The sequence below is a fragment of the Nicotiana tabacum genome, chromosome 18 (assembly GCF_000715075.1).
Source record: "Nicotiana tabacum cultivar K326 chromosome 18, ASM71507v2, whole genome shotgun sequence".
Taxonomy (NCBI): domain Eukaryota; kingdom Viridiplantae; phylum Streptophyta; class Magnoliopsida; order Solanales; family Solanaceae; genus Nicotiana; species Nicotiana tabacum.
In genome coordinates this window covers 158,354,225-158,415,172 of record NC_134097.1, presented here as the reverse complement: position 1 = coordinate 158,415,172, position 60,948 = coordinate 158,354,225, and the positions used below count along the sequence as shown (strand labels likewise).

At 37.6% G+C, this 60,948-nt stretch overlaps 4 protein-coding genes across 16 annotated transcripts; 2 read left to right on the top strand and 2 right to left on the bottom strand.

Moving 5' to 3' along the window:
• The first annotated feature begins 6,779 nt into the window (after nt 1-6,779).
• Nucleotides 6,780-8,614, top strand: LOC142172785 (uncharacterized). The gene is made up of 4 exons (XM_075236473.1): nt 6,780-7,259; nt 7,407-7,572; nt 7,662-7,871; nt 8,001-8,614. Exons 1-4 carry the CDS (start codon nt 6,780-6,782, stop codon nt 8,612-8,614), a joined length of 1,470 nt encoding a protein of 489 aa, XP_075092574.1.
• Nucleotides 8,615-8,739: 125 nt separating this feature from the next.
• LOC142172784 (uncharacterized) lies at nt 8,740-10,050 on the top strand. Its single transcript, XM_075236472.1, has 2 exons — nt 8,740-9,038; nt 9,414-10,050. The coding sequence occupies exons 1-2, from the start codon at nt 8,740-8,742 to the stop codon at nt 10,048-10,050; spliced, it is 936 nt and encodes a 311-aa protein (XP_075092573.1).
• Nucleotides 10,051-15,334: 5,284 nt separating this feature from the next.
• Nucleotides 15,335-18,745, bottom strand: LOC107768368 (uncharacterized). The gene is made up of 9 exons (XM_075236471.1): nt 18,671-18,745; nt 18,080-18,298; nt 17,901-17,986; nt 17,764-17,830; nt 17,610-17,676; nt 17,371-17,507; nt 16,683-16,762; nt 15,734-15,902; nt 15,335-15,601 (listed from the first exon to the last, which is right to left on the bottom strand). Exons 1-9 carry the CDS (start codon nt 18,743-18,745, stop codon nt 15,335-15,337), a joined length of 1,167 nt encoding a protein of 388 aa, XP_075092572.1.
• On the bottom strand, nt 18,079-28,877 carry LOC107811630 (uncharacterized). 13 transcript variants are annotated; one of them, XR_012702431.1, is made up of 11 exons: nt 27,306-28,876; nt 26,934-27,140; nt 21,260-21,364; nt 21,113-21,178; nt 20,863-21,027; nt 20,372-20,446; nt 20,161-20,291; nt 19,182-19,251; nt 18,967-19,087; nt 18,792-18,848; nt 18,079-18,368 (listed from the first exon to the last, which is right to left on the bottom strand). XR_012702431.1 is itself a non-coding variant. In XM_075237574.1 (9 exons), exons 1-8 carry the CDS (start codon nt 27,921-27,923, stop codon nt 18,806-18,808), a joined length of 1,410 nt encoding a protein of 469 aa, XP_075093675.1. In that variant the 5' UTR covers nt 27,924-28,876; the 3' UTR covers nt 18,079-18,368; nt 18,792-18,805. The 13 variants fall into 13 exon arrangements, 2 of the variants coding, with proteins under 2 accessions (XP_075093675.1, XP_075093676.1); XR_012702433.1 differs by having other exon boundaries at nt 19,018-19,087; XR_012702424.1 differs by lacking the exon at nt 19,182-19,251 and having other exon boundaries at nt 18,960-19,087; nt 27,306-28,877.
• Between the last annotated feature and the right edge of the window lie 32,071 nt (nt 28,878-60,948).

Below are 60,948 nucleotides of genomic sequence, written 5' to 3'. Positions count from 1 at the left end.
TCTTTTTTTTCATTGTAATTTAATGTATCTCGTTGTATTCTGTGTATTTCATTGTATTCTCCGTCTTTTTTTCATTGTATTTCAATGTATCCCGCTGTATTCTATGTATTTATATGTTTTTTTCAATTAATATAATTTATGTATTCAGATGTATTATATAATTTCTCTGAAAATTGCTATATTTTGGGGGGGGGGGCCAGTTAAGAATCTTTTTTATAACCGGAAATACAAATTTTATGTGTTATAATTGATTTTGTTGAGTTATATTAGGAGTCTATTATGTTAATTGATACACTTTCCGTTTAAAAATAGTGTAATCCCCTGTTTCACGCCGTGAATACAGTCGAATACAGTAATCTGTCCAGTTGTAATCCCATGTTTCACTCCATGAAAATAGTCGAATACAACAGCTGATTAGCTGGACTTCCATGATTCACGCTTATTTTGCTACTGTATTCATGAATACAATAGCTTAAATACATCAAATGCATCATATAGCCACAGAAAAGGTATCTATAACCTGTAATATAGCAAATGATATCTATAGATGGCTAATTAATACTAAAAGATAGTGTTTTATGAAAAATTCTCTTAATGGATTTTTTACCTCCTGTAGCGAAGGTTAACACCTTATTTATGTTAAATAAATACCATTTTAAAAAATTATATTCTATAGATACCTTTTAAGGTTTATAGCAAAATATTTAATTTTGGTTATCTCCTAGCTTAAGTCACTAAATATGCTAATTAGTTACACTATTTTTTTTTTCTCTACGTTAGATACATCCCATTGTAAAACATAACCCTTTATCTTAATACCCTCCAGAATTTTTGCGGATCAGTTGTGCCATTCAAACCCCATTGAAACGAGGATGAGTTTGGAGAAGAGGTGAGGACAAAATATGGAAGCAACAACACCGATCAAAATCGAGCTCCTAACTAATTTGAAGCTCCTCCAAAAGGATATAGCATACAACAACTGATTTGAAATGCAAGTGTCTGATTTGAAAGGCCTCATCAAAATCGAGGTAAGGCCGCCACAGATTCGCCGACGAGGTGTCGATATTCATCGACGAGGTAAGGTACAAGGTGTTTCCACACAGATTGGTCAGTGCCAAATCCATGGCCGAAGACTATTGTATAATCATGGGTTCTTTATCCCTATTGAGTGTATTGTTTAGATCTCTCATTCTTTCTGATGGAGGTTAGAAATCAAAGCAACGGCCATCGAAATCAGGCCCTAAGAGTGGAAAGGCCTCATTAAAATCGACGGCATTCCGATCGAGTAGTCCAGCCTGAAAACCTCCGTTACAAATTTTTCGAACCAATTCTCCTCTTAGGCCGCCACAGATTCGCCGGAGTGGCTTCATGTATTTCATTATATTCATTGTCTTTTTTCATTGTAATTCAATGTATCTCGTTGTATTATGTGTATTTCATTGTATTCTCTATCTTTTTTTCATTGTATTTCAATGTATCCCGCTGTATTCATATGTTTTTTTCAATTAATATAATTTATGTATTCAGATGTATTATATAATTTCTCTGAAAATTGCTATATTTTTGGGGGGGTTTCCAGTTGAGAAAATTTTTTATAACCGAAAATACAAACTTTATGTGTTATAATTGAGTTTGTTGAGCTATATTAGTAGTCTTTTATGTTAATTGATACACTTTCCATTTTAAAACAGTGTAATTCCCTGTTTCACGCCGTGAATACAGTCGAATACAGTAATCTGTCCAGTTGTAATCCCATGTTTCACGCCATGAATATAGTCGAATACACTCGAATACAACAACTGATTAGTTGGACTTCCATGATTCACGCTTATTTTTGCTATTGTATTCATGAATACAATAGCTTAAATACATCAAATGCATCATATAGCCACAGAAAAAGTATCTATAACCTGTAATATAGCAAATGATATTTATAGATGACTAATTAATACTAAAAGATAGTGTTTTATGAAAATTTCTCTAATTTAATTCTCAATTTCCCATCGCCCCACCCCTGCCCCAAGCCCAACTGCCCAAGCCCATGCTCAGTTTTGTCTCTTAGTTCTGAAGTCCACTCGCATTAGCAAAAAGAAATTACTACTCTCACAAATGTTGGTCACTAATATATGGTCTCATTTAAATTAAAAAAGAAAACAAGAATAAAGAAACTAAAATTGAAGCACAAAGAAATTAAAGACAGTACTCTTGTTATTTTGTGAAAAGAAAAATATTATTGTAGTATGTTATACAAAATCCAGATACATACAATTTTATAGTATTCAAAAGTTTAGGGAAAGTTTATCTCATTAGAAAAAATCAATGAAAATGTTAACATTGTTATGATAAATATCATATTATGGTGGATGTCTATTCTTGCTTCATGATCTTCATGTCAAATGCTTAATGACATATTCAATGACATATTTTATATGTTCAATGACATATTTCATGACATATTTTTTTCACTTTTCATGTCTATATAAAAGTCTTGTAATAGATAGGAAAATACAAGTTTGAAGAAAAAAATCTCTTCCTTCTTTCTATTTCCATTTCTTGTTCATGTTTTACTAAATTACTTTTATTTCCTTGTTCCATATTGCTACTTTGAGTTATATTTCATAACAAACATCATTTTGTGTTGCTTATTTAGAAAATATTAAACTGAAACCGTACCGAACCATAATAATAAATACCGAACCGTACCGAAATAATTTGGTACGGTATTTGGTATATACAATTGATAAACGGACTACCAAAATATCGAACCAAAATTCTTAAATATCAAACCAAAATTCTTAAATATCGAACCGAAATACTGAATGACCACCCCAGTTTCAAAAACACAAGCCATAAACCAACGTGAAAAAGAAGGTAACACACTTGGTACGGAAAATAATGTCATCATGTGAAGAACCAATATCGAGTTTAAGAGCAAAGGAATTTGGATCATCGTTGTGAAACCTCAAGGTGAACATTGACACAGCCACCAAACCTTTATCATCGGTTTCACATTTGTATTCGGAAACAAGGCTTTCAAGCGAAATCCCCTCCATCTTCAAAATTTCTTAGTACTGTGATACATCAACTATTCTTCAAAAATAGCTCTTTCCCTGTATATCTAAACCATAAGTAGTAGCATAAATGCATAATCAACAATTAGATTCCCTTTCAATTAGTGGAATAGGTTTGATTATTGATTTGCCCCACCAATTGTTAATGATTAATGAAAAAGTAACTTTAAACACACAAAAAAACGTTACATTACTTTGACACATACACAATCTATATTATATTTTATATGAATAATGCAATCATGTTTCTCACCATATGACAAATGGGAAAAATTATGGACATCCACTTCAAGATTATATATATTATTAAGGCCAATTAACATATGGAGCAACTAATTAGCTCACTTTTCATTTTTTGATTAAAAAGGAGCTGTTTGTAGGGTGATTACTTTAGCACCATAGAAGAATCTTATCTCTCTTCTTTTAAAATTATTATTATATATTTTCCCCTTTGTGGTAGTATATCTGTCATTATATTCTGTTACAAATAATTGTCTGGAGAATTAGTAACTCAAATTAAGAGTAAACTACACTATGGTTTGCCTAGGCCGGTCAAATGGGCCGGGTTGACCCACAAAGCTACTCACATAACTCATTAAAATTGGTAAAAATAGCACGATCTAGCCAGTTTTCGGATTGGTCATTCAAAAATAGCCAGCGTTTACCAAGTCAATAAAAAATAGCCAATATTTTGCTGCAACAGAGACCGGTCCAACATAATATACTGGAGTTCGGTGCACCTGTATATGAACTTCCAGCATATTATGCTAGAACTCCAACACACGGAAAGTTCCAGCATAATATACTGGAGATTCAAGCACTTGTGTATGAACTTCCATAATATTATACTGGACCGGTATACTTGCTGGAACTCCAGTATATTATGCTGGAGTTCTAGTGTACTTATGCTGGAACTCCATCATATTATGCTGGAGTTCCAACATACTTATCATGGAACTCCAATATAATATGCTGAAGTTCAAGTATACTTATACTGGAACTCCAGCATAATATACTGGCGTATTTTTCAGGTTTTGAATAGTGTTTTCGCTAAGATTTATCTTTACATGAAAAGCGGCTAAATTTCGATTACTTTTGAAATTGGGCTATTTTTGAACGACCTCTTATAAATCTGGTTATTTTTGAATTTCCCCCTTAAAATTGATCCTTTAACCGGCCCATGACTCATGGAATCCTAATCGGACCAACCCATTAATTTAAGGGGCCTGGGCCGAGCTATAATATTTCACCCCATTGAATCGGAGGACCTGAACCAGTAGCTGATCCACGAGTCAACCTGCCCGGACCACCTCAGACACACACACAAACACACACATAAGTGGTAAACAATTTAATCCAACCATTGAAGAAAGAATATAGCAGCAGACACTATAAGGTGTCTTAACGATATAGTCGAATTTCATATGCTTCAGACTATTAGTTATAGAAATAGTTGAATTCCATATGTTTCTCAAGTTTTAATGTTACTAAAGTATGATTTTTCTTTCATTTTTATTCTAATTGGCTTCAACGACATGTAGTAATTTCAAGTTCGTATATATGTACAAAATTTGAAATTTTTCTATCATTTATTAGCTTTTAATAGGTTAAATTTGGACCGAGCCCTATAAGAAAGTGAACTTGACCGGCCCGATTAAGGACTCACTGGCAAAGAGTCAACGAGTTAGGGTCCGAGTCAGATCGACCCATTTAACAGGTCTAGGTTTGCCTATGGTGTTAAGGCCATCCGACATAGCATAAGTACTAACTTATCATTACCTTTTTAATCAGTTTTAGCTCTTCTATCCAAACACATAACTATTTATTGATAAAACACTTAAAAATACTTTTCAACATTTAAAGCTTATCGGTCATTTACTATCATTAGGGGTGTTCACAAAAACCCGAAAAATCGAACAAAACTGAAAACCAAACCAAACCGACCAAAAAACCCGATACTTTTTGGTTTGTTTTGGTTTTGAATTTTAAAAACCGATCAAATTTGGTTTGGTTTTGGTTTTAATCAGAAAAAAACGAACCAAACCGACTATTTCAAATTTATTATTACACACACACACACACACCGATCAAATGTGTGTGTGTGTGTGTGTGTAATAATAAATTTGAAATAGTCGGTTTGGTTCGTTTTTTTTCTGATTAAAACCAAAGCCAAACCAAATTTGATAAGTTTCAAAAAATTCGTGGTAAATGTTAATAGTTTGCACTTTTTTGAAAACTTTTCTTCTCTCTCTTTCTCTCGGCGCACGTTAGAGTGCATGAACTAACGTACGCCAAATAGCCATGGGAAGGGGAAGGCCGAAGAAACTCGTCGCTACTCATACTCTAATGGAAGCTTCAACATCAAAGACTCTAGTTCCAAAGTCTGGAAATGATTTGATAAACGATCATAACAAAACTCTGATGGAACAGTGGCCGACATTGATGAACATGAAGGATAGGGGACAAACTCCAATGATAAGAACTGAACAAGCTAGTATAATTCATACGGAAGCAATGATAGCTCATGCAGTTACTAATTCAAGTGGAAAAGGGACAATTGAGCAGAACACTCGATCAATTACAAAGGAAACAGAGATGCAGGGCGATATAGGGGAATTAGCGTCAAAATATGGTGAAGAAGTTGGAAAAGGACAAAAACAATGGGCGAATCTATTTGTAGGTTCAACTTATGCAGCTAAAAGTATGGATCTGAGCTATATTCCACCTATTATAAAAAATGGTGAAATAACAGTTGAATTATGCAAAGAAGAGATAGATGAGGAAACTAAAAAATGGAAATTAGCTTTAATTTTGTATGTTGTAGGGGGTAGTCCAACAATTGGTGCAATGGAGAGGTATATAGCTTCCATGTGCAATTTTGTAGCAAAACCTAGAGTTTACTTCCATAACGATGGGTATTTTTTGGTGAAGTACAATTCGATTGAAGATCGGGATGAGGTGTTGTACTCTGGGCCTCACATGATAAATAATAAATCAATTATAGTTAAAGTGTGGTCGGCTGAGTTTGATTTAAACAAAGAAGTACTACAGACCATACCAGTGTGGGTGAAATATCCAAATTTACCTTTGAATTGCTGGGGTAATAAATCACTGAGCAGAATCAGTAGTGGATTGGGAGTACCTTTATATGCAGATGCATGTACTACACAGGTTGATAGTATCTCATATGCAAGAGTGTTAGTGGAGATGGATGTGACAAAAGAGTTACCAAAATCAGTTAAAGTAACTGATCCTAATGGGAGAGAGTTTATGCAGGAAATTGATTATGATTGGGTGCCGGAATTATGCACAAAATGTATGCAGGTGGGACATCAAATGTAGAATGAGGGACCAACCTAACATGAGGAACAAGAGTATGAAGCAGAAATAGGAATGACAATCAAAAAGGATATCAAAAGTAAAAGAGACAGTGAAGAAGATGACAGTACAAGGGGAGGTGACAAACAAAGAGACAATAAATAATCAGCTTGAGAACAATAAAGGGAATGAGGAACAAAAATGGCAAACAGTTATAGGAAGATCAGCAGCAAGGAGTAGGGACAGACAACATGCAGATGTAGTAAATGTATTAAATGGCTTCAATTTGCTTGCAGAGTCCATGGTGCCATACAAAGAAAGAGAAGGATCAAGTAGACAAAAAGAGGATACAGGGCAAGAGGGAGTTACTCAGAGCCTATTTATCCCAATATGAAGCTCATCACTTGGAACATAAGAGGGTTGAATAAAGCTGCTAGGCAGAAGGAGGTAAAGTGGTTTCTTACAAGTAATAAAGTGTATATAATAGCAATATTAGAACATAAAATCAAAAAACTGAATGCAGATCAAGTTACTAGGAGAATAGCTCCAGGATGGAAGTATATGGACAACTATGAGCAGAGTAGCAAAGGGAGAATTTGGATATTGTGGGATCCCAGTGAAATAGAATGCAAAGAGATGTGTAAAACTGATCAACTAATTCATACTAGTGTATATGCGAAGATGCTAGATACGCAGTTTAACTTTACTGTAGTATATGGATTGCACAAAATAGAACACAAGAAATGTTTATGGTCTGAATTGGTAAGGATTCATTTAGTACATCAAGGGGCTTGGTTAGTTATGGGTGACTATAATGCTATAAGGGAGGGAGAAGATAGACCTGTGGGAAATCCTGTACAAGAAGCTGAGGTTAGAGATTTTAATGAGTTCATGACAAGCAAAGGACTAGTTGAGCTAAAATCGAATGGAAGAAGGTATACATAGACCAATAGGAGTACATATAGTAAGATAGACAGGGCAATTGTTAATACAGACTGGTTACTCTCAATGCCACAGAATGAAGTGTGGGTTATGGATCCTCACTGTTCAGACCATTCTCCTTTGAGTATTGGTCTAGATATAAATGAAGAAAAGAATGCCAAGCCTTTTAAATTCTTAAATCACTTAGCTGAGCATGACAACTTTCTGAAGATTGTTGATGAAGCATGGAGGCAATCTTATGGTAGGTAGAAAATGTGGAATGTATGGAAAAAATAAAGAAAGTAAAACAAGCAATGAAGGAATTGAACAAGGCTGAATATAATGTTGTAGGGGTTAAGGTTAAGGAATACAGGCAAAAATTAATAGAAGTGCAGGAACATGTGAGTGATCTAGGGCAGAATAGACAACTAATAGAAGATGAGAAAGCAGCAAAACTTCAACTGGAAAAATGGTCACGAATAGAGGAAAGTATTATGAAGCAGAAGTCCAGAATAAAGTGGTTACAATTAGGGGATGCAAACACAGCTTATTTTTTTGCAAGTATGAAGAGTAGGTGCAGTCAAAACAAAATCAGAAGGTTGATAAAAAGTGATGGCAACTCAGTTCACACAAAAAAGGATATAGAGTAAGAGGTGATAGGTTTCTATAAACAACTATTGGGGACTTCAGCAAATGAACTACCAGCAGTAAATCCAGTAGTAATGAAAGATGGTCCAAAGGTGAACGGACTACAGCAGATGCAGTTAGTAGCAGAGGTGACTAAGGATGAAATATATCAAGCTTTGAAAGGTATAAGTGATGCAAAAGCTCCATGTTGTGATGGCTTCAATGTAGTGTTCTTTAAAAAAGCTTGGCTAGTGATAGGTGAAGAGGTCACAAATGCAGTGTTTGAGTTCTTTGCAGAATCCAAAATGTGCAAGCCAATTAATGTTACAACAGTTACACTCATACCAAAGGTGAAAAGTCCTGCAAGAATCTCTAAGTACAAGCCTATTTCCTGCTGCACAATTCTGTACAAAATTATATCAAAGGTCTTGACTAACAGATTAAAGGGTGTCATGGATGATCTAGTGGATAAAAGCCAGGCTGCTTTTGTTCCTGGCAGATTGATTAATGATAACATAATCCTAAGTCATGAGCTAGTTAAAGGATATAATAGAAAAGGGGTATCTCCTAGATGTATGATGAATATAGACATGAAAAAAGCTTATGATTTTGTGGAATGGAGCTACTTAGAACAAGTCCTAGCATACTTGCAACTGCCTGAGAAGTTCATACAGTAGATCATGCAATGTACTACCACAGTATCCTACTTTATCTTGATTAATGGTGACCTACAGAACCTTTTAAAGCTAAGAAGGGATTAAGGCAAGGGGACCCCTTGTCATCTTATCTCTTTGTGCTAGCTATGGAGTACCTAACAAGAATACTAAAGACTCTCAGAAAGAACCCAGATTTCAACTACCATCCAAAATGCATCAAAATGAATATTATTCAATTGAGTTTTGCAGATGATCTATTGATGTTTAGTAGGGGTGATATTATGTCAGTACAACTGGTATTTCAATGCTTTCAACAGTTTTCAAAAACATCAGGTTTAATAGCTAACAAAGAGAAAAGCTCTATAATTTTTGGAGGAGTAAGAGAAGAGCAACAACAACAAATACTAGATGGCCTGGGGTTTGTGAAGGGAGAGCTACCAGTGAGGTATCTAGGAGTGCCTCTTAGCACTAAGAGGCTATCCTTAATACAGTGTCAGCCCTTAATAGAGAAAATGCTAGGAAGGATAGAATCTTGGACAACAAAAATTTTGTCCTATGCAGGAAGAATTCAGTTAATCAAAAGTATCTTGTTCTCTATATAGATATATTGGTCACAGATATTTCTCCTCCCAAAGAAACCGATCCACTTGATTGAGAAAGTTTGCAGAACTTTCCTATGGACTGGGGGGATTGAAGAGTCTAGGAAAGCATTAGTGGCCTGGGAAACTTTGTGCAAGCCTAAGACAGCTGGTGGATTAAACCTATTGAATGTTGAAGTCTGGAATAAAACTGTCATTTGTAAGTTGATGTGAAACTCAAGCAAGAAGAAAGATAGGTTATGGGTACAGTGGGTGCATGTGTACTACAAGAAGCAGATAGCAGGATGGAGTATTGAGGCAAAACAAGCTTCCTGGATAATTCAGAAGATTTTCAAAGCTAGACAATACTTTGAGGAAACTGGATACAATGAAACTGAAGTGAAAAAGATGGAAAGCTTTTCAGTGAAGAATTTCTACACAAAACTGCGAGGAAACTTTGAACGAGTAACGTGGAGGAAACTTATGCAAAGTAATCTGGGAGTTCCAAAGTGGAAATTTATTGTCTATCTAGCTGTTCAAAGAAAATTAATGGCTAAAGATAGACTGAGAGGACTGGGATACGTGGAGGAGGTCACATACGAACTATGCAACAAAGAAGAGGAGTCTATCGATCACCTGTTCTTTTCCTGTTCCTACACTTCACAATTATGGACAGTGCTGTTGCAATGGCAGGGGATTTGCAGAATGATAATGCGATGGACTGATGAACTCAACTGGACAATCAAATGCTGCAAAGGAAGGAGCATTAAAATAGAACTATATCGACTAATACTTGCAGAAGCAGTATATCATGTCTGGCAGGAAAGAAATAATAGAATTTTTAGAGGAATGAAGCAGTCCATACAGGAGCTTGTTTGAGAGATAGTTCAAGCAGTACATGGACGAGGAAGATGTGTATAACGACTACAAGCTAGACTAGACGAGATGAATTACTATCCTACTTATAATTGTGTGTAATAGGTAGGACGATAATGTAGAGTAAAGAAGGTAGAAGATAGAGCTGGGAGATGTAAACAATTATGATCTTTGTATTCTGTTTGTTTGAAATGAAATGAAATTAATTACCAAAAAAAAAATATAGTTCTTTACCTTTACATTCTAATTTGATTGGTAGTTTTCTTTTGTTTTGGGTAAGAATCCATTTCGTGTTAAAAATAACCTATTTTTTAATTGAGTCCTTAAATTATTCATCACTATTTGATTCAATTATCATCAATATATTTTGGTAAATAATATATTTCTCAAAAGGTAATTGATTTGATAGTGTTACATTGAAAATGTGGTCGCCGGAATATGTGTTTGGTAGTGTATGTCTTATATTTAAGAAAAAACCGACAAATAACCGCAAAACTGAAAAACCGACATAAATCGAATCGAGAAAAACCGACTTAATTGGTTTTGTTTGGTTCTAATATTTGAAAAACCGACTTACTTGGTTTGGTTTCTTTTTAGGGAAAAATCGATCCAAATCGAACCATGAACACCCCTAACCATCATTTAAAACAATTAATTAAAAAAGAAACCACGTGCCCCCAAGTCTCGTAATCTCTTGTTCGTGACTTGTTACTTTCGTTATTTTCTCCTCTCAAGTCTCCCAATATGGTCAACATTTTCCCGGTGTGAACACATGTAAATGCACAGGAAAAAGACATCATAATACGAAGAACAAAGCTTAGCTTCTTTTTTCTTCTTCTGTTTTTTTCTCTGAATTAAAGATTTGACAAATGGGAAAAAAGTCGCCTGGAAAATATCAGGAAAAACAATCACAAATAAGCTACAATACGCATTGTGTCTTTATATAACTTACTAGTATTAGTACCCGCGCAGATGCACTAATCATATTAAATATTTAAGTTATTTGGATTGTATGTAAATAATCTTAAAATTTACACTTTCTTAGTAAATATAGATAATCATTGGATATTAACTACATGAAAAAATTAACCATTTCTTCTATTTTTCTTTTTTGATATCATTTTTGCCGGTGTCATTAGATCTTAAAAATAGTAAGGAAGTAAAATAATAACTCATATTTATGGCAAAATAATCAAATGTTGAGACAATGAATGACTCTTTAGATAAGACTTAACTCTTTTACTACTACTTGAACTCTTATTTGGTGTGTTGATATCTCTTAAAAAATATTTCTTTCTTAAAATTGCAGTTTCTAAAACATTATTTTTCAATAATAATTATTTTATAATAATGTAATTGAAAATATTATTCTTAATTCAAAACTCATTTTAGTTGGCTATCTAAAAATATAAAAAAATTCTTTAGCTAGTGTATTTTTTAACTCCATTTTGATATTTGACACTAACCGTGTTAAATATCTGAGTTATTTGAATTATATGTAAATAACTTTAACATTTAAACCTTCTAAATAATTATAGATAATCGTCATATATTAATTAAGAAACACTACATGAAAAAAGACTAACATTTTCTCAATTCTCGTAGTGATAATTTTATTTTTGCACTATTCTCATAGGTGTCATTGGAACCTAAAAATAGCCACAAAGTGAAATAATAACTCATATTTATGGCAAAGCATAAAGGTTGACACGATATAAACGATTCTTTGATTACAACGTGACTTTTATACTACGACTTGAACTCTTATTTGGTATGATTTTATCTTTCAAAAAATATTTCTATTTTGAAATTTCAATTTCTAAAATTTTATATAAATTATAATATATATTATAATAATGATTATCTTTATAATGATGCAAGTGAAGATATTATCTTTTAATTTAAAATTCACTTTAATCGGCTATCTAAAAATTTAAATGATTCTTTGGCCGTATTTATTTCAGTATGACTCCACTTTAAGTTTATCGATATCTCTAGCCCCAGAATTTGAATTTTTAATACCCTTTTTATATACAAAAATTTTATTCTTTGAATCATTAAAAGTTAAATTAGTTGATTATTATTATAAAACATTGCATATATTGTCTTAAAATTGTCAAGTAATTTATTTTTCGATACCATACTGAGCTTAACCTCAATGCAAAGTACTCAAATTGCATTCTAATTCAAATTCGAATATCATATCAGTTTGTTAGTAATAGTGATTTTTTAAAAACGACAAAAATATAAATTAAAAAAAAATATTCGAAGATATCCTTATCTTATAATCTATGTATTTGAGTTGAAAAAAAAATATTTGAAATCTATGAGATTAACTTTCAAATTTTTTATACTCAACAAAGATGAAACATAAGAAGAAGTTTGTTGTCATCTTTTATTTCTCGCTATTAGATCTTTCTAACATTTTTTTCAATATTTATTTTCTTTTATCTTATTTTTTATGTCATTATTTCTTTTGTTACAAAAAATTATTTTTTCACTATAAAAGGATGAGTTTTAAAAAAATTGTCTACACATGAACTTTAATTATATTTTTAGTCTTTGGTTGAAATTATTTCATATTTTTCTTTTGGCTTTATCTAATCAACCTAAATTGGTGCTCACCCGACCACTTAAATTAAAAAATTAAATGATATGTAATTTATATATAATTCATATATAATATGTATATAATCATGTGTTGTCGGTATATCATCTATTTTATATTAGCTATAAAAAGTAAACAATAAATATGAACCGGATATTATGTAAATATTCCATAAGATTTCGTTTTTTTTGAGTTTATCCATGATATAACTTCTATTATAATAATTTTAAAACTCTCTACTAATCTTCAAAAATATCTTATCTTTTCATATAAATTTTTTTCTTTATATGTACTCTTTGTTACACTTAAAAGTCGCTATAGAAACTATCAAATAAAAACCAATTTATCTCTTGTTGAGTTTGAAAAAAAAACCTTTCACATAATCTAATGATTCAAAACTAATATTCTTCAACGGAAAAACTATTATACCTTTGCAATATTGACTTGACTATAGCTAAATAAAGGAGTTTCAACTTATACCCTTCAATTCCTTGAATGTCTAAATTGAAATTAATGATAGCAATTGTATAGTCAAAGTTTAGTTATTTGTTTGATGTCCATTTATGCAAATTGACTCTTCAAACAAATATTCTTCAATAAGAAAAAAGAAACAATTTTTTTTAATATTGTCTGATTTTGTGATGTTTCTTTCTCTAGCATGTATGTTTACTTTATTATATATGTAAGTAAACTTTTATTTGGTTTTGTAAACTCTTTTTTGTTATTTAGATAAACATAGACGTGTACCCAATATATTACATTTATTTCAAAAGAATTTCATTTTATTCAAATCTAGCTACAGTGTTTCAAAGAATTATACTTATAGGATTTTAAATGTGAAAGAGTTTTATAGTTATATGGAGTAGTTTTTTTTTTGCTAGAGGTGAAGTTGTATTTAAATAATTATAAAAAATAACAAAAGTTCCTAACATGATTGCATATGATCATTAACCGAATTAAGTATGATAACATGATAAAAAAAGATAAATTTTGTTTTTAATTTAAATTCAAATTTTAGAACTTTATCCATAAATTTAAAATTATCTTTTAATTCAAATAAAATAGTCAAATATAGAATAAAATTACCATATACTATTTACATTTATTAGCTTGCCACTTGACTTAACTATAATATTAATTATATATGATAACTTTCTTGCTTTAATATATATACAGATTATAGTTATATCTATCCACATATCATAGGGAAAAGTAGGATCAGTTCCTATACAGAGTAAAAATAAAATATTTTAGGGCAAAAGGAAGTGTTATAAACATATAAAAAAAAATTCTGTGATAAGGCTGCAAATCTCATGTTTGGTCCTAGCATGTGATTTGTTTTAAATCTCTTTACTCTCAGAGCTGTCTACACCATTCTGAGGACAACTCCGCGAGAGAACAAATGTCTGAAATAGAGAGGAAATTTCTTGCTACATTTTTGTATTTGGCAACTCAAAAAGGAAGTTGTGAGGACATGGAATGCAAGTTGGAGATAGTATTTCAGCCTAAAGAGGATTGAAGTGAAACGATGCGGTGATTCTCTTGAAAAATCAATGAAGAATTGAGGAAGAGCTAGACTATAATGGAAAGGCAATCGAGCCATTGTTTACACCTTAGTTCGTCCGCCTGACGTGCACATAAAAGCTGCAACACTGGTTCAACAGGTAAGTGACACAAGCTTATTTGCATTATCTCCTGAGCTTGTTCATACAACTTTTTAAACATTAGTAAAACATACCTGACAAGTATTTCTTTGCTTTGCAGAGGTGAAAGACTGCAAATTAAAGATAGAAATGAACAACTCAGTCGAGCAACTGCTGCTCCTAGTTTCAAACTACCTTTGCGAAAATTGAAACGGAACTCTTAGTTGAGACCAGAAGGTTGAATCTGGCCTGTAAGTCGAGAAATTTGATAAACATACAGGACTAGGAGGTACTAATCCATGAGATTACTTGTTAGTCTCAACACAGAAGTTTGCAGGCTAAACCAAATTAGATTTTGCAGTTTCAATTGGACTATCATAAGCTAGTAAACAAGCCTATCAAGGAGAATGAGAGAACCAGATTCAATATGGCTTCACATAAATTCTTGATCATGTTTACTGATTTTCTTGCTCAACATATCTTATATAAACTTTCATGAAAATAGAGGAAGGGGTACAGCTTTTACTATGAAACATAGCCGCTTCTGAATTGGAATAATATCACCGCTTGGCTGAATGAGATACAAGCAAACAGCAATTGGCTAGCAAATTGCATCACACCTTCATCTTTTTGTTGAAAAAGGAAATTGTCTGCACCATAATTGTTCAGGCTCCTTAATTGTAATATATTGAAGCAAAGTTCAGCTGGAACAGTAGTATTATTCACATTGACACAATACAAAAGTAAAGGAAAGGTTCCACCTTTAGCTTGCAGGCTCTCATACTCCGCGCACACCTATGAAGGCCAATATAAAACGTCGTTCCCCAAAATGAATGATTTTCGCTGGAGCAGCAAAATGTTTTAAGGACACAAAGTTGCAGAAATCATAGCTTCATTGCACTCAGCGGTGGGGTTAGAATATCAGAAAATTTCAAGAATGCTACGGTTGGATTTGAACCTATAACCTTAAGCTATTTTTAAGCCACCTTTGCCACTCCACTAGCATCTTCCCTTTTGTCAAGAGAATTATTTTACCCTATTTGCGCAATATAAGTTTTTGACGACGGCCTTTCAATTTACGCCCCTTGCGTCCTCCTAACTTTGCCCCTGATTGCACTGATGACAAGTTAGCATCTTCCTTATGGGATAGAATGGATTCCAGTTCCATCTCCTGCTGAGGCAATAACAATGACCACGCCGATGCCCAGGTGGCTGCTGGTACTGTTTTCTGAAGATTCCTCAATGGATTAATCATTCGGCTTTTCATTTCTTCAGTAGCAAGATCTTTTCCAGTACATAAAACCTAAAAAAACAAAACATATTAAGTGGCTACATGAGGGAAAGTTAATTTGATAAAAAGCCAGTGTAATTGTGAGATAGTCATCATGATAGATAAAATATAAGATTTTATGCAAATCTATAAGATTTTTATTACTTCTTTACTGGATAAAATATAAGAATTAGAGTTGAGAATATTTATATCAGGAACAAATGAACAACTCAATCTGGCATCTATAGGTTCTGATATAGAAATAACCTCTGCAAAAACTGATAAATTTTTTGGAAAATGCTCATATTTGGGACCCAAAAGTTCTCTGTCTGACCTGCAAAGCGTGAAAATTTGCAAAAACATTAAAGAATAGAAGGAAATTGATTTAAAAGATTACATATTAGAGTTTGCAAACTTTAGCTGGTGTTCAATTTGCAGAATGAGAAAATAGACAAATCATAGTAACAACCACCAATAAGATGATCAAGTCAACCCGACAAATGCTACAAAGATTATAGTTTAAAATTCATCTAACATTAGAAAGAACATGATGATTTTTTTAATTTAGCAGAAAGCCTTCTGTCAATATTCAAGATTGCAACTGCTAACCAAATTCTGTTAAACCAAATGTAACAGATATTTTCTAGTTACACCATCATAACTTTGAAAATGGACACAATACTATAACATTACTTCAAGCATTTATTTTGGCTAATGGTCGTGTAATTTTCCTATTATATATCTGAAATTAGGAAATTTATTTGGAACATATGCATCATGCATGCTATTATAAGAACACTCGTACTTTTATCTACGGAAAACATTTTAAATTATATGTTGCTATTTTGTGATCCTTTTTTCTTCTTCTAATTTTACAATTGATGCACCAAAATTTTGGAGTAATGAGAAACAATTGCTGAAAGCTAGTTGACCAACAAATGTGTTGACAAAAACCCAAAACAATTGAATTCGAAATTAGTAAAGATACGTTGTCATTAATAATCTTGTGACCTGCCTTAGCAATCAGTCGCCTTAACAAAAAGAAGATCTGAAAAGTAAATTAAAGAGCAGATGATGATAAAAAACTATAGAACAGACTAGTCCAGGACAGTACCTTTCGACCATTGAACAGAGCTGGTCGTGAACAACCATGTTACCTCTTATAAGCAGACAGTTCAACCAAGCCGGAATAATCTAGCAAAAAATTGGAATGAGAAATAAATGGAATCTCAACAAGTTATGTACATTGGAGGAGCATCATTTCATCTAGGAAGAACAAAAGCGACATGTTTTACCAAAATTCAGATATGGTGAGCATATGCATACTCAGTTGTACCAAACACCAAGCACCATGTTAGCAGTCCAGTTTCTTCAAAACAATGAAAAGTACTGACAATGCATGTTATACGTAAACGTGCCTTATATTTCCTTTTAGTAAATATATAGAAGTGTCTAAACTCTCCTTTTCGTAAGCTGACTAAATATCCTCAGCTACAGGATAATTAAACAAAATAAGTTGGAATGAAAACCAGCCACTAGAAGATTAAATAAGAATTATAGAAGTCTTGTAAATCACTATATAAGTGGTTGAAACGAGCACCATGTGTCTATATTCCTAGTTTATTGCAATCATTTATCAGGCTGGTATACTGACTTTCAGATTTTAAAATTTGTAGGACAAAAGTGCAAACATGAAATGAAGTTAGTAGAGAAGTACAACAACAAAATCTAAATGCATATATGTGTGTGTGTATTTAAATGAGTTGAGCAATAAAACATTAGGGATTCCCAGAAAATCGCACCTGCGTGGAGTCAATACTTTCCCGATGAAATTGACATATCTGACCAAGTGCAAAAACAGCATCATGATATGCCTGTTCATTTTCAGGTGCCAGAGCATGTAGATGTGTTATCACAACATTGATCCTTGAAAGAGCCTCTGAATCACGTTATGAGATTTGGTAAATACAAAAATATATCACTCTTCATCCACTTCCCCATGATGAGAAGAATCTCAAAATCACATTCAACGATATCATACCTCCAATAAATGGTTTGAAAACAAAACCACCATATTTCGCACAAAGCCTAAGTCCATAAAGTGCATTCTGAACATAACATTAATGGCGTTTGGATGAATCAAACAGTAAATGTCACATGACTGAAAACTATCCGAACCACCAAGATGCACAAACCTCTCTAAGAACTGGATTTTCGTTGTTGCTTGAGTCCAAAAGAAAAGGAAGACATATATTATAATACCTGGTTTGAACAGAAAGTACTATCAGAATTGTGACCTTATTTAAGAAAAACCTCATAAAGATAGACCTACTTTAGAGCTGATTCGTTGCATTCCTCCACAAGTTTATTAAAGATATTTACACATGCACTTCTCCCTTGAGCTGTTTTATCCTTGCCCTTTCAAGCAGTGAAAAAAGAACAATGAGAAATAATGGTGGAAAACAACCTAGGGGATCGAAACGTCATTGGTTACCATAAGCTGAAACTCACTGTCATAGGCATTAGATATGAGGAAAGCTCATCAAGGAAAGGCAAGAAAGCAGCCTTGAAGGTTTTGATCAATGTCAACAATATGCAACCAACCCTATAAAATACTTTTTCTTCTAGCTCTCTTTCCTCTCTCAGCAATTCAGCTTCCTCAGCATCAAAGTCTTCTGATTTCTCTCTCTCTCTCTCTCTCTCTGAGTTTTCCTTTTCTACGTGAACTTTCTATAATGACGTGCTTTATCCCATCTGTGATTCTATGAACCTGATATTCATTGAGAAGTGTTCCACCGATCTGAAAGAAGACACAAAAAGAACCATAAGAAGTGAAAGCTGCCGTTCTAACTCATGTCAAGGTAACTTTTGTAAATACAGGATTTATGGTAAATTCTAGTCCACGTTTCAATTCTTAAGCATTATGTGATGGTCCAAGTATGTCTTTTGTAGGAATAACTAGAAATTCTGCATGTGCCCACGCACAGACTAAGAATGACCAAGCCTGCCGCTCCTATTTTACTTTTCCCTGAAGATCTTACTCTATGCAAGTTATTACTCTTGTTTCCAGGTCTTGCTATGTACAAGGTTGTCCTATTTTACACTTTCATTCTTACGAGCATGGACAAGTGTGTTGCTTATCATAATGGACATAAAAAGCTTGAAAAGAAACTGCATAGAGTCAATTCCTGCAAAGTAAATAAACCATCATAACCTGACATACATTTAGGCAATTATTCAATTCCTGCAATATCTTTTCACATAGTTTTGTCTCAGGCTCCTGCATGCAATAGCAATTGAAGTGTCACTTTCTCCTTGTTCAGATAAATGGAGATCAAACCTTTTCCCAACAGGAAAAAGAAACCGTAAATATTAATGTGTTGAAGGTAACCGAATACAATGCGTCCCCCAAAGCCAATATTATACGGCCAGGCAACTGCTTAAAGTACCACTTGTTTCCACCTCGAGCAGTCCCTTTCTCTACTGCCAGTTTAGCAGAACGCAACAAGGATACCGTTGCTTAACCACCACAAATTAAAACAATATCTCATTAGAAATTCGATAAGTTAAAGAAAAAAAATTGGAAACCATATGAAAGCATGAGATTTTTTACCACAACTAGCACATTCCCTGACAGAAGAGTGGATATAGAATTTCAGAAGCGGAATTAAAACTGAAGCAGCCTGTTTCAGGGTTTAAGACATAAATATCACCTCTTAAGTTTGAATCCACTTAACAACACATGAAGAAAAGTAAATGTACTAGTGATCGTTCATGCTATCATGCCAACCTGGGGAATCCATGGGTAAAAATCTTCCCCCAATTCATGAGCATATAATTCAAGGGCCGAGCACAACATTGATTTCCCTTCTAGGAGGTCATTTTCGTAGTTCGTATTTCGTATCCTGTATTTCATATTTCATATCTCTTATATATTGCTGTTATTTTTATTACGCATTTTTATGGTACTAATATATCATCTCCCGTTGCTTTTTTGAGCCGAGGGTCTCCTGGAAACAGCCTCTCTACCCTTCGGGGTAGGGGTAAGGTCTGCGTACATATTACCCTCCCCAGACCCCACTTGTGGGATTATACTGGGTCGTTGTTGTTGTTGTTGAGGTCACTTCCATAGATGCATATCATTTCACCCCCAAACATGACTTTGTGCATACTGCAAAATGTGAAACTTAAGCAAGATATCCCTGGTAGCCCGAATTATTTTGAGAATCACTCGTGTTGTTATCTGTTGGGAGATATGGAAGTCTATGTGTGCTATTAAGTATGGATCCTCCACGCTATCCATTAAGCGTACGACTTATCAGATTTTGTTCTTCTTGAATTGGGTGGTATTCAAATATAAAGGGAATAATGAACGGCCTACAAGTTAGGAAGCTATATGCAGGTTGGTTATTGATCTTTCTCCCAGAACTGAATCATCACAGTTAATGGGAAAGGCCACCTCCGAACTGGATGAAAATAAACACCGACGGCAGTAGAAATATGGAGGAAATGATTGGTGCAGGAGGAATCTGTAGAGACCATAATGGCAAGATGATAAATGAAAAATCCAAACCTCAATGATAAAAACTTACCTATCATATAGTTTATCTGAGGATACAGTCTTATCGGGCTCAAGTTGAGCACATTCAACTGCATATGGCATGACTATACTCATGTAAGGAAGAAATTCCTTCCCAATGCACACACAAATCCCGTACGACGCCTGCAGTAAATCAAGAAAAGATTGAGAGGCTAATCTAATAAAAAGTTCTGAGCCTGTAAAACCAAACGAGTAACACTTACCTTTAGACAGCGAAGAATATTTGTATACTCTGTCACATGTGATTCTTGTAAGGAGTACTTAAGCACTTCCATAACCTTTAATATAACAGAACATATAGAAAGGAAGGTCCGCGTTTAGAAATGAATGAATGGATAAGATCACACCGCCAAGAGAAGAAAAGAATGCCAAGAGAGATGCAGAATGCTGGACCAAAAAGGAACTAGGAGGAGAAAATATATGAGGCAGTAGTCATTGATCCCAACAGTTGAAGAAAGTGGTATTTCAAATAGGTGTAATCAATAATATGGTTTGTCTATGGAAAAGCCATTTAAGCACACTTTTCACTTAATCATGGTTAATTAACATATATTTTCACCTCAAATTATCAATAAACCATGATAAATCTTTGTGGCATGGTATAAATACCGGTACTGTAGATAAGTTTTTCCCATAGCACTAATACATCGCACGCACATGCAAAGAGAAGCATCGAGTATAGTTTGGAGACGACCTGCTTCAAGTCATCTCTGAATTTCTCTTTGCCTGCAGCAAGCGCAACGTTGCTTATGCACAGCAAGACTTTGCTTTGAAGCATCTGATTAGATTCATCATTTGCATTTACCAGGATTGTTTTTAAATACGGCATTACAAAATCATAGTACTTTTGGAAGTGCTCCTGTTGAAGTAATATATTAGTCATCATTAGCTACAACATAAGTAGAAACAGAATTGAGTCAAAAATAAATGCAAGTAGGTAATACCTTATAGAAATAAGCTACACTACCCAATGCAAATAATGCTTCATCTTGAACCATTTGATTGTCATTCTGCATTTCAGACAACAGCAATGAATCTCTTAAGACTCGTTAACAATAATCTACCTTTATAACAAATCTATCTTTGCATACCTGTAGAAGTACAAACAGTTTGTTAAGTATTCTATCAATGTGGGAAGAGCTTATTGGCTCTTTAAGTGCAAGTAGGAACATCACGGAAGCTGTAGCTGCACATGCCTATGAAAACGCAAAGGGAGTAAAACGAGTAACATTGTAGGTATTTTGAACTGAATGAAGTAGCAATGACACAGCTGTACCAAAGCTTTACACTACAAATTCTTCAAACTCTATTCTGAAAAGGGCCAAAGCTATCCCTTTTGTTTAGTAAATGGTTTAAAATTAACCTTTGTCCGCCTTTTGGTCCAAAAATACACACAATGCTATTTTCAGGCTTGAAATTACCCCTCCTGCTAACGGCACAACATGTCGGCCCCACCTTTAATGAGTTGGCAACGTACACGTGTCATTAGCTTTAAAGAAAACTTGCATCCTCTTCCCGCACCATCTTCACCACCCCATTTTAGCCATAACCACTGCAAAATCCAGCCGGAAAATATTTCCAAAGCAATAAATTGGATCCGTTGCCACCCCAGCCAAATCTGTGGTGTCCAAATTTGTGGACTTAGTGTTTGGTGTCTAATCTTCCATGTTTCTATTTTTACGAGCTTTGTCTTGTTTCTGCTCATTGATGGAAAATTTCAAATCTGCTTTTCCGGCATGTAAATTGACTGCAAAATACAATTGGGTTATGAGTTTGCGATTCTCACTCCCTTCTGTCACGAGCCGACCTTTTTCCGGACGCTAGCTGCACCAAATAGCCCGTGCGGCGCCTGTAGTCACCCCTCTCTACAGGCTAGCCTTTCCTCTTTCCCAGGTTTTCTAGCACGATCTTGTGCCTGTGGTGGAGCTTGCCTAGGAGGCTTACGTCAAATGTGTCGTCCGTCTGATGTCTAGGCTCATAGCCTTGACTAGCTGTGGCACTTCTCATCTGCCGGATCTCATCGATGCGCACACCCGGGGTTGGCTAAGGACATGTCCGTCCCTCACCTAGCACAAAGCATCGCTCTCGCGTGCACAGTCTAATCCTCAAGCTTGACACTCGCCTCGTGCATCCGCACCCAGTTTGTGCTTCGCCCGAGTAGGTTAACCTTTAGTCCTTGGCCTTTGTCATGTGTGTCTTTCATAACATGCCCATGGTTGTCTTATGGCATAGCCAAACATATCCCTCGCAACATACTTCCATCCCGCATAGTGCAGTGTCGTCCCACAACTGCATGTCCAGGCCAACAGACCCTTTCTCGCCTAGCTGAACCCTAGCCAAGCTCACAAGTCGACAAATGAGGTCCCTAAGATAGGTGCTTCAAGTATCTAATCGGCACGGAGGTCTTTATCCACCATTTCGGTAGTCCACAGGGCATAATCATCCCACACGTCAAGCCTCCGGTGCTAGTTTTGTGCCCAACGCTAGCCCTGAGGCGTCGAGTCGTCCATAGAGTTCCCAAGCTCGTATGGATACCTTACACACTCTTTTGAGATGTCCAGGCAGGCCCTTGAGGTTCCCCCTCAAGGTAGCTCACTTGGTGTGGCTTGGTGGCAGCACGCACGGTGGAGGCTGGCTGAGCTTCAACACCTCTGCCCCCCTTTTATATGCTTAAAATAAGAAAGCCAATGATCCCCTAGTAGACATGTTTTGGCCACAAAAGGAAAAGCTGTGAAGACCTAAGATTCGCCAGTTAGTCATAATGCAGAACTGATTATAGTAAATCTATCTTATGCCATTCGCAGTGGATGTTTGTCATTTGTGCTTAAAATTTAATGTTTCATACTTGGAACATGTGGCATGCCACCATCTATCTATATCTATCTATATCTATACTATATTAAAAGCACGAAAGCCTTTAGCGAAATGTCGTTCGCCTTTTTTACCCTTTCAAAATAAATCTCACACTGGACTAACTTGTAATTTAAGTTATTTTCCTAGTATTTAGGAATTTAAAATTACTAAAATTTTATTTATCAAATCATTCCTTATTTGAACTATGTATGAAGTCCTAATATTTAAGATTTAATAAGAATACTATAAGGAAAGGAAAACATGTAAAAGATTTTCCAACAAAGTAAAACAATTCGATTACATAGCATGTATTGGATCAAAATTTTAGTTCCGACAACCAATGGTGTAACTTTAAAGTCAAGTACAAATATTTTAACTTATAATTTATAATTTTTTTCTAGAATTTAATACTTTAGTAGTATAAATAAAAATAGATAATAGATAATACGCTTTCATATAATATTTGAACTACCTTCATATTCAAATAATATATTCTCTTCATCATTTTTGTTATAATATTTGAACTACCTTCATATTCAAATAATATATTCTCTTCATTTGGGTTCTCAGCCCAAATGAAAAGCAATTTAATCATCAAGAAACTTTGAATCTTTTTCCACTGCACCCAACTGGGATTTTGCAAGAAGGAACTACAAGCTCTTCTCCTGCTTCTGCTCATGATCAGTTGACTATTCCTAGTAATTATACTCCTTCAAATTTAGTGGAAGCAAACTGTTTTACTGATCTTGGAATTGGTGCTGGTGATCATCAAGTCTTTAACTTCTTATGTGGAAAGGGCCCTTGTGAGAGCCATTATTGAGAATTATTTTGTGACATTTTGCTGTGTTTTCACCTGGTTGGGTTCTGCTTCATGTTTTGTGTTGATCTCAAAGAGTATATATGAGCATATCCATCTGAACAACGCAATATATTGTGAATTTAATTGTAATTTCATTTTGTGGAAAGGAACCTTTCTTTTTAATTTCTCTACCTTCATCATTTCATCTCATCACAATGTTATTACACTTGATTTCATTGTATGTTGGGTTCATGGTGGTCGTACAATTTGAAGCTGAAACCCCCTTATAAGGCGGTGAACTGAATTCTAGATTTAGACTTTTCGAAATAAAATTGTAGTTTGCAGTACTTATCGTCTAAGTTTATTCTAGTTGCAGTTTTACGAGAATTATTATTATTAGTAGTACCTTGTTGAGCTGCTTCCTCCCATTTTCTAGAATTTAATTTAGGCTTGGTCAAAGCTATCCTTATTGTTCAAGTAAACTAAGGGACGGTTTACATAGCTACATTGAGTGCAACTAAGAAGGAATAATTACTTGTATCTTAGCCGCTGAAATTATCTATTAAGAAGAAAGAGTAACTGAATGCCGGAGATCTTAAAGATTCTTTTTTTTGTGTGCAAATCAAGTAAAAGGAGTAGACAACTGTCTCTCTTTTCTCTCAGCGCACGTTAGGTGCTAGCTAACCTGCGCCTTCGCCGGAAATGGGAGGAAGAGGGCGATCTAAGAAGAACACCAGCAAAACACCAGTAATTGAATGAAAACTAATAGATATCATCACGCGAGAGCAAGGAAACACAATGCAAAAGCCAAAGATATGGCCTTCGGACACTTCGAACTCCGAATAAGGCGCCGTCTGTTCTTAAAGCTTTATCTTGACTTCCTTCACACTTCCATGAAGTTTCACCCCATTCCCATAGTCGTGGAAATAGTTATGGCCTTCGGACACTTCAGCAAATTACGACAATGCCACTGTCCTTGCGAAGTCAAGCCCATAGGCAAACGAACTCCAAATGACGCCAAACTTGGTCAGCATATATAAGAGCATACTAGGAACAAGGCCTACTACCGAAATTCTCTGATGATGATTTTATTATTTTATTGCTTTATGTGTTTGACATGCTTATTGTTCGCAAGAATAAATCCAGAATTGTAGTCCTTAAGAAGCAGTTGAGCAAATCGTTTGCGATGAAGGACTTGGGGCTCCTCCCCCTTTCCCTCTATTGTCTTCTTTGTTCTCATCCAGGTGCTTGTTCATGGATAAAGGTGGCAAAATGGTTAAAAGAAAACAGTTATCCACCCATATTATCCATAAAAAAATGGGTTGGATAATGAACGATTTAAAAACGGGTCGAATATGGATAAAGAACCATATTATCACTTAGAAAATGGTTAACCAAATGGATAACCAATGGATAACTAATGTATTTAACTTTTACATTTGTAAAGCCTTAAATTGGAGTTCCTCAAGTTTGGAAGACTAGGAATTCTCCCATAAGTGACCATATTTAAGAAGTCATTGATAATATATAGATACCATATTATCCACCAGATAAACTCGTTTTATCCATCTCAAATACGGGTCGGGTCAGATAATTTATCCGTTTTTTTAATTACCCGTTTGAACCGCTCATATCCGATCTGACCCGCCCGTTTGCCACCCCTATTCATGGAGTATATGTATCAGCGTGAGTCCCTTAGAGGGTGGTGAATCACAATAGGTGTTATAGTCAAGAGACCTTCTCAAAATATTCAAAAGTTACATCTAGAACACAAGAACTTAAGCAGATGCAATAAAATAATCAGTTTGGTATAAAGTTATATTGCACCAACAATGAGGTTATTATGTTCATGTTTAAGCCGAGGATTCTTATCAGTTGAACATAGTAAAATATGTAAAGTTAAGTAGTTATTCTGCCTAAGGATAGAAACACAAAACTTTAAAGATTCAATTAACTAAACCTATACCAAGTTATGGATCATCAACTTTATGGAATATACATTAGAACAAGTGGGTTTCCTACTTTTCAATTTTATAGCCCATATTTCAATTTACAACCAACTAGCCCAGAAATAATAGGCTAATACCCAACATTCAACTCCAATAGGTTCTCGAAATTACTATTTAATTTTTAAAAAAGATTGCTCAAGCTTTTAAGTTAATTTTCGAATCAGTAACTGTGACTCAATTATTAGTTCAACAAACCAAATCCATTTAGGTGGTGAAAATTAGATTTTTAACAAGCTTAAATATGTGGATTTAAATTCCGGATTTGATTTTGTAAAAAATTTGGAGTGATTGTTATTCAGGCTTGTTAGAAATAGTATAAGGAGGTTGTATATAAAATTTGAAGTCATTTAATGGAGATTTGGACTGGTTTTGAAAAGAATTGCAACTGAAAATCGTGGAAGAAGTTCGTCTACGGACGCTTGTATAAAGGTGTATAATAGTGTATAAGATGTGTTTATACACTCATACACTATTATACATAATTATAAAAAAAAACTGACTTCATCTTCTCCCTTGCGTCTTTTCTAAAATTTAACTCAAATCTTGCTCAAATCTACTCCAAATCACTTCAAATTTAAATTTTGAACTCCTTTTGATATTTTCGATCAATTGGAACAACACGCAATCCAAACAACTAACAAACTCAAAAAATCATATTTTCGAAAGCAAAGCTTTGAATGGCCTTCAATGGTGGACTTCTACTTTTCAATTTTCTGACATCGCAATCAAGTGACACAGGGAGAGAAGCAGTAATGGCGGATTGTCATTTGAAGCATATGTAGAAGATATGAGAAGAAGAGAGAGTGATAGCAATGGACGTGAGAACACAGAGTTAACTCTATAGCTTTTAGAAGCAATGGTTGTACGAACACAGATTTTGAATTTGCTAGTGCTTTCAAAATATGTACAATATGGGCTAGGTCAGGTAAAACTTAAAACATGGGTCATTTTTTGTTATGATATGAAGTCATGTGTATTTTCTTGTAATTCCCCATTGTAAAAGTGCAGCAAACTAGATACTTTTGCTGGTTGTTTCCTGTATCAATAATAAAAAATTATTTTATAGCTGCTATTATAAAGGTTTTATATAACCATAGGTCAAACCTGCACTCGAGGATTTTGAAAATCATCCATAGCTGCAGCTAATTCTGGTAATACTTGGTTATGATACTGTTCTTGCAAATCCGGACAGAAGTCAGTCGACAAATAGACAATTGCATTAATAGCAGCCCATCTGACTCGAGGATGAGAATCTCGAAAAGAATGCAGGACCATATTCACTACTTGCTCCAAATACTTGATCATCATCACCTATAAACAGAGAAACCATGGGTTCAAGCTTAACAGCCTAAGAAAATTAAACTAAAACAAATAGGGGCATGTGGGCAAACTATCTTATATCCTAACAAAATAACACCCTCTTAAATGCTACAAAATAATCCCATGAATACACTAATTAATGAAAAGGAGTTGTACCTTTGAGCTACATTTAGCAATTTGAGCAAGTGCCATGAGAGCTGCGTGGCGTTTCTCCCACTCAGGGGCAACCACATAAGAACTCAGCTGTTCTATGGCAATAGGAGTAGTGTTGCCACCTAATGCTTTAGCAAACCGGCGTAAACAGATGGCACCATAAAGGTAGTTGTCCACTGTCCATCGATCCCGGTATCTATTAATGTGGTCGTTTATCTCTGCACCCTCAGCAGTATGCCAAGTAGGTTCATCTTTAGTATCCAGTATCAAATTCAAAAACATTGTGAAACAAGCGTCAATAAACCGTGGCAGCTTCTTCATCATACCGGGGACTTTCTCCCTCGCCTCGACCAAAGTTAACAGAAATTCAATTGCCAAACGCCTTGTCTTCTCTTCCAAAATCTTAGCCTCTGCTATCTCAAACATGGTATTAACCACTTCCACTAGTTGCAGCCTCAAAAACCTAGGCTCATTCTTCGCCAACTGTATAAGAAAACCCAGCGCGGCGTGTGCTGCCACTTGATTTTCCCCATTTGTCATTAATGTGTCAGTCAGTAAATCCTGAAACCTGGCAGTAAATCCGGAAACCTGGCAGTAAATCCTGAAACCGCTCCTTTTCATATGAACTCGGTGTGCACTGAATGAAGATGTGCACAGCAAACATGGCCGTGATCCTCACATTGAGATCGAGTTTATCGTCATTCAGTGTATTAAGGAATAAAGTGTGCAAATCTCGTACCCAAGTAAGTATTTTTTTCGCCAATCTTACCTAGATGGCAAAATATTAAGAAAACTGAGTCTTTTAACAACTTGTTTGAACTGGAATCAGTGACGTAATGATACAAGAATGGCAATAATTCAGGCCAATTGTCATCGGGCAGAAGTGAAGCAGCTAGTTCCAAAACGGTTCGAGAGAGCATGTTGTTGATGTATGTTGATTGTTCGAGCTTGAGACGCATAAGGAGATTAGACTTTAAAATGGATTGAGTTGAAACGCTTAAACTGTTCCAAAGGCAAAAGTCATTAACCAACGTGAAAAGAGGGCAACACACTTGGTACGGAAATCAATGTCATCGTGTGAACAACCAACATCAAGTTTAAGAGCAAAGGAATTTGGATCGTTGTGAAACATTAAATTGAATATTGACATAGCCATCAAACCTTTTTCATCGGCTTCCCACATGTATTGTGAAACAAGGCTTTCAAAGGAAATCCCCTCCATCTGCAAAATTTCTTAGTATTAACGTAAGTAGTTGTTATGTCAGTAGAAGAGAGTCTCTAAATTGGGAAATTGATCGAATTAGGGTTGGGCTTTATATTCCAAAGAGCTGGGAAGGAGACGGTTATGCAAATTCTGGTAAATCATTTCCCAACTTCTCTTCTTCTTATTCTCTCAGGTGAATCCGCCATTAAAGTTCAAGCTCCAATTGAAGGCCCATTAGTTTCCAATTGCAAACTCTCTGAGTTGTAATAAAAGTTTGAACTCCATTTGTTTACAATTTCACATAAGAGCATTACAGTACTACCCTATTATATACTACTACTCCACTATATGTTCTTCGTTAGCAACTGCGATAGATCAATTATTTAAGTCTTCCAAAATATCTTTTTTAAGTGGAAGTAAGTCTCATTAATTGATAATAATAGCTGTCTTCATATAAATGATAAACGTGTCTTCACTATGTGACAAGTGACTTGACGGGCAAATTTCCTTTCTCCGCTTTATTAAATGAAGATTTTTATCTATTATTATTTTTTAACTTTTCCGTAATTGGTAAAGTTGATGTAATATGTCTAGAATATCGTGGATTCGAGAATAGACCCTTGTGTTTCGCCCCTTTCTGTGATCCCACGCATAACGGAAGCTTAGTGTATCGGGCTGCCCTGCATTGTTTTTATTTTATTTATATTATATAGATTATATAGATTACTATATTCTTAAAAAAAGAGCTCTACAAATGTTGGCATAATAAGCTTGCAAAATTTAGTAAACAAAATCGTGCTTGAAAATTGTAACAATTTGTCAATTATCCAATATTTTTCAAAAATAGCTCTCTCTCTCTCTATATATATATAAACCATAAGTAGTAGCATAAATGCATAATCAGTAATTCGATTCCCTTTTAATAAGTGGAGTAGGTTTGATTATAGATTTAGCCCACCAATTGTCAATGATTAAAGAAAAAGTAACTTTAAACACAAAAAAATGTTACATGTAGGCTACCATTTTTGAAGAAGTTTTGCCATTACTTTGACACATACACAATCTATATTTTATATGAAAATTGCAATCATGCTTTTCACCATATGACAATGGGAAAATTATGGACAGGCAGGACCCGTCAACATGTCTGCCTGTTACGAGGCATTCTTAATATTTCATAATTATTGCGTTATATATGTACATTCCCTTGCTTGGACAGAAAAAACAAGATAAACATGGGCTGGAGAGATAAAGTGAAGTACATCTTCTCTTAAACGTGGGCCCGGAACATCCATTTGGTCACACATAATAACTCTCGGACACTATCCTATTTGAATTCTCTATTTTACATAACTTATTGTCCTCTTGATACATATAACTAGGAAGAGTTAGTTTAATCGTAAAAATACAAAACTAGAATCGGGACCAGAAAAATAGTAAGGCGTAAATAAGCAAAAACTTAATCAACTAACTTCACATAGAAAATGTAAGAATTGTTCTATTTGATGTTAGAGTAAATCTGTCGACTCCAGTAATCTAAAGATTTTAAGGAAAATTAGAGAAATTACAAAGTAACATATAAATTAGATTCCCCCCCCCCCCTAATATCTCCTCTTTTAACGTTTAGGATTTAGGGTTAATTGAAATTTAGGATGATCAAAACTTTAAAAAAGAAGGTTAAACAAAAGGCTCTTTTTAGAAATTATATTTATTCTCTAATGCCTCATTTTGTTTAAAGGTCTATGATATAGTTAATTAAGATTTAGGAGGATCAAAACTTTTAACAGAAAAAAAGGTTATTTATAGAAAATGTCATCCTTCTGTAATATCTGAATTTGCTTGAAATTTAGTCTGAAAAATCAATGACGGAGCATATAATTCAAAGAGGAATCCATCTTCAATGAGAAAAAAATTATCATGCATAGTGGCATTTATTTTGCTCTAACTATGATAAAGCATTTTTGTTCAATTTGAACTGTGATATTTTAACTATTGTAATCTAAGAGAAGGTGGGTGTGGCCCCCATGGAGGACAAGATGCGGGAAGCAAGACTCAGATGGTTCGGGCACATTCAGAGGAGGAACACTGATGCACCGGTGAGAAGGTGTGAACGACTGGTGGTGGTGGGTACGAGGAGAGGTAGAGGGAGACCTAAGAAGTATTGGGGAGAGGTGATCAGGCAGGATATGACGCGACTTAGGGTTACTGAGGACATGACCCTAAACAGGGAATTGTGGAGATCGAGCATTAAGGTTGTAGGTTAGGGGAAATTGTGATGTCTTTTTTACAGCGCACTAGAGTGAGACTAGCCAGTTAGGAATTAGTCTTAGGATGCTATTGATCAACTACTGATGATGGGCTTTATCTTCTGTGTATTAATACCTTACATATTCTCGTATTTCCTATATCTCTTATATTGTTGTTACTTTGTTTTTATGGTATTTATGTTATGTTATGGATTTTATGGTATTTTATGTTGTTTTATTATGAGTCTATTGATAGTACTAATATAGTGTCTCTTGTTGCCTCTTTGAGCCGAGGGTCTCCTGGAAACAGCCTCTCTGCCCCTCGGGGTAGAGGTAAGGTCTGCGTACATATTACCCTCCCCAGACCCCACTTGTGGGATTACACTGGGTTGTTGTTGTTGTTGTTGTAATTTAAGAGAATAGTTTTAAAGAGATGATCACTTTATATACAAATATAAGAGCTCAAAAATTAAACAATTTTCAAATCAACCATGTATGCAAATATATTCCAAATATTTTCAAAAGGTTTTTGGTAATGACAAATAGAAAGGTGTATAGCATGTTAATTTTGCTTACCATGACTTATGAAGAGATTTAAACATTAAGGTTCTTGATTTTAATTTGTTAATCCTATTGCCATTGTTAGATAGTTTGGAATCTTTTAAATCGTCTCTGGTTGAACATCTGGATGCACATATATAGGTATAAAGGAAAAATATACTTTGCAATGGTGTCACACCTCCTTTTTGCGCGCTCGCCCCGAAGGGTTAAATGCGCGAGGGGTTTTTTTCCAATTTAAGTGACAATATTCGAAATGAGATTATTTATTTTAATTCAGAGTCGCCACTTGGGAAAGGTTTGGTTTTTGGTGTCCCAAGTCACCGGTTTATCTTGAATCCCAAATCGAGGAAATTTTCGACTTTTCCAAATGAAGTCTGCGAACCAGAAATTCTAAGTAAGGAATTCTGTTGACCCGAGGGAAGGTGTTAGGCACCCTCGAATCCCGTGGTTCTAGCACGGTCGCTTAAATTGTTATAATGGCTAAATATCTGATTTAAATACATGTTGTGACTTATGTGCTTTTATTAAGTTTAAAACCGCTTTTATTATTATCATTTATTTTTATAGAATTGCAACGTCGTGAAAATGCATCTCGAACCACGTCGCAATCAATGCACCCGTGCTTGTTAACACATTTCGACTCCGTTGAGATTTGGATTTGGGTCACATCAATGTGCACCCGAGTTTAAGAATGTAATTTAATTGAGCCGAGCCTAAAGAGTCTAAACGCGTTATTATTTTTGGGGAAGGCCATGAAATTCACTAAACGGCCTGTCCTGAATTCTAAATATTTATTATGTTTAGTTGTTGAGGGCCCCGCAATTGGCATTTTTATTTGGCGAGACTCGTCTCATTATTTTAGAAAAAAGGATATCCTGAAGCGACTACATTTCTATTACATTTGTCTCTAAAAAAAAGAGAAAGATACCAAGCTTACTTGTTTAAACTACTAACATATTAAATCTCTACTATGTGTGACGAGTCCGAATTTTGCTTGATTGCCTAATTGGTTGTTTATGAGGTGAGAATCATTTCATGCCTTGTCTTCAAAGGGTGAATAAGCTTTGTTAATTTGATAAGGGAGATTGCAAGCAAACCAAATAACACATACTAAATTTACATTAAACAAAACCTTAAGTTTGAATTTTAAAATTAACTTATTTAGGCTTGATAAATGAAATCGACTGTTTATTAAGAAAGAGTACTATTAATTGGATTCGAGAATGCCTATTAATTTTCCTCAAAAAAGTCATAGCATTATTTCGAAACAATGAATCTATATTGAAGCCCATATCGAACTTATATAGGGACAAGTAGTCTAACAAGAGGGTTGGCATACATTGTCACCCTGTTAACGTAACGCTGCATGAGAATTAGTTTGGGGTACACTTATCTTGAAATTAAACGGAACCAAATATAACAGATTTGACAGTTCAGAGATCTAGACCAAAATACATACAGATGTTTGCTGTGATTCTATGTTATAATGTCATAACTAAAACAAAACCTAATGGTTGTATGCATTGAAACACATCTTATCTAACAAGCAAATGCTATCTAATAGTTCATCTCAAATCAGAAGGTATGTTAATTCAATAGAATACTTGCAGTTTGAAGTTAAACAAATACAGGCTAAACTAACATTTGACCTATTTTTGAACACAAGTATTATAAAGTAAACAGACATTCGTTTCTTTATTTCTGCTTCAAGCTTCAAACTTTCAACAACATATGGTTTCAGAAGTTGTGTACCTGGAAGTGTTTTACAATTGAAGAGAAAAGAGAAGTCATCAGAGTAACAATGACAACAAATGCAGCAGCAGTAACAGCAGGTAACCAACAGGACAAATCCCAGTGCAAGATGCAGTTAGAGCCGATGGAAAAATGGCAGAATGAAGCAAATTCCCAGTAGTATGGAATCAGAATTTAGGCAGAACAAATCCGGAAATGAACTAATGCTACAACATAACCAGTAACCTCAATCAGGACTCAGAAGAAATCAATATGGAACAGGCAAATCCAGGCCAGTGAGAATCAAGACAACGATGGAAATGCAGTTCCTGTTTTTGTGTTATGCCTCTCTCAATATATATCTGTATGTTCTCCCTATTTCTTTGTTCTTCTGAAATTTAGTGTCAACTTTTAGTCCCCTCTCTATCTGTTTCTTCTCTCAGAACTCAGCTCAATATATTCAGTCTGGGTTCCCTATGTGTATCTGTGTCTCTTTGTGTGTGTGTGTGTATATGTCAAAATCTGTCCTTTAAACTGATGGAAGTTCTCCCTTTTATCAACCTAAAATCAGCCCTTTAACAGCCTGTTAGACAATCAGCACACCCCTCCCATGTGCTATCTTCTTTTCAGTTTCCACTTATCAATTATATAAAAACAAACCCCATGATATTCCCTGGCAGACTTACTTTTCAGTAAGGTTTATTATTTCTGAAACTAAAGCAGAGTATGGTCAGCAGAATGTAATCTGACAGCATATGCTGTCAAACTATTTTAATTCAAAAGAAAAGGCCTTTATGCACATGTTGTGCACAAGTGCACATGCCCTCCAATTCTAACTGCAACTAAACAAAACCAATCCCTTTATATTTCTGATTCAAATACATCAATTGTAAGTAGTTATAGTCGATTCTCAATTTTGATTCAAACAATATTCAGCGAGACAAATCAAACAGTTACCATTCAAACAGCTAAAACTATTTGACGACATGTATCGAATCGACTATACTAATTACAACATACACAATCAAAGCCAAGGATTAGAATCAAACAGTATCAACAAGGGGTCAGATTGCACATGTCAATACAGAGGTTAACTTGGGGATTGATTACTCAAACAATTTCAATTCAGTCAATTATGCCGTTCACATACACACACATTATCAGTGAATGAGGACACATTTGATCAAATACAGAGGTCCAGGCAAGGTGTGAGAAAACAATTGGTAAAATTCAAAACACAAATTACACAAAACATTCGGCCATACGAACAGACCTTTAAACCACACACGTACTGAATAACAAAGAGAAAACAAACTTACCTTAAAACTTTGAAAGAAGAAACAGAAAAATCAACTTGTGTTTGAACAGACCCTTCTCAAGGTTGAACAGACTTTAATCGAAGTGTTTCTCAAATGAGAAACACTTCGATTAAGGTCCATTAGACCCTAATCTCTTGGTTTAAACAGGCACGGAACAGGCACGAGGAACCCTAGGGTTCAAAAAATCAGATCTGGGATTCGTGTTTCCCTGGTCAGATTCGGACCAAACCAAGCATGGTTTGGTCACGAGGGGGGTCTGGGGACTGTCTGGTGCGAAACTGGGGTCAATCGGTGTAAGTTAGGTTCCGACTCGAATCTTCGAATGAAGATTCGAGAAGGTGGGAGGGGATTCAAAATGTGTAGTTGGTGGATTTGGGTTCAGGATGGTGAGGAACATCTATGGTGTTAAAGATGGGATCATCGGCGTCCATGCCGCCGGCTTTCATGGTGAAGGTATACAGGGGCGGCTAGGGTTTGGAGGTCTGAAGTCTGTGGAGGGGACGACTAGGGCCTAGGGGTTCGGATAGGGGGGCAGGGTAAAGGTTATAGGCTTATATAGTTAGTGAGTGGTTGATTCTTAGCCGTTGGATGGGGTGAGATGAAGGGTTAGGATCCTTCAACTAACAGTAAACGGTGTCGTTTTAGACCTAAGGGGGTTGGGTCGGTCCGGGCGGAATGGATCGGGTTTGTTCATGGGTTAATGGGGAAGTGATCTTGGTCGTTGATCAATCTGAGATCAACGGCCTAGACCAAGCTAGGTCACTACGACGTCGTTTGGATGCCCTGGGTGTCAGCTGGTGTGGACCGGGTTACATATGGGGTTTTGGGTTTGAGTTTGGGCCTCGAATTTAAAATGAAAATAAGCCCAACTGATTTTCAACCCAATTCTGCACTCTCTTTTATTATTATTATTATTATTATTTTTTATTTTAAAACAAAACCTAAGTAAATCAAATTAAAATTAAATAAATACTTAATACAATTATTTGCACACATATATTAAAATATTTAAAGCAGGTAAAATCAAACAAAACAACAATCACGGACAAGGATGCATATTTATGATTTTTCTATTTAATAACAGGATTACGATTCAAACAGCACATGACACATACATTTTTTTTATTTTGTTTTAATAAAAATAAAAATGGGCAAAAATAATAAATAATTAACAAAGTGCCATGTAAAATCCAAAAATTATACAGCAAGGCCGATCGCTATTATTTTGTTTCTTTTGGAGTGATTGTCGCGTAAAACAAAAATCACGTGCTCACAGCTGCCCCTCTTTGTTCGGAAACACGAAGAGTTTTCGTGCAAAGATAAAGTGAGCGGATATGAGCGATTTTTGCCTATGGACTACTCCGTGTGAAACATGTTTTTGAAAGATTTGACCGAATCTTTGCTTCAAAGATTTCCTACATATCCTGGGCTAAACAGGAATCAGGTCAATGTAGTTCGGGAAACTTCGGTAGCTGGGACTACCATGGGAACTGCAATGCTTGCTGTTACTGCTGTTGCTGTTGTCACCGTTGCTTTACTGACCGCCTTATTACAACCAAAGAAAAATTGAAACTGAACTAAATACTTATATGCATGCCAACTGCTAGTTACAAGATTCATATCTATGATTCTTTTGCGACTTGATCTTGAGTCCTAGCTGATTGTGCTTGGAGACTTCGATCCGAATCTTGATGCTTGCGAGTTGTGGCGACTTGTTTAATCTCCGGGATACTCACTGAGACGCGACTGGCAGAGTTCTGGACCTTAATCAAATCCTGGAGCGATCCGCCTGCCATTTTCTCCGGTATCTCGGGACATCTTCTTTTGTCTTTTTCTTCTTAGATTCTGAGTTGAGACTCATCTCGTGGGTCATTTCGATCCGTGTGGCTCGAGGTTAGACCTGCGGGAAAAACAAACGAACGAAATTTTCTGCCCCAGTTTCACTAGGAAATTTCGTGAATTATTCGCCAGGAAGTTCATAAAATTGATGAAAGAAGATATGAATGCTCAGTTCAGGGTTGGAGCCCTGATACCAACTAGCTGGGGAGAAGTTCCGTTTTAGAGTTGAAACTCTAATACTGACCATCTGGGGAAAAGTTCAGTTTAGGGTTTAAAACCCTAATGCTGACTGAATGGAAAAGTTCAGTTTAGGGTTTTAAAACCCTAATGCTGACTAAAGGAAAAAGTTCAGTTTAGGGTTTAAAACCATAATGCTGATTACAGGAAAAAGTTCAGTTTAGGGTTTAAAACCATAATGCTGATTACAGGAAAAAGTTCAGTTTAGGGTTTAAAAACCCAAATGCTGATTAAGAGGAATAGTTCAGTTTAGGGTTTAAAACCCTAATGCTGATTACAGGAAAAAGTTCAGTTTAGGGTTTAAAACCCCAATGCTGATTAAGAGGAAAAGTTCAGTTTAGGGTTTAAAACCCTAATGCTGATTACAGGAAAAAGTTCAGTTTAGGGTTTAAAACCCTAATGCTGACTAAAGGAAAAGTTCAGTTTAGGGTTTAAAACCCTAATGCTGACTAAAGGAAAAGTTTAGTTTAGGGTTTAAAACCCTAATGCTGACTAAATGGAAAGAGTTCAGTTTAGGGTTTAAAACCCTAATGCTGATTAAAGGGAAAAGTTCAGTTTAGGGTTTAAAACTCTAATGCTGACTGAGTGGAAAAGTTCAGTTTAGGGTTTAAAACCCTAATGCTGACTGACTGGAAAAAGTTCAGTTTAGGGTTTAAAACCCTAATGCTGACTGAAGGAAAGAGTTCAGTTTAGGGTTTAAAACCCTAATGCTGACTGAGTGGAAAAGTTCAGTTTAGGGTTAAACCCTAATGCTTACTGAATGGAAAAAGTTCAGTTTAGGGTTTAAAACCCTAATGCTGACTAAATGGAAAAGTTCAGTTTAGGGTTTAAAACCCTAATGCTGACTAAATGGAAAAAGTTCAGTTTAGGGTTTAAAACCCTAATGCTAACTAAAGGAAAAAGTTCAGTTTAGGGTTTAAAACCCTAATGCTGACTAAAGGAAAAAGTTCAGTTTAGGGTTTAAAACCCTAATGCTGACTGAATGGAAAAGTTCAGTTTAGGGTTTAAAACCCTAATGCTGACTAAATGGAAAAGTTCAGTTTAGGGTTTAAAACCCTAATGCTGACTGAATGGAAAAATTCAGTTTAGGGTTTAAAACCCTAATACTGACTGAATGGAAAAGAGTTCAGTTTAGGGTTTAAAACCCTAATGCTGACTGACTGGAAAAAGTTCAGTTTAGGGTTTAAAACCCTAATGCTGACTGAAATGAAAAGTTCAGTTTAAGGTTTAAAACCCTAATGCTGATTAAAGGAAAAAGTTCAGTTTAGGGTTTAAAACCCTAATGCTGATTGCAAGGAAAAGTTCAGTTTAGGGTTTAAAACCCTAATGTTGACTGAATGGAAAGTTCAGTTTAGGGTTTAAAACCCTAATGCTGACTAAATGGAAAAAGTTCAGTTTAGGGTTTAAAACCCTAATGCTGACTGGAAGGAAAAGTTCAGTTTAGGGTTTAAAACCCTAATGCTGACTGGCTGAGGACAAAGTTCGAGAATACTAACTGACCTCTTTTTTTGAATTTTCTTGTTTTAGTAGAAGATAAAAGGGAGTCTCGTGGAAACTTACCTTTCGAGTGAATTCCTTATTGCCAAAATATTTCTTGTACCCATGTACCTTCTTCTTTGGGCGACACCTGCTTCTTGCACGGTTGTCTTGGATTATACCTGTTTCAACTTTTCAGACAAAGAACAATTGTTAGTTCAGAAATGACGGTCGGTTCGGTGACCTTGATCGTTCCCAGTTGCTTTGTTGCGTCTTTATTTCTGTTGCGAAGTCCCGCCATTGATTTGATTCAAATGGCGAAACCCTTTAGACTGCTCATGCTTGTATTTCCAGATTCTGTGATGATTTGCCTCGTAAGGCTCTTTTTTTTTGTTGTTGTCCCGTTTTGCTTGGAGATTCTCAATGGGGATTTTATTGGAGGTATTCTGTGGGGATTTGTACAAAAGGAAGCTCTGTGGGGGAATATTTACAAAGTGGATTCTTTGCGTGGATTTTTGTACAATGGGGCATACTGGGGATTTGTTTCAAAGCGGGCTTTCTAGGATTTGTTGGGGTAAGCTTGTTGGGGAATTTTTACAAAGGGACTCGCTAGGGATGTGATGGGGATTTGTGTCCCATTTTTTATTAACAAAGGGAAGACCCTGTGGGGATCTGTACAAGAGAAAATCTGTGTGGATTTCGCTGGAGTAGACCTTTTGGGGAATATTTACAAAGTGGATTCTTTGTGCGGATCCGTACAAAGGGAAACCTTGTGGGGATTTGTACGAGGCGGACTTGCTGGGGAAATTTCTCTCTTTCCTCTTTACTTCGAACGCCGTCAAACATCATGATTCTTCAGGTTTAGACAGATGTACCAACGAAATGAGGTGTTTTCCTTCATGAAACGGAATTCCGTGCAACCAAACCTGCCACCTGTCCTTTCCGGTATATCTAGAACTTGGGGTTAAACATGAAAGAGATTTGAAGAAAAACAAAGAAAAGAGAAAACGAATTTAAGAAAAGGAGTGTCCCTTTCGGGACGAGAAAGACTTATCTGAGGAAGACAATGCTGGCTTTAAATGGACATGACATGCTCTTTGGACTGGACGTCTGACCTTCAATGAACTTGCGTTTCCCCGAACCAAAACGGATCTGTGATCCCAAACCGGTGGAACTTTGCCGAGACCTCCTTGGGTGGAGTCATTCTTTCGGCCAACAGCGCCCTTTGCGGGTTTTCGCTGGCTGACCTCTCTCATTTCTCTTCCTGTCATCGCTTGATAGCACTCTTTGCGAGTTTTTACTAAACAAGCTCTCTCATTTTGGTTTCTCTACTCCCGTCGCCTCGCGGTGCCCGAAGGTTTTCACCGACGAGACTCTCTCATTTTATTTCTCTTAATTCAGAGTGTGTCGGCCTCCATTCGTGACGCTTTTGGCTTCCCGTTACCTTTGGTAATTGATCTGAAAGGCTTATGCTTGGCAAAGTAGATGATACTACGACTTCTAAGCCGCTTGACGTGCCCCGGTTTCAATTTTAGGGTAAATGGGATTTTATTGTTGGTGTGACTGAACCTCAAGGAGAGGCTGCCTACGTATCCTTTCGGAATCAAGTCAAACGTAGTTCAGGCCTCAATCAATGTTTTGTTTCGTTTTTTTTTGTATTGGTCGCCGAAGGGATATGACCGGATCAAATGGCTTGTAGAGAGAATTGGTAGTGTTTGGGAGTAGTGGGGAATAAAACCTTCGTCATTTCAAATGTGTCAAGACCACTGGAGTATAATTCAGACGTAGTATCTCTTGACTGCATCCGCATTTACTGCTGTTTCGGGGTCATTTCCTTCGATATCACCTAGATACAATGCTCCTCTCGGCAATATCTTCCTTATGACGTATGGGCCTTTCCAATTTGGAGCAAATTTCCCTTTTGCTTCCTGGTGATGGGGCAGAATACGCTTCAGTACCAGCTGACCTACTTCGAAATTCCTGGGTCGGACTTTCTTGTTGTAAGCACGGGCCATTCTTCGTTGGTACAACTATCCGTGACAAACCGCGGCCATTCGCTTTTCATCGATCAAAGTCAACTGCTCCAATCGAGTCTTGACCTACTCGCTGTCTTCGATTTCCGCTTCAACAATGGTTCGGAGAGAAGGAATTTCTACTTCTGTTGGTATCACAACTTCAGTCTCATAAACCAAGAGATAAGGGGTTGCCCCTACTGATGTGCGTACCGTAGTGCGATACCCCAACAATGCAAATGGTAACTGCTCATGCCACTGTCGGGAACTTTGGATCGTTTTCCTCAAAATTCTTCTTGATGTTTTTGTTCGCTGCTTCTACAGCACCATTGGCCTTCGGCCGATAAGGAGTAGAATTCCTATGCGTTATCTTGAATTGCTCGCATACATCTCCCATCAAGTGACTGTTCAAGTTTGTTGCGTTATCTGTAATGATAGTCGCAGGAATACCGAAACGACAGATAAGATTTGAGTGTACAAAATCCACTACAACTTTTTTAGTGACGAGTGACAACCTCTACCCATTTTGTGAAGTAGTCTATGGAAACCAGTATAAATCTGTGTCCATTTGAAGCTTTTGGCTTGATTGGTCCAATGACGTACATGCCCCAGGCGACAAATGGCCAAGGCGCAGACATGGGATGTAGTTCTGTGGGAGGTGCATGAATCAAATCACCGTGCACCTGACACTGATGACACTTCCGAACGAAGCTAAAGCAGTCCTTTTCCATGGTCATCCAGTAATAACCTGCTCGAAGGATTTTCTTCGCTAAACATACCCGTTCATGTGAGGTCCGCACACACCTGCGTGTACTTCGTGCATAATCTTTCTCGCCTCCTCGGCGTCGACACATCTTAAGAGGTTGAGGTCCGGGGTCCTCTTGTGTAACAATTCACCGCTCAGAAAGAAACCACTTGCATGTCGCCTAATGGTTCTCTTTTGATCTTCAGTAGCATGCTCGGGGTATTCTTGTGTCTTCAGGAACCTCCTGATGTCGTGGTACCAAGGTTGTGTATCTGCTCCTACCCCGATTACGTTGCAGTAACCGTGTCTTTCCTTGATTTGGATTTCCAAAGGATCGATGTGGGCGTTGCCCGGGTAGGGTAGCATTGAAGCCAGAGTAGCAAGTGCGTCCGCCAGTTCATTGTGACACCTCGGGATATACCTGAACTCTATTGATGTAAAGCACTTGCCGAGGTCCTCCACATGCTGTCGGTAAGGGATAAGCTTGACATCCCTAGTTTCCCATTCGCCTTGAGCTTGCCGGATAATCAGGTCGGAATCTCCCATAATCAGTAAATCTTCGACATCCTGATCGATTGCCATATGCATGCCCATGATGCAAGCTTCATACTCAGCTGTATTGTTTGTGCAAAAGAAACGCAGTCTAGCTGTGGCGGGATAATGCTGACCAGAAGGCGAGATCAAAATTGCCCCAATCCCTACACCTTTGGCATTCACGGCTCCATCAAAGAACATCTTCCAAGCATGAGCGTCCTCTGAGACCACTTCTACGGTGTTTACTTCTTCATCGGGAAAGTAAGTACTCAATGGCTGGTATTCCTCATCGACCGGATTTTCGGCCAAGTGATCTGCTAGTGCCTGGGCTTTCATTGCCGTGCGAGTGACATAGACTATGTCGAATTCAGTAAGCAAGATTTGCCACTTAGCCAGTCTCCCAGTAGGCATTGGTTTCTGAAATATATACTTCAAAGGATCCAACCTGCTTATGAGGAATGTAGTGTGGGCTTGGAGATAATGTCGCAGCTTTTGAGCAACCCACGTTAGAGCGCAACATGTCCTTTCCAGCAGAGCGTATTTGGACTCGTAGCCGGTGAATTTCTTGCTCAAGTAGTAGATTGCTTGCTCCTTCTTTCCGGTTATGTCATGTTACCCGAGGACGCAACCGAAAGAGTTCTCCAAGACCGTCAGATACAAGAAAAATGGTCTTCCTGGCTCTGGCGGGACCAAAACTGGGGGATTTGAAAGGTATTCTTTGACTTTATCAAAGGCTTCTTGACACTCAGTTGTCCATTTGATCGCCGCATCTTTCCTTAACAGCTTGAATATGGGCTCACACGTGCTTGTCAGCTGGGCAATAAATCGACTGATGTAGTTCAACCTGCCCAACAAACTCATCACGTTTTTCTTCGTTCTCGGGGGAGGTAGATCTCTGATAGATTTTATCTTAGTTGGATCTAGTTCGATACCTCTCCTGCTTACGATGAAGCCCAAAAGTTTGCCCGACGGGACCCCGAAAGCACATTTGGCTGGGTTCAACTTCAAGTCGTACTTCCTTAGTCTCTCGAAGAACTTCCTCAAGTCTTGGATGTGATTATCCTGCGTCCTGGACTTGACTATCACGTCATCCACGTACACCTCTATTTCCTGATGCATCATGTCATGAAAAATGGCAGTCATGGCCCTCATGTAAGTAGCCCCGGCATTCTTCAGACCAAACGGCATGACCCGATAACAGTAGGTGCCCCAAGGCGTGGTGAAGGCAGTTTTCTCGGTGTCCTCTTCATCCATCAATACCTGATGATACCCAGCGTAACAATCTACGAAAGATTGTATTTCGTGTTTGGCGTAATTATCAACGAGGATGTGGATGTTGGGCAGTGGGAAATTATCTTTAGGACTTGCTCTGTTCAGATCTCGGTAATCTACACATACCCGAGTTTTCCCGTCCTTTTTCGGTACTGGAACCACATTTGCCAACCACGTCGTATACTGGACTACTTGAATCACTCCCGTTTTCAGTTGTTTGGTGATCTCCTCTTTAATCTTGTCACTGACCTCAGTTTTGAACTTTCGCTGCTTTTGTTGAACTGGAGGACAATCAGGATGAATCGGCAATTTATGAACCACTAGATCAACACCTAGTCCCGGCATGTCATCATATGACCAAGCAAACACATCTTTTATTCAAAAAGAAGTTGAATTATCGCCTCTCGCATTTTCTTGTCCGTGTGAATGCTTATTTTGGTCTCCCGGATTTCTTCCGGAGTTCCTAAATTAACCGGTTCAGTGTCATTCAGATTTGGCTTAGGTTTATTCTCAAAATGTTCCAACTCTCGATTTATTTCCCTAAAAGCTTCTTCCTCATCATATTCTGGTTCTGGGTTCATTAATTCACAGTTAAATAGCTCGTTGTGATCTGGGGGTGAAGTCCGCAAACATGTCATATTTAAAGCCGCATTATTATAACTGAAAGGAAAGATAAAAGGAAAAATAACCAAAATCAGAACAAAAGAAAGAATGGGAAAGCAATGATGATTTTTTTTCTATTTTCTTTGGAAAGTTGGAAGACAACAATGTTTACAACTTAGGAATTCAAAACAACAATTGAAAGGAAGAAAATGTTCAAGTTATGTCCTGGAGACAACTTGTGACACAGGAAAGGTGGCAGGACAGGTCTACCCGGACTTCCGTCTAGTCGGGAATGGTGTGGCCTCCCAATTTCGAAGTTTGGCGTTCGGCCCCACGTACAACATCTCAACAGTGCTTGTGTCTTCTCCTGGTTGAACCATGTGAGTCTCATAGAGCATTTCTCTCATTGCCCCACATATCTCCTCGATTTCCTCAACCGTGAAGACCTCGTCGTCCTCTTTTTCGGTGTATCTTGGCCTGATGAAGGTTTCATACAAATCCGGCAATGGTTGAGGTAACTTCCAACCCTCATTTCTCCTTTTCTTTGCCCACTCTTCATCTGCTGGAGTGGGTTTGAAACCTAGTCCAAAAGGTTTCTTGGTGACTGGTAAGGTGATGGGTTCTGTTATTCCTTGCAGGGTTCGTCCAAGCCCTTTCCCTGGCCTAAATCCGTGCCGGATCATCTCTTTGACCACCATGACCGAGGCGTTAGACAAGAAAGGCTGGGGGTAAGGTATTCCCTCTTCATGCTGCTCTGCCAGTACAATCTCGAAAGCTTGATAGACCGTATGTTCGCTCCCTTCTCTTGGTTCAAGGTATGGGATGGATGGGTCCCGATAGATAGCATGCTCGTCTTCTCCATGGACCACGATCTCTCGGTCTTCGTACTCGAACTTCACCATCTGGTGAAGAGTGGAAGGCACGGCTCCTGCCGTATGGATCCAAGGTCTGCCGATGAGGAAATTGTAGGATGTATCCATGTCGAGCACCTGGAAGGTTACTTCAAATTCGACTGGTCCTATGGCCAACAACAGGTCTATTTCCCCCATGGTATCTCTCTTGATGCCCTCGAAAGCCCTTACGGAGACATTGTTGGGTCGGATTCTTCCGGTCCCAATTTCCATTCTTTGTAGCGTGGAGAGCGGGCAAATGTCAACACCTGATCCCCCATCCAACATTACCCGCTTGACATAGTAGTCCTCGCATTTAATTGTTAGATGCAAGGCCTTGTTGTGTGCCGCTCCTTCCGGGGGTAAATCGTTCTTGCTGAAAGAGATTTGGTTGACGGCGAAGAATCTTTCTGTCATCCGCTCTAGTTGTTCAACCGAGGTTTCAACTGGCACGTATGCTTCATTCAGGGTCTTCAGTAAGATCTTTTGATGCTCGGCCGACCTCATCAACAATGATAGCATGGACACTTGCTCGGGGTACTTGCGCAGTTGATCTATCACTTCGTAATCCGGCATTTTCATTTGTTGGAAGAACACTTCCGCTTCTTCAATGCTTACAGGCTTCTTTGGTGGGAAGCGCCTTTGTGTGGCATTGTTCAGCTCTTGGGTATTTGAATACCTTCCAATGAAAGTATTTTCTGGAAGTTCTCCCACGACCTCTTTACCTTTGTACATTACCAAAGTCTTCTGATAATTCCACGGCACTGTGGACGAGTTGGTCATCGGCTTTTGTGGCACGCGTCCGATAACCACTGGCTCATTCAGCCGAAGTGGTTGAATCGTCCCCCGGACCACATAGGACCCTTTTGGCACGTACATAGGTTTTGTCTTTTTTATCCCGAAGTTCTGCGTCTTCTCAGCTCGACCTCGTGGTATGTAGAGAACTCCATCCTTTACCGGTACCACTTTCTTCTCCACCTTCTTTTCAGGTTCGCTCTTTATAGCCTTGGCCTCCTCCCCCTTTTCTGGTTTCTGGTCTGTCTCAGGCCTTTTCCCCGTGTCGACAATGGCGATTATAGCTTTCAGAGCAGGGTCGAATTCTTTGTCTTTGCAAATCATTCTGATCAGCGGCCCATTATTGTGAGCATGTAATGGATTGTTAGTCACATTTGGGATCTCCTCGTCCCTTAGCACTATTTTCCCTTGCTCTATCAAATTCTCGACCACTCTTTTCAATGACCAGCAGTCATTTGTATCGTGTCCCTCGGCCCCTGAATGATAGGCGCATCTGACTCCAGCTTTGTAAGAAGGTGACGTCGGGTTTTGCCTCGTTTGAGGGATTGGTTGCAAGAAACCCAACTGGACTAGCTTCGAGAACAAAGTAGAGTATGGTTCACCGATGGGTGTGAAAGTTCGCCTTCTAGGTGGTTCCTGAGGGCGGAAGTTATGCTGCGGAGGTTGTGGGTTATAGTGGTTGCGGTAAGTAGGCTGATTTCTGGGAGGTGGAGCTTGGCCTCGGTTGGCTTGTTGCAGTGGATGGGCATAAGGTTGGGCATTCATGACCATATAGGGTTGATGAGCATATGCCAGATTTGAGTGGGGATAGTAATGTTGTGGGGTTCTTTCCGGAAAACGGGGCCTGGGATTACGATATTCCCTTGCTTCCGAGGCTGCCATGGTCGTTTCTTCCTTCTTCTTCCCTCTTGCCATTCCCCCGGACCCGCTTTGGACGGCTTGGGAGGTCGCCCTTATGGCTGCTTGACTCAGAATCCTACCTGTTTTCAGACTATTTTCCACCATCTCTCCAATCTTAATTGCTTCTGCAAACGGCTTTCCCATGGCTGACATCATGTTTTGGAAATAGTCAGACTCTTGAGCCTGGAGAAAAGTAGTGACCATTTCTACCTCATCCGTGGGAGGCTTCACCCTCGACGCCTGCTCACGCCACTTAATAGCATATTCTCTGAAGCTTTCTGAAGGTTTCTTCTTCAAATTCGACAGAGAATTTCGGTCTGGTGCAATGTCGATGTTATACCGGAATTGTTTCACAAAATCTCGGCGAGATCATCCCATATATGCCATCGGGACATTTCCTAGTCCATATACCATTTCGAGGCTATCCCTACTAGACTTTCCCCAAAATATGCCATTAGCAGTTCTTCTTTTCCGCCGGCTCCCGCAATTGGTTGCAATATTTCTTAAGATGTGCAATGGGGTCACCGTGCCCATCGTATTTCTCAAACTTTGGGGTCTTGAAACCCACTGGTAGGTGCATGTGAGGGAACATACATAGGTCGGCATAAGAGACGCTCTTCTGTCCGCTTAAACCTTGCATATTCTTCAAACTTTGTTCAAGGCTTCTCATTCTTTTGGCCATCTCATTTTGTTCTGCAATTCTGGGGTTCTGATCCTGCCCGGGTGCAAGCTCGCACTGAGGCGGTGGAGGATTAGTGTTGGTAGCGAACCTAGTTAGTTCCATTGAGAACGAGGGTGCCTGGAATGTAAAAGAGGATGAGTCAAAGCTTGGCTTGTACGTAGCAGGCTGTGCCGTAATCGGGCAGGGCGGTGCAGTAAAGATGTTCATGCTTGCATCGGTGGCTGACATTCGGGGATGAGGCTCAGAAGGCGATCCAGCAGAGAAGGCTGAAGTGGCTGGGTATCCGAATGGGGTAGCGGGATAATTTATGGGGACATTAGAAGTCCCGCTTGACCGGGAGAATAACTCAGGGAATCCGGGGACGACACTTGGCGGTTCTTTTCCGTTATTCCAGTCGTCCAACATTTCCAACATACAGAGTCTTAGGATTCTATTTTCTTCCGCAGTTGCGGATTCAGGTGTGAGGACGGCTGAGATCGAACTCTTCTCGGAAACAGGGATTGTTTGTAACGGAATTTCTGAAGACATTTCCACACTTCCTTTTGACCTGGTGAAGTAAGTGTGAGTACTGCTTCCGGTCTTAACAACAGGTAGTTGAACACTTCTCTTTGACCTCGTGAAGTATGAGTGCGAGGCCAGACTTTCACCAAACCAACCGTCTTTTCCAAAAAACCTGGAGAACTCAACGACACACGAGTGGTTAATTCGAAATAAATAACAGATATGCAACCTCACGTTGAGCATGATGCACCTATACAGTTAAGTGAATTCTACATGTTGGCGACGAAAGCATGCGTCATTCCGGCATTCTTTTTAAGCTTCCCTTTTCTTATCATTTTTTTTGTTTTTCTTTTATGTTTTTATTTTTTTGCGGTAAAAATGCGACCAGATCCGATGAGGATTGCCTACGTATCACGACGCCACGTGAATCAAATCATTACGTAGTTCAAAAACACAAATGAGCGTAAAAGAAGCAACCTTTTTATTGTTGAAATGGTCTATTACAAACTACATTTTGCAAAAGAAAGAAGCAAACTCTGAAAATAAACCTAGACTCAAAATAGACTAAAAATCACCCTGATGGGAAAAACAGGCAGAAGATGCTAAGATACAGACTTGACTTATAAGTACATTATGGTTTTGAAAATTGGTGTCCGCGGGGCATCGTTCGGCCTCGCCGCGGTCCTAGGTGTGAGATCCCTCTCAAGTTGCTCCAGCTCATGCATAGTCTGCTTGACATAACCCATCACTGCCGAGAGGACGGTAACGCTGGTCATGTTCTCACATCGTAGACATCTTCTGGTGATGGCATGGGCAATGGCCTTGATCCTATCTTTGGTTTGCTTCTTCTCTACGAGTAGGCGTTTTATCTGATCGCTACATATCTTGAACACCTGAGCATCCTGCATATGCTGATGCTTCAGTTGCCGTACTTCTAACTTCATCTGGACCAACAAGTCGTACCAGTATCTGCTCTCAATTTGGAAATCCTTGGCCTGATTAGCTGCTTTGACCTCAAGTGTAGCCATCTCTTTCTTTATTTTAGCAACAGTTTTCTCGTGGTCGCCTTCCAATTGATTCAAGTATCGGCGATGCTTATCTGCTCTTGTATCCCACTGTGCCCTGAGCTCTGCTATGACGTTTTTAGATTTCTCTAAATCCTCTTGCCATTCCCTGACTTTGCCTTTTAGCCTTTTTATCAACTGCTCATCTGATCGACGCCTTGGCTGTTTATCCGCATCCATCCTTATCTGTTTGATCTGGGCTCTGAGCATTTTGTTTTCCTGAATCAACCTGTTCCGTTCTCCCAGATTGGTAGCAACTTGCACGTTGTGACATATTTCAGGCTTTCCACTTGTTGCTTTAACCTGCTGATTTCGGCGCAATAGCCTCTTTCTTTTGCTAACCAATCCCACTGCTTTTGCGATGATTCGGCGAAATTCAGGATGTGGGGTCTCTTAGCCGGCCTTTCATGCTCAAGTTCCCTTCTGTACCATGCAAGGTAACCCGACGCCGTCTCTCCTTTGGCTCGATCCCGCACGCAAGTATCTGATTTCAAATATTGGCACTCACTCCAGATTTGGCGAATTTTTGCTTCTGGAAATTGTCCGTTAGGACTTATCTCAACTGCTTGAGTGCTAAGATCTTTCTCATGAGGTACTGTCTGGCATCTTCCGAGCTGTCTCAAAACTCGGCAGGGTGCGTAAGGTTGAATGCTCTTAAGCCCCATCAGTAAGAAATGAGTTTTAGCTGCCGGCATATATATGATCTCATCAACAGGCAACCATCCCAGCGTCCATTGTATTTGGCTGGCAGTAAGAGCTTGAAAGAACGAGGTCCATGCCAGGACTCCTTGGGGCAAACTGATCTCTTTGGTTCTCGTGTAAAATTCTTCTATGCAAGTCTTTTCCGGGGAACCATGACTCAAAATCTCGGAACGATGGCAGAGGTGCTCGGTAATCCACATTTTGTAGGAGCAAGTTACAACCTTCGAAGAAATTTCCCCCAGCTTTACAAGCTGTGAGAGCTCGAAAAATGTCAGATACCACCATAGGCGCGAGAGTACTGTCACTTTGCGTGAGTAAAGTGCTGACGACCCCGGATATCTTCAAATCAATGTTTCCGTCTTTCCTTGGAAATACCAGAAGGCCCAGGAACATCATCATGAAGGCTACCTGTCTGTGTTTGTCCCACTTCTGACGAATACCTTTGCTGCACAGTTTGTTGATTGGATTATTGAATCCCTCTTCATGACCGTACCTATCATATATGAAGCATGGAGTACAAAAACCGGCAGCCAGATCCGGGTTGTGGACCGTTCTAGGTATCTTCAGTTAATCTAGGAACCGATGTACCGTGACAGCTCTTGGGGCGACCAAGTATTTTTGCTTTAACGGAAGTTCAGCAATTCCGATGTACCCAGCCATTTCTTCCAAAGTCGGGGTGAGTTCAAAATCAGAGAAATGGAAAACATTGTGCGCCGGGTCCCAGTAGGTAACCAAAGCTCTTATGATATCTCCCCGAGGTTGGATTTCCAACAAACCCACGAGACCTTTCCGATATTTCTTGACCTCATTTTGTCCTTCAGCACCTAGATCATTCCACCATAGCCGTAACTTGACAGGGATTTTGGTCATTATTGAAAAATGTTCATTTTGCATTGTGCTCATCCTGCACATTTATTAAGGTGTTCTTTAACAAAAATAACTTGACTCAAAATATTTTACAAGGAGGATCAAGTTTTCGAATACGGCCTTTCAGCACTTCGGGGATGAAGATTTTGAGGCTGTGTGGGTCAATTGGATGAAAATCCTAAAAAAAATGACCCGAAGGTGGTTATTTATGCAAAGTCAGCCTTCCGGCGTCCCTTTCGGGAACATTCGGCTATTTATGACAAAACAACATCACCTGATTTATTCGTGACAGAATTAAAATTTTGACACATTTTTATTATTATTATTATTACTATTTGTTCGTTTTTTTTAGTAAAAGGTGGGGTTGAACCCGATGGGGGTTGCCTACGTATCTCACATCCGGTGAGAATCAAACCGGCGTAGTTCGGTACATCATGAATAGAGAAAATCAATTAAACCCAGAAAGCAAGAATATTTTTTTATTATTATTTTCTTTCGAAAAGAGATAAAGACTAAAGAATTTTTTTTTAGGAAGTATTTAGACTATTAGTCTGAATTTATATATATATATATATATATATATATATATATATATATATATATATATATATATATATATATATATATATTTAAGGAAATATTTGGACTATTAGTCTGAATTTAGAAAGGAGGTACTACGAAAGAAATAACATTTTTTTTTTGAATTTTGAATTTCCGTTTTTTTTCTTTTGCTTTTAAATAAATACCTTTTTTTTTTATTTTGGAAGTGATAAAAAAGAAATGTTTTTTTATATGTTTTTTTTAATAAATCAAACTAGAAGAATTTTTTTTTTAGGAAAATTCCGATGAGGTTTTGACACTACTTGGACATTGGTTTTATTTTTCCAAAATAAGTAATTATCTCCCTACACTGCTATTTTCCCCTTTTTTAGAAACCGGTCAGCATGCGGAACCGAAGCAAATAGATGCGCAAAACAAATAGGATGCAGCAGGGTGGTCTTTTCATTTCAGGTTGCCTGTCCTAGACGGACCCAACCCCTGTGTTGAGCCCCCTAAGTCAAATGCAACGTGATGCAAATAAACGTTCCTACTAGGGATCCGGCATGAAGTTTCATTATACTAGGTTTATACCCTGGGTATTTGTTCTAGACTGTGTACCCGAGCGGACAACTCGAGTCGAGGAGGGGGCTACGTACCGGGGACCCGTGAGATCGTCCGGCTTTGTAACTTGTCCGACCTCTTTCTTATTTCAGGTATTGACACTAACAGAATAGGGAGTCTCGACCAGCGAGCTTCTCCCCGGAGGTAAGAAGAGAAAGGTTTCGGCACAGTTTATATACAGTTCAGATAATATCAAAGCGGTAAAAGACAACATTTAGCACGTTATGCAAAAACATGTAATAAAGATTAGATAATAAAGCCAAATATAACAATTATTCTAAGCTCGAATTCTTGAACCCTGAACCAATGGTTCTGGGTTAAACAATCCCCAGCAGAGTCGCCAGAGCTGTCACACCTCCTTTTTGCGCGCCCGCCCCGAAGGGTTAAATACGCGAGGGGGGGTTTTTCCAATTTAAGTGACAATATTCGAAATGGGATTATTTATTTTAATTCAGAGTCGCCACTTGGGAAAGGTTTGGTTTTTTGGTGTCCCAAGTCACCGGTTTATCTTGAATCCCAAATCGAGGAAATTTTCGACTTTTCCAAATGAAGTCTGCGAACCAGAAATTCTAAGTAAGGAATTCTGTTGACCTGAGGGAAGGTGTTAGGCACCCTCGAATCCCGTGGTTCTAGCACGATCGCTTAAATTGTTATAATGGCTAAATATCTGATTTAAATACATGTTGTGACTTATGTGCTTTTATTAAGTTTAAAACCGCTTTTATTATTATCATTTATTTTTATAGAATTGCAACGTCGTGAAAATGCATCTCGAACCACGTCGCAATAAATGCACCCGTGATTGTTAACACATTCAGACTCCGTTGAGATTTGGATTCGGGTCACATCAATGTGCACCGGAGTTTAAAAATGTAATTTAATTGAGCCGCGCCTAAAGAGTCTAAACGCGTTATTATTTTTGGGGAAGGCCATGAAATTCACTAAACGGCCTGTCCCGAATTCTAAATATTTATTATGTTTAGTTGTTGAGGGCCCCGCAATTGACATTTTTATTTGGCGAGGCTCGTCTCATTATTTTAGAAAAAAGGATATCCTGAAGCGACTACATTTCTATTACATTTGTCTCTAAAAAAAATAAAAGAGAAAGATACCAAGCTTACTTGTTTAAACTACTAACATATTAAATCTCTACTATGTGTGACGAGTCCGAATTTTGCTTGATTGCCTAATTGGTTGTTTATGAGGTGAGAATCATTTCATGCCTTGTCTTCAAAGGGTGAATAAGCTTTGTTAATTTGATAAGGGAGATTGCAAGCAAACCAAATAACACATACTAAATTTACATTAAACAAAACCTTAAGTTTGAATTTTAAAATTAACTTATTTAGGCTTGATAAATGAAATCGGTTGTTTATTAAGAAAGAGTACTATTAATTAGATTCGAGAATGCCTATTAATTTTCCTCAAAAAAAGTCATAGCATTATTTCGAAACAATGAATCTATATTGAAGCCCATATCGAACTTATATAGGGACAAGTAGTCTAACAAGAGGGTTGGCATACATTGTCACCCTGTTAACGTAACGCTGCATGAGAATTAGTTTGGGGTACACTTATCTTGAAATTAAACGGAACCAAATATAATAGATTTGACAGTTCAGAGATCTAGACCAAAATACATACAGATGCTTGCTGTGATTCTATGTTATAATGTCATAACTAAAACAAAACCTAATGGTTGTATGCATTGAAACACATCTGATCTAACAAGCAAATGCTATCTAATAGTTCATCTCAAATCAGAAGGTATGTTAATTCAATAGAATACTTGCAGTTTGAAGTTAAACAAATACATGCTAAACTAACATTTGACCTATTTTTGAACACAAGTATTATAAAGTAAACAGACATTCGTTTCTTTATTTCTGCTTCAAGCTTCAAACTTTCAACAACATATGGTTTCAGAAGTTGTGTACCTGGAAGTGTTTTACAATTGAAGAGAAAAGAGAAGTCATCAGAGTAACAATGACAACAAATGCAGCAGCAGTAACAGCAGGTAACCAACAGGACAAATCCCAGTGCAAGATGCAGTTAGAGCCGATGGAAAAATGGCAGAATGAAGCAAATTCCCAGTAGTATGGAATCATAATTTAGGCAGAACAAATCCGGAAATGAACTAATGCTACAACACAACCAGTAACCTCAATCAGGACTCAGAAGAAATCAATATGGAACAGGCAAATCCAGGCCAGTGAGAATCAAGACAACGATGGAAATGCAGTTCCTGTTTTTGTGTTATGCCTCTCTCAATATATATCTGTATGTTCTCCCTATTTCTTTGTTCTTCTGAAATTTAGTGTCAACTTTTAGTCCCCTCTCTATCTGTTTCTTCTCTCAGAACTCAGCTCAATATATTCAATCTGGGTTCCCTATGTGTATCTGTGTCTCTTTGTGTGTGTGTGTATATGTCAAAATCTGTCCTTTAAACTGATGGAAGTTCTCCCTTTTATCAACCTAAAATCAGCCCTTTAACAGCCTGTTAGACAATCAGCACACCCCTCCCATGTGCTATCTTCTTTTCAGTTTCCACTTACCAATTAAATAAAAACAAACCCCATGATATTCCCTGGCAGACTTACTTTTGAGTAAGGTTTATTATTTCTGAAACTAAAGTAGAGTATGGGCAGCAGAATGTAATCTGACAGCATATGCTGTCAAACTATTTTAATTCAAAAGAAAAGGCCTTTATGCACATGTTGTGCACAAGTGCACATGCCCTCCAATTCTAACTGCAACTAAACAAAACCAATCCCTTTATATTTCTGATTCAAATACATCAATTGTAAGTAGTTATAGTCGATTCTCAATTTTGATTCAAACAATATTCAGCGAGACAAATCAAACAGTTACCATTCAAACAGCTAAAACTATTTGACGACATGTATCGAATCGACTATACTAATTACAACATACACAATCAAAGCCAAGGATTAGAATCAAACAGTATCAACAAGGGGTCAGATTGCACATGTCAATACAGAGGTTAACTTGGGGATTGATTACTCAAACAATTTCAATTCAGTCAATTATGCCGTTCACATACACACACATTATCAGTGAATGAGGACACATTTGATCAAATACAGAGGTCCAGGCAAGGTGTGAGAAAACAGTTGGTAAAATTCAAAACACAAATTACACAAAACATTCGGCCATACGAACAGACCTTTAAACCACACACGTACTGAATAACAAAGAGAAAACAAACTTACCTTAAAACTTTGAAAGAAGAAACAGAAAAATCAACTTGTGTTTGAACAGACCCTTCTCAAGGTTGAACGGACTTTAATCGAAGTGTTTCTCAAATGAGAAACACTTCGATTAAGGTCCATTAGACCCTAATCTCTTGGTTTAAACAGGCACGGAACAGGCACGAGGAACCCTAGGGTTCAAAAAATCAGATCTGGGATTCGTGTTTCCCTGGTCAGATTCGGACCAAACCAAGCATGGTTTGGTCACGAGGGGGGTCTGGGGACTGTCTGGTGCGAAACTGGGGTCAATCGGTGTAAGTTAGGTTCCGACTCGAATCTTCAAATGAAGATTCGAGAAGGTGGGAGGGGATTCGAAATGTGTAGTTGGTGGATTTGGGTTCAGGACGGTAAGGAGCATCTATGGTGTTAAGGATGGGGTCACCAACGTCCATGCCGCCGGCTTTCATGGTGAAGGTATACAGGGGCGGCTAGGGTTTGGAGGTTTGAAGTCTGTGGAGGGGACGACTAGGGCCTGGGGGTTCGGATAGGGGGGCAGGGTAAAGGTTATAGGCTTATATATGGAATGGGTGGGCTAATCTCGGCCGTTGGATGAGGCACGATGAAGGGCTAGGATCCTTCAACTAACGGGAAACGGTGTCGTTTTAGACCTAAGGGGGTTGGGTCGGTCCGGGCGGAATGGATCGGGTTTGTTCATGGGTTAATGGGGAAGTGATCTTGGCCGTTGATCAATCTGAGATCAACGGCCTAGACCAAGCTAGGTCACTACGACGTCGTTTGGATGCCCTGGGTGTCAGCTGGTGTGGACCGGGTTACATATGGGGTTTTGGGTTTGAGTTTGGGCCTCGAATTTAAAATGAAAATAAGCCCAACTGATTTTCAACCCAATTCTGCACTCTCTTTTATTATTATTATTTTTTATTTTAAAACAAAACCTAAGTAAATCAAATTAAAATTAAGTAAACACTTAATACAATTATTTGCACACATATATTAAAATATTTAAAGCAGGTAAAATCAAACAAAACAACAATCACGGACAAGGATGCATATTTATGATTTTTCTATTTAATAACCGGATTACGGTTCAAACAACACATAACACATACATTTTTTTTATTTTGTTTTAATAAAAATAAAAATGGGCAAAAATCATAAATAATTAACAAAGTGCCATGTAAAATCCAAAAATTGTACAGCAAGGCCGATCGCTATTATTTTTGTTTCTTTTGGAGTGATTGTCGCGTAAAACAAAAATCACGTGCTCACAAATGGTAATCTAATGTAAATATATTTCTAGAAATATGAAGAAAAATGGTAACAAAGGCCAATTGATGATACTGAATTTCTCTACCAATAAAAATATTACTTTTCCAACCGATTCTTTGAAGATCAACATAAAGTTTATACTTTAAAAATCAACTTCCAACAAGTAGTCACAAAAGTGAAAGATAACTAAAAGATTTTGATGATCAAACGTTTGAAAAGAAGAATTCTCAACCAATTTATAAAGAACACAAAATAAAGTGGTAAATAAAGGGGACAATTTCATAATAATTCTTGGGTTGTAGCACACAATCTAATTTTTTTTTTGAATTGTCATATTTTGTGAAATAATATATAAAAACTGATGTTTGATATATTATTAAAACTTATATTGTCAGAACATATAAGTTGTCTTTTAAAATTTATTTCTCAGATAATATTTGGGATAAAAAAAATTTGGAAAAATTACACTACACAACAAATATATATACGTTGTATTTATTATTTGTAGCTATACTTTCAGCAAATTTATCATCCATAGCTATATTTGAAATTTGTAATAAATCCATGAAATAAATGATTAATTGTTTTGAACTGAAATAAGAGAGCAATAAGATCTCTTAGCTTAGTTGGTTGGAGCACCGTTTAGTAAGCGGAGGTCTTGAGTTTTGACTCTCAACAAGAGCATTTTAATTTTTGGTATTTTGCCTTGGTTTGTATCCGTTACGTGAAAAAACTATACTCATTGCACGTTTGAATATGCAACCATAATACTTTATGAAAATTCCTCTTTTTTATTCATAACTATACTATATTGTTTAGCGGTGTTATTGGGCCCGTGCACTGCACGGGCTGTCTATACTAGTATATATATATTAAGGCCAATTAGGCTCGCTTTTCATTTCATTCTCGAGCCCTGTCTCGTGTTCGCGTAGAGTAGATGGGGAGTTGAAGCAGGTTGTGCTTCACGAACGCGAGGGTAGTGTCGCGTTCACGAAGAAGGGTACTTCGCCACTCTTTTTTTTTTGAATTATAATGATCGGGGTCTTACTTATTCCGGGGGGGGGGGGGCTCGCTCCCTCTTTTTCCAAGAATTCATCCACTTTGTTAGTTTGTATGAGTCCACCAAACTGTAGAGTATCTGGTCCTATATGAGATAATGCTGAGAATACTGTAAAGACTGAAAGTAAAGAAGACAAGGGATTTTTACTTGGAAAAATTCCACACATGGGGATCAAAAAATCACGACCTACTCTTGTAGGCTTTTAACTTCACTAACTTGCAATCTCCATATTACAAGCCACTTTGCAATAACCCTATTACAAAGTCTTCAACTAACTTGTGATGCTCTCACCACAAGTCATTTTATAACTCTCCTAGTTACAAAGGCTTTAAACTTATGACTATTCCTAGTCACAATATAAACTCGAAAGTTTACGGATTTTTGATTTTTTCTTAAGACAAAGAATCTAAGAAAGCAGACTAGGAAATACAACGAAGAACAAACGACAAGATTACAACTCAACTACGGATGTACATAATCTCAATAAGAAACTGATCATTAGTGGAGTTGTCTTCTTGTTCTTGACACAACAGTGAATTCAATGCCGGATAAACACTGTTATGCTTGAGAGAAAATCACTGAATGCACAAAGATGTTGTGCCTTGCACTAGGTTATTATATCACAATAGATAGTGATGTCAATTCTTGGTACACGCTTCTTTCCAATGAGAAGTGACTGATGTACTCTCTGCACAACCACTTCTGTGTAGTTGCGTTCCAACTGGATAGTCGACTTGTACTTCTGTTAGAGAACACTAACGAACTGGGTCCTCATTGTGTTCCTTTTCTGTAGCAGTTGCGAGATGATCACTTTCTGCTGCTACGTTCCAGCTGTATAGTTGACATATACTTCTATCAGAGAAGCCTAAGGGACCAGGTCCCTATTGTGTTTCTCTTTATAATGATTGTGGACAGTCACTGACTTGTACTTGTATCAGAGAACCCTAAGGGACTAGGTCACCAGGTCCCTATTGTGTTCTTCCCTGTGGTCGTTCATTCATTTGCTGATTTTCAGACTTGGACCAGGTTCTCTATCTGGTTCTTCACAACAAGTTTGTTAGATCATCAAAACATAAGAGGCATAAGGCAAAGACACTGAAAACCCATCAATTTCCTCATTTTTGATAATGACAAACTTAGGCATGGATAGTATTTGTTTAGAGCAGAAATAACCAGATAAGCTACCAAAAACTATACAAAGTTCCCCTTTAATCGTAGTTCTCTCTTCTTTTTTTTGTATTCCCCCTTAATCTCAGTTCACAAAGTTCCCCCTGAATCTTATATTCTTCCCCCTTTTGACATCATTAAAAAGAGCACAAGCAGGTATTTAGCATAAAGAGGTCTAACACAGCTAGCTCATGCCACATATGTGCACACAACATGACAGAAAAGAGAAGTCAGAGGAACACAGTATTGTACAGGCAAAAAGGGGAGCTGTTTTATTAATGTTTACAATGGACTGAGCAAGACAAGAGCAGTAATGGTGAATTCCAACATGCCATCACAAAAACAAAGGCAAACAAAAATAAAACAGCAGCCACAAAATATTAGAGCAAAAATAGATGGACACTAAGAGGATCCTAGGGGACACTAGAAGAAGGAGGCTTGGAAGAGGAGATATCAATGGTTTTGAGAACCAGGTCCAGTCGAGCATTAGCAGATAATTATTCTTTAAGAAATTGTGCCCGAAGTTTATCATTTTCCTTTGTCAGTCGTGCAACTTCTTCATTAACAGAATCATGTCCTTTAACTGCTTAACTGAGCTGAGTTTCTAGTATGGCATTTCGAACCCTCAACCTTCTGATCTCTTCAGAAGCTACATTTTGAGCATTGATCAGCTGAGAAATGGTTGAGATGCTTCCACCAACTCTTTCTACACATTTACATTCTTCTAAAGTGGTCTTAGAGAAGGTTTGTTTGCGTGTGCCTACTCTGGGATTCCCCAAGGGGACCTTGTAGAATCTGAACACCTAAGTGAGGAGAAAGCCATATGGTAGCCTATGATTCTCACCTTTAAAATTTGCCACCTTTTGCATATGATCTATCATGATTGCTGGCAAATTGATTGGGACAAACTCATCAAGCGCCTCCATTAAGACCATATCCGATTTTGTAGCAATAGACCATCTCTTAGAACAAGGTAAGAGCACCTTATTGACCAGTTCAAAGAGAAACTGATACTCAGGAAGCAATACCTTCTTATGCACTTATTCCCCATGCTGAATAGCTTGCTCCTTCATAATGGCTCTCCTAAAGTTTACACCACAGACACCCTTGGCAGAAAACATTCATTCACATGGAATTCTGAGAACCTTTCCCAATGTTGAAGCATCGAGTACAATGTCTACTCCATTTACTAGCGCACAAATATGATCCCCTCAACAGTGAAGAGAGATGCTTAAAAAGTTTTTACCGCATCTTCGTACACCAGAGGCATGCTCCCTTCAAATAAGTGTTCCCATTGTTGAAATTCCACAATCTCCAGAATTTGTCTCATACCGGCCTTCTCTGAAATTGCTGGATCAAATGTGAGACCCCACAAGACTTTCCGAGTTCTTAATCTCTGCTGCCAAAGACTAATCTCACAGGGCATGGTCTTTAGTGAACCAGATTCTTTAGCAGTTTCCCGTTTTCATTTGCTAGACCCTTCAACAGACTTTCCTTTCCAACTTACTATCCCTACAATATCATCTTGATACATAGCTTGCTCAGTTTGACTCCTTTTAGACTTGTTGCTGGCCTTTACCGCTGACCCTTTTTGTTTCTCAATAGTTTCATCGGAGGCTTTATCCTCTGGCTTTTGAGCTTTAATAGATTGTTGTACTGAGGAACCAGGTTTCCTTAGAGCATTTTTGTCAACCCCACTTACTGGAGCACTCTTATCAGTGACAAATTCCCTTTGGTTCATTATCCTCTTTTTCCTTTTCTTGATACTCCTCTTACTTTTCTGCAATGTGGGCTCAAAACTCTCTTGTTGTTGTGACCTGATAATGGGTGACTTGGAGGAGGATTCTACGAGCTTAGAATGATCAGGAGGTGCAGGAGTGGGTTTGCATGGAAGGGAATCAGGTTCTTTAGAAGGTTTTTCTGAGAACGTCTCATGAGCCAAAGACTCAAGGAGTACTGTGGTTCTTACATCTCCTAGGAATGGAGTTTCTTCCCTTTGATACCCAGATAAGAGATATGCTTCTTCATTCATCAAACTCTCAGCAACAATAGCCATGATATTATGCGTTGCTTCCTTTTCTGGTGACTCTGAGAGAGTCACTAAGTCCAGGATGGAGGAGTTCAGATATTGGTCAGGATCATCCTTAGGAACTTCTAACACTTGAGAGGTAAAACCTCCTGAGTGTACGTTGATGAGATTAGAGGAATGACTAGACATAGGGTTTTCAAAATGAGAGAGAGCAGGGTTTATCAGAAAAGGGAAAACTGTAGGAAAGGAGGAGGATCTAGGAGTGGGTAAAGTAGGAGAAAGAGTGAAATAGTGAAGCTCTAGGGATGATTTCAGGGATGATAGGGAAGAAGGAGTGGTGTTAATAGTGGGAGAAGGAAGAGATTTTCGATTGCCATTATAGGAGTACTTGGAAGACGAGTAGAGTGACAGAGAGAGAGATAAAAAGAGGATCACAGCTACACAAACGAGATAAAGGTTCATGACTTGTTGTAAGAGAGAAAGAAAGTTTTATTGGAAGAAGGGCTAATGATGAGGGGAGAGAGAAACAGGTTCTGAATAGTTCTGAAAATGGTGGTTGGTTTATGGGAAAGCGTTACCGTGCAAAGGAGATGAGGGGATTTGATAGACAAGATAAGACATACAGACTTTGAAAAGTCGGATGAAGTGGCAGTTGAGTTAATTTTGTTTGAATTTTTTTTTGTTTTGTGATGGCATGCAGAATAAGTATATTACTACTAACCTGGGGTACAGGAACCTGATGCCAGACCATTTTTTTTGAAAAAGGTTTTAGCGGCTCATCTCTCGTAGTTCATACTATACCCTTAGCTTCTATGATCGTCATGTGTGTTTACCTGCAACGGTATTGATTTGAGTTAGGCTTGGTCAGAAAACACTTTAGCTAACTTTACCTGATGGTGTCTTACATAACCAGCTGATGGAAGATCAGGTTCTTTATTAGACTCTTATGACCCCATCTTCACCTTGTTTGATCCAGAATATTCTCTACTCAAGGCTTTGACAAAGATATCTGGAATTTACTCTTATGTTCTGCAAGGCTTTCCCCAGATCAACCCTTTCTTCATATTGACCCTCAGAAGATAATCCCACCCCTGAATGTGCTTGGTTCTTTTGTTCTGAGATTCTTCTTCAGTTGTTGACGAGGCCATTGAGTTTTGCTTCCTTTTCCCCCCAAGGGATGAGGCATGATCATGGCCAATGAACCGTTCCAGAAGTGCTTTTCCTTTCCACAAAAAAACTGCACATTAACATTATCATACCTAATAGGATTAGGAACTTTGTCACTTGAGGGGGAACACGGGAACAGGTCCTAAGTTCCCTTAAGGTATCTCAAACTTCTGTGGACATTCTTCAAGTAGGATTCCTACGGAGTTTCACTTTGGATTCTATTCTGGAGTGGTGATATAGAAGGAACAATTTTTTTTTGAAAAGAGAAGGAAAAAAACTTATCTAACTCTAGAATAAAAGAAAATGATTAGCTTGTCACACAGATGGGAGCTTTGTGTTTCCTGTTTAGGACTGAAGTTTGATTGGTAGGGGAGATTTGGAAG

Coding starts and splice junctions, on each gene's coding strand:
- LOC142172785 (XM_075236473.1), top strand. CDS start 6,780: ATGAAGCTCATCACTTGGAACATAAGAGGGTTGAATAAAGCTGCTAGG. Junction 7,260..7,406: donor ATCCTGTACAAGAAGCTGAG/GTTAGAGATTTT, acceptor TCAATGCCACAG/AATGAAGTGTGGGTTATGGA. Junction 7,872..8,000: donor CACAGCTTATTTTTTTGCAA/GTATGAAGAGTA, acceptor TGGGGACTTCAG/CAAATGAACTACCAGCAGTA.
- LOC142172784 (XM_075236472.1), top strand. CDS start 8,740: ATGGAGTACCTAACAAGAATACTAAAGACTCTCAGAAAGAACCCAGAT. Junction 9,039..9,413: donor AAGGGAGAGCTACCAGTGAG/GTATCTAGGAGT, acceptor GTGAAACTCAAG/CAAGAAGAAAGATAGGTTAT.
- LOC107768368 (XM_075236471.1), bottom strand. CDS start 18,745: ATGCAGTTTCTTTTCAAGCTTTTTATGTCCATTATGATAAGCAACACA. Junction 15,903..16,682: donor CTCTGTTCAATGGTCGAAAG/GTACTGTCCTGG, acceptor CACGCTTTGCAG/GTCAGACAGAGAACTTTTGG. Junction 15,602..15,733: donor ATATTTTATCCAGTAAAGAA/GTAATAAAAATC, acceptor TTGTTTTTTTAG/GTTTTATGTACTGGAAAAGA.
- LOC107811630 (XM_075237574.1), bottom strand. CDS start 27,923: ATGAAAAGGAGCGGTTTCAGGATTTACTGCCAGGTTTCCGGATTTACT. Junction 21,365..26,933: donor TTCAAAATCCTCGAGTGCAG/GTTTGACCTATG, acceptor GCGTTTTCATAG/GCATGTGCAGCTACAGCTTC. Junction 21,179..21,259: donor AACTGTTTGTACTTCTACAG/GTATGCAAAGAT, acceptor TCTGAAATGCAG/AATGACAATCAAATGGTTCA.